This window comes from Phaeoacremonium minimum (genome assembly GCF_000392275.1).
Source record: "Phaeoacremonium minimum UCRPA7 unplaced genomic scaffold PA7_03_scaffold_433, whole genome shotgun sequence".
In the NCBI taxonomy this organism is placed as follows: domain Eukaryota; kingdom Fungi; phylum Ascomycota; class Sordariomycetes; order Togniniales; family Togniniaceae; genus Phaeoacremonium; species Phaeoacremonium minimum.
The window spans coordinates 19026-88197 of NW_006921335.1; the positions used below are offsets into that span (position 1 = coordinate 19026).

At 52.3% G+C, this 69172-nt stretch overlaps 15 protein-coding genes across 15 annotated transcripts; 11 read left to right on the forward strand and 4 right to left on the reverse strand.

The window, feature by feature from the left end:
- Window positions 1-5134: 5134 nt before the first annotated feature.
- On the forward strand, window positions 5135-5674 carry UCRPA7_5724 (putative ribonuclease trv protein; the record flags this gene model as incomplete). Its single annotated transcript, XM_007918268.1, has 1 exon — window positions 5135-5674. One exon carries the CDS (start codon window positions 5135-5137, stop codon window positions 5672-5674), a length of 540 nt encoding a protein of 179 aa, XP_007916459.1.
- Window positions 5675-11025: 5351 nt separating this feature from the next.
- On the forward strand, window positions 11026-13011 carry UCRPA7_5725 (putative c6 zinc finger protein; the record flags this gene model as incomplete). The annotated part of the gene is made up of 2 exons (XM_007918269.1): window positions 11026-11588; window positions 11655-13011. The coding sequence occupies 2 exons, from the start codon at window positions 11026-11028 to the stop codon at window positions 13009-13011; spliced, it is 1920 nt and encodes a 639-aa protein (XP_007916460.1).
- Window positions 13012-14420: 1409 nt separating this feature from the next.
- UCRPA7_5726 (hypothetical protein) lies at window positions 14421-14873 on the forward strand (the record flags this gene model as incomplete). Its single annotated transcript, XM_007918270.1, has 2 exons — window positions 14421-14472; window positions 14551-14873. 2 exons carry the CDS (start codon window positions 14421-14423, stop codon window positions 14871-14873), a joined length of 375 nt encoding a protein of 124 aa, XP_007916461.1.
- A 216-nt stretch (window positions 14874-15089) lies between these two features.
- UCRPA7_5727 (putative upf0041 domain-containing protein) lies at window positions 15090-15761 on the reverse strand (the record flags this gene model as incomplete). Its single annotated transcript, XM_007918271.1, has 3 exons — window positions 15090-15351; window positions 15406-15478; window positions 15686-15761. 3 exons carry the CDS (start codon window positions 15759-15761, stop codon window positions 15090-15092), a joined length of 411 nt encoding a protein of 136 aa, XP_007916462.1.
- An 8331-nt stretch (window positions 15762-24092) lies between these two features.
- UCRPA7_5728 lies at window positions 24093-26447 on the forward strand (the record flags this gene model as incomplete). Its single annotated transcript, XM_007918272.1, has 1 exon — window positions 24093-26447. One exon carries the CDS (start codon window positions 24093-24095, stop codon window positions 26445-26447), a length of 2355 nt encoding a protein of 784 aa, XP_007916463.1.
- Window positions 26448-27200: 753 nt separating this feature from the next.
- Window positions 27201-28274, forward strand: UCRPA7_5729 (putative sterol-4-alpha-carboxylate 3-dehydrogenase protein; the record flags this gene model as incomplete). Its single annotated transcript, XM_007918273.1, has 1 exon — window positions 27201-28274. The coding sequence occupies one exon, from the start codon at window positions 27201-27203 to the stop codon at window positions 28272-28274; it is 1074 nt and encodes a 357-aa protein (XP_007916464.1).
- An 892-nt stretch (window positions 28275-29166) lies between these two features.
- UCRPA7_5730 (putative glucose-repressible alcohol dehydrogenase transcriptional effector protein) lies at window positions 29167-30617 on the reverse strand (the record flags this gene model as incomplete). Its single annotated transcript, XM_007918274.1, has 2 exons — window positions 29167-30371; window positions 30428-30617. 2 exons carry the CDS (start codon window positions 30615-30617, stop codon window positions 29167-29169), a joined length of 1395 nt encoding a protein of 464 aa, XP_007916465.1.
- Window positions 30618-35773: 5156 nt separating this feature from the next.
- Window positions 35774-37954, forward strand: UCRPA7_5731 (putative sam binding domain-containing protein containing protein; the record flags this gene model as incomplete). Its single annotated transcript, XM_007918275.1, has 1 exon — window positions 35774-37954. The coding sequence occupies one exon, from the start codon at window positions 35774-35776 to the stop codon at window positions 37952-37954; it is 2181 nt and encodes a 726-aa protein (XP_007916466.1).
- A 2161-nt stretch (window positions 37955-40115) lies between these two features.
- On the forward strand, window positions 40116-40808 carry UCRPA7_5732 (putative thioesterase thiol ester dehydrase-isomerase protein; the record flags this gene model as incomplete). Its single annotated transcript, XM_007918276.1, has 3 exons — window positions 40116-40142; window positions 40193-40363; window positions 40449-40808. 3 exons carry the CDS (start codon window positions 40116-40118, stop codon window positions 40806-40808), a joined length of 558 nt encoding a protein of 185 aa, XP_007916467.1.
- Window positions 40809-46031: 5223 nt separating this feature from the next.
- On the forward strand, window positions 46032-48992 carry UCRPA7_5733 (putative ubiquitination network signaling protein; the record flags this gene model as incomplete). Its single annotated transcript, XM_007918277.1, has 1 exon — window positions 46032-48992. One exon carries the CDS (start codon window positions 46032-46034, stop codon window positions 48990-48992), a length of 2961 nt encoding a protein of 986 aa, XP_007916468.1.
- A 515-nt stretch (window positions 48993-49507) lies between these two features.
- Window positions 49508-50893, reverse strand: UCRPA7_5734 (putative class 3 protein; the record flags this gene model as incomplete). The annotated part of the gene is made up of 2 exons (XM_007918278.1): window positions 49508-50383; window positions 50447-50893. 2 exons carry the CDS (start codon window positions 50891-50893, stop codon window positions 49508-49510), a joined length of 1323 nt encoding a protein of 440 aa, XP_007916469.1.
- A 2799-nt stretch (window positions 50894-53692) lies between these two features.
- UCRPA7_5735 (putative dna polymerase epsilon subunit c protein) lies at window positions 53693-54936 on the forward strand (the record flags this gene model as incomplete). The annotated part of the gene is made up of 3 exons (XM_007918279.1): window positions 53693-53701; window positions 53768-53881; window positions 53962-54936. The coding sequence occupies 3 exons, from the start codon at window positions 53693-53695 to the stop codon at window positions 54934-54936; spliced, it is 1098 nt and encodes a 365-aa protein (XP_007916470.1).
- A 1394-nt stretch (window positions 54937-56330) lies between these two features.
- Window positions 56331-56771, forward strand: UCRPA7_5736 (putative dna polymerase epsilon subunit protein; the record flags this gene model as incomplete). The annotated part of the gene is made up of 1 exon (XM_007918280.1): window positions 56331-56771. The coding sequence occupies one exon, from the start codon at window positions 56331-56333 to the stop codon at window positions 56769-56771; it is 441 nt and encodes a 146-aa protein (XP_007916471.1).
- Window positions 56772-64399: 7628 nt separating this feature from the next.
- UCRPA7_5737 (putative metal dependent phosphohydrolase protein) lies at window positions 64400-65185 on the forward strand (the record flags this gene model as incomplete). Its single annotated transcript, XM_007918281.1, has 1 exon — window positions 64400-65185. The coding sequence occupies one exon, from the start codon at window positions 64400-64402 to the stop codon at window positions 65183-65185; it is 786 nt and encodes a 261-aa protein (XP_007916472.1).
- Window positions 65186-67404: 2219 nt separating this feature from the next.
- Window positions 67405-68847, reverse strand: UCRPA7_5738 (putative amine oxidase protein; the record flags this gene model as incomplete). The annotated part of the gene is made up of 2 exons (XM_007918282.1): window positions 67405-68595; window positions 68647-68847. The coding sequence occupies 2 exons, from the start codon at window positions 68845-68847 to the stop codon at window positions 67405-67407; spliced, it is 1392 nt and encodes a 463-aa protein (XP_007916473.1).
- Window positions 68848-69172: the final 325 nt, after the last annotated feature.

The window sequence follows — 69172 nt, forward strand, 5'->3', positions numbered from 1 at the left end:
TGAACGATAGGTGTTTCGCATCAGCCTTATATTCGTCGAAGTCACTTTTGTGCCTGCTAGGAGGAAGAGGCTGATTACTGGGCTGTGCTACTTGCCTTGGAAACCAGCCGGACTTGATTACCGTCGGTCTCGATGCCATAGTTGTGTTTGGCAACAGCCGAATCATGGATATGAAGGGACTTCGAGATCTTCAGGCCGTAAATGGCAGCGCCCTGTGCCACAGCCGATCGTCTAATGCCAAATCTCACCATTAACACAGGAACTTTGGGGGTGAGCACAGCTCTAGATTGTTGTTGACACTTACGACAAAGACGCTGGGGAAAACATGACAGGAAGTCCTTTGGTGCGGTCTCGAATTCCGGCACGCAGGTAAGGATTGCAGGCAAATCCTCCTGTGACGAAAAGATACTGCGTATGCAACCAAAGTCAATGTTCATGAAGTTGCTGAAGCATGTAGGGTGTCCGGAGCTACCTTTGGGTCTTTTTGTGTTCGGCTATGCAGCTCTTCGACTTGGGAACGAATCAGACGAACAATGCTGTCCACGGCAAAGTCAAGGATTGACGATATCTCCTGGCTGCAGCATTTCCCATGCAAGAATTAGCGAGCGATACAGGTGCCCAGGAGAAAATGGTGCCATGTACCTGAAAATTGGGAGCTCCCCTTTCTCAAGCCATCGAGAGTATATCTGGGACGCACTCGTTTTGGTAGCCTGGAGTGAAGCTACCGGCAGACGAAATGTCCACGTTTGCGAGCCATTAGGTATCATACTGGGCATGATCTCCGTCTCCCAGCGCTGGACTGCTTGTTCCCAGAACAGCGAATCTAAGGCAACTGTATCGGTAAGCAACATCTTCGCTTTGTCTTCTAGCAGTTTGATAAAAGCATCTGTCATGAGACTAGCTCCGCAAAGTGTACTGGTTGGGACTGTGATAGGCTTGAACCCGAGAATGGCCTTTTCAGAGGTAATTGCGCCACAGACAATGTCCTGGAGAACTTATCAGATAGAGATATCGCATGATATATTCAGAATGAATACATACAAGAGTAAGACCGCCGCAGTCTGCTAGCATCGTTTGGTCGCCAACCTTCATTTCACATTAGCACCGAGTGTTCACAAAGGTGACAAGGGCCAATAATGACAATAACAAGAGGTGGTCATACCTGGAGGTCAACATCACAAAGCCTGCCATCGGAGATATCATCATCTTGAACAGCCCTAATGATGGCTTCCATAGCCGCTTCGGCCTCGTTGAGTAGCATTACGGTATAGTTGGTCGTGAGTTTTGCCAGAATTGACTTGTTGAAAGCCTCTTGAAATTGGTGGTGTGGCCAGCCCACCGGATAAGTTATGACGGCCCTGAGACTACAGCCCTCGTATGTTGTTCCTGGAGTGAATCCAAGCTGTGGCCCACATTTGGTCCAGAGTTGATCGATATAGTGTGCCAAAACATCAACTGCCTTCAAATGGAGATGATTCCTGGTCTGCATGGAGTTCACAAGAACAGACCGATTCTTTGTGTCAGGGTGCCAGTCGTCCTCATGTAGCATAGAGTACTTGAAGAGCCGAAGTCGTTGCGCGCCCGGGGCAGTATCATAGCCCCAGCCTATAGGGGTGCTCTGATTGTTGTAGTACAGGACTGTGGGGGCTACTTGCTCAAGGCTAAACGCGTTGGTAGATTGCTCAAAAATACACATTTTCAATTCCTGATTGGATGGCGCGACATATGATACCTTTGAATACCTTTTGGATGTCAGTAAAAGCTGTTGGATTGCACTCAGGGTTAGTGTTGTAACTCCTTACGTTGCACCAATGTCTAATCCGATGATAAACTCGTTCTGAGACATCGTGCCAGCTACTTGACGTAGTATCGGTTGCAGCGCAATGGCCAGTAAATGTGGCAAACAGTGCTGTTGTCGAGTCCTGAGAATGGGAGTCCTCGGTCGTGGATTTGTCGATTAGGTGTAGGTTTGGCAACAATTTGAGGTTGGTGTTGAGTTATATATCGCTGTGACAGGTTCACGTCAGCTCTGGAAATTTTTGATAGCCCTCCTCTGGATTGCGAGACTACATTTCCTGTGGTCTTTTTTTAACCCAGATGCCTGTCATGGCTGCATCTAGAGGAGCCAGCTGCTTGCCCATCAACACCAATCACTAACCTTCTTCTTTATTTTCGAAGCGAGTTGTCATATATATTTTATGATATATTGTATCTTCTGCTTGGCATCTTCTCATATGAATTTTGAACCAAAGCTGGATGATATTTGACTAATCTTATTTCGAACATTTGATCTACTGCACGGACCCTTGCGTTGAGGTAAGTCAGCTGTGAGTGGTTTGACCACTTCAACATAAGATTGTTATTTTCTTTGCGTCTTGAATCCGAATTTATTAATTTCTCTCATATCATGACGTTTGGGTGGCTTCTGGATTGTTGTCAGAACGAAGGCTTACACCGTGTTTTGTGATTGGAGATCGTAGTATCTCACAACGCTTACTTACCCTCGATCTCCTATTCACGCAATAGCACTCAAAGAAATTCTGTGCAAATTTGGCTGCCTGGTTGCGGCAATTGAATTGCTCCGAGAAACGCCTCAATTACTTTTGAAACTAGATTCATTTCTTTGTGCTTACTCAACTCGGAATGACCGTGTAGGTAGGTCTTTGTTGTGAGAAAATGCTGGCTGTCATATTCTGACTCGCGGCCGTGCTAGCTCGTTTCTTCAAGACAAACCACAGGATATGTCTTTGTCAATTGACACCAACATTTTGACTAGCTGTGGCCACAATTCTCTTGCCTACGTACTTATCCCCCACCCTCTTTCGGTCCAGTCTTCTGATTAGCCTTCTATGGCAACATCACCCTTCTAAGTTTAGACAATTCTACTCCGCCGCCTGCCGCCTCCAAAACCCGTTCCCTTGCTTCTCTCCGCAAAGAAAAAAGGCCCACTGTGCCTGCCACCGGAAGCCTTACGAGGGAAAAGGGCGACAAGAGAAAGGTAGATGACCATCTGAAGAGTCCTATTGGAAACGGTGAAATCTCCCAAGAGCCAATTCCCAAAGATCGTGGCCAAAATCTCACCAGCGACATGCCCCGGGACAATCAAAGTCCTCCATCCTCCACGGAGAAAGGATTGGAAAAGGCGCCCGTAACGGAAGAGAGCTCTTCAGCGTCTACACTGGGCCAGGCAATCACCGATAGAGCATGCAGTCTCGAACGCACTTATCTCGAGATGAACGAAGGCCCCTTCAGTCGTGAAGCCATCGAGCTGGGAGTGAAAAACTTGCGGTAATTGATTGAGGTCATCGGGCTAGAGATTTGGTGTAGTGATAAGGTTGTAATTGCGTACGAGGCAGTCCAGACAGCAATTGCCTTTGTTGCCTCCCTCTTCTCCACCTCAGCGACCTGGGCACAGCTGAAGCCGGCTCAGCAGACCAAGCTCCGAGCATGGGCACCCAAAGCCGAGCAACTCATGGACAGTCCCTCTGGAAGGCGGGCTCTCTTCTAGGCATGGGTGTAGCACATCCTTGATGATGCTATATTCTCAGCAGACCCTTCCGCCAAATGGGACGCGTTTGAAGACATGATGACACCATGGCTTTTGGTGGGCCAGACCATTAACATCTTCAAGAGTAGGAGCTCCAACATAATAAGAATTGGGTCAAGTATTAGTGAACCTCGCTAACACCTACACTTATCTGTTGCAGGATATGACACTGGAGACTCTGACACATGGGCCGTTGAATACCACATCTGGAAGGCACTGTCCGCCGAGCTTGCTCGTAAGGTGTCTAATGGGAACCGAAGCTGGAGGGAGAGGGCAAATGTGTCGAACTCGTCACGACCCTTGCCCTCGTGCTCCATGGCAGGAACCTCAACCGGGATTATAACATTGTTAACTGGGATACTTTGCACTGGTTGCGGCCAATTCACGCTGTTGTCGGTGAGCTCCCAGGCCCGGATATTGATAGGCCGTCTTGAGGTGGGGATTTATGATATGTGGAATTGCGGAGGCCGTGGATGATGTCGACGTTACCAAGTCGCAACCACGCCCTGGATATATACGAATATTCGTGTCATGCGACAGTGCTATTTGTTTTCTACGTTCTTTCTACATCTTCCTGGCCAAGTGTTACGCTCGTGAGTGTCATGGCTACACTGCCTGCAGATACAGGTTGAGTGGCCTTCGTAGAGCTTAACACTAACAAATAGAGGCGCCTCACAAATAATGTAAAGGCTAAGAGAGCCTCCTACTGGAAGTAATGCATTCTGCCAGATTGCACTTAATGAGCCAATACATTTAAGACTCTATCAATTATACCTTACGAGTAGACAAGCAGACTGAAGTGTCGTTGCCTCGAACTTGTCACATGTAGCTCTCGTGAGATGCAGGGATTGAAGAGTCCTCCGGCGCCTGGAAAGCGGTAAAGCAATACCCGCTGTTAGCTAGCCCACAGGGGATTAGTGCCCATTACCCGACCTGTTAGTGGCGCCTACTGACCTTACAGCCCTGCGCATCACCTAGGACTGTCGTCACCACCAAGCTTCAAGGTGGAGGAGAGCTTGAACAGGACAAGTTCAGCAACTCGTCATCACCATCCCGCCGAGGATGATTGATCCATTGATCACAGGAACCTTCATCTAGCATCTACTGAAGATTCTCCTGATCAACTATGTCGCCCTCGGTATCTCTACGATCAGTTCTGTCCTACGCCGGCAGACTATTCTCACAGCTTCTTTTCTCCAATGACCTACCGCATCCGCTCGCAATATTAGATGCTCCGGCCAGCCTTGATGCGCCATTTATGTCCTCGAGTTGCCCACGGGATGGGCCCCTGAGCTGTCATAACAGCACGCCTGTGGCGGGCGAGTCGTGCTGCTTCGTATATCCCAGCGGGAGGCTATTGTTGACGCAGTTCTGGGATACACATGTGCACGATGGGGTGTCGGATGCAGATTGGACTGTTCATGGACTATGGTTAGTGACCTCGGCTTTCTTCGTCCCTTGACACGTTTGCGGCAAGGTGATCATCACGAAATATCGCAAATGCTTCTTTCACCAAAACCACGGGGCTAACATTACTGTCTGAATAGGCCCGACCTTTGCGACGGATCATATAATGCCTACTGCAACATGGCTCCACACTTCGATAATATCAGTGCCGTCCTTGCGCACCACGGGCAGGACGAATTGCTCCAATTCATGGACCGATACTGGGTAGCCGACCGGGGCTCGAACGCGCACCTCTGGGCGCACGAGTACAACAAGCACGCGACTTGCATCAACACCCTGGCGCCCTCTTGTTACGGGGATGGATATAACACGGGCGTCGAGGTGGTCGACTACTTCGTGCGGGCTGCGGCGCTCTTCACCAAGCTTGACACGTACACGGCCCTGGCAGACGCCGGCATTGTGCCGAGCCAGCGGGCGCACTACCCCCTGATGGATGTGCAGAAGGCGATCGAGCAGTTCAGCGGGGGCAAGGTCGTGCTGCGGTGCAGCGGTGGGAGGAGGGACATCCTGCATGAGGCGTGGTACATGTTCTTCGTCAAGGGGAGCCTGCAGACGGGAGAGTTTGTTCCTGCGCAAGATCTAGGCCCCAAGGGGGACGCAGGAAACTGCGTGCCGTGGGTGCGCTACCTGCCTAAGCGATCAAAGGGTCGTCGGTCATGAGGGGGGCTGATCTGGATGATCTGTGGGATATTTCAAGGCCTAGATCATTGGCGTTTGGTAATACCAGCATATACATGTATAAGCGGCGTCTTAATTCCGCATCGGGGTCGTCACGAAATAGGTCGGTCGACAGGCAATGGACTCATGACACGTTCAAGACAGGCATTGGCAACAGCAACGGCAGGATCAACAGGGCCGAATCGTTGTGACATCTTTGAGCATTCTCTGCTTTGCATAACTATTATAGCCCAGCCTCATGGGCCACCAGTACTCGCTTATATTGCCCCTGAGAGGCAGTGATCTCGGCGAACGAAGGTATCAGAGCTTGAAATTTGAGGGAGGACGTCTTGCCACTATCAAGCTTACTGTCGCAATCGAGCGACATGAGGCCGACGCCCTTATTGAAGCAGGACCAAGCCGCTGACCCAGGCCAGAGCGAGCTCGAGCTCCGAGCACCAACGAAGAGCGGACACAGCGGAATAAGGTATGAATGAGGCATAGGCCTCGACCGTCGCGGCTGTCTGCCCAATATAACGCATACTCACCGTCCTTAGCAGAACCAATAGTACACTGAAAGGATCGCCGTTGGCGACGAATCTCAAGCAAAACGATCGGACCGAGCAAGCCACACTGCAACGGGGCTCCATATGGCGAGTGCGGAGGAGGCGCTGGACTTTTGCTATCATCGGGCCGTCTGTCTGGAGCAGTGGAGCATCAGCGAGTTGGCAGACACCATTCCCCGCAGTGCGGAAGCAATGCCTGTCTTCGTCCCAAGGAGAAGTAGATTTGCCAATTGATAGTAGAAGCCAAGTAAGCAGGCGATCAGACATTGTCATTGTCGTCGGAGCGCCGTCGGCGTGCTTGACAGTTACGCGACTCCGAGCTTGAGAACTACTCGCCCCGATCCACGACTTCAGAGTAGACGGCCAGCAGGGTGACAATGGAAGTGGCCGAAATCCTCCGGCTGCCAACCCCCTCACCACCGCTGATGCAAGGCTGACAACTCGGCGGTCGGAACGGTGATGAGGCTCCAGCCACCCAGGCCGCACTGGGCCATCAAACTGTAATAACAACCGCTTCGAGAGGCACTTCAAATACCTTCCAGTTGGAAAGTAACAATTTCCGAGGGTTTTGGTGCCAAAATGCGTTGTAACGCTCGCCATCACTCGACGGTGAGCGCATCCCCATCTATCAGCCTCGTCGGCCCTTTGCGCTTTAGCTTGTTGCGGGCGGGCACGGGGTCGCTTCGAACCGGGCAAGACATCAGGAATATTTTCCTGGAGAACTCCGCTTTCCCCAGCTTCGCATAATCATCGTTTCCAGGCGGTCTGGCATGACAACCCCGCCTCAGCACCATCTCTGGACGGGACGGCGAATTTGCATGCTGACCGGTCGGCGCCTCTCACGGGATAGGAGCAGTGTTGATGCCAGGTTGCTGGTCGATGCCTCAGGCCATCAGTTGAGCAATCACCATCATATAGGGGGATGACGCATCTCTCACAATTGCTGTTCCAGGACTGCGGTAGTGTAGTCATAGATCGTGCGGCTCTGACAGGAATGATCCAGGAATATGGCACTCGAATTGACTGGGCGGCGGCGGCGGCGCAGTGGGAGGGATATGCCTAGCTTTAGTATCACCACTGTGGCAGGTCGACGCAACGTTGACTTTCGGGGAGCACGAGCCTGCGGTGTGCCTGTGCTTCGCTGAGATGTGCTGCGCTACGTGCGATGCCAGACCGACATCCGCAAGCCGTTCGTTCATCGAATGGCTGACACCCTCCCTCCCCATGCAGTCTCACGGGATAGGATGGAGGAGCCGAACATGGGATGCCGGGGCACGCGTGAAATCCCGTTTGTGGCTGCTGCTTTTACTAAGTGAACTCGTTTATGCTACCCTCATTAAGAGTCCTTCAACAGAACCACAGATTACGACGAATGCGCAGCTTCTAGCATTCCCATCGTTCGTGACTACAGCATCTACTCGAGTGCGACCCTTTTGGGATGTTTCTGGGTCGCATGAAACAGCAGCAAGCCACATCCTCGGGAAGGGTCAAGAACGGGTTAGCATAACCCTGTCTTGTATCATATTGCCATATTGCGACAGCGATGAGAGATGAGCTTTCATCCTTCGCATTGACTGTGGCTCGCGCTATCAAGTTGTTCGCGCGACCCTGTCCCAGTTTGACAGCACCTTTTTAATAGCTAAACAGCGCCTGAAAACTGGGGAGAGGAGAGACAAAAACGGTGCTCCCACCCACACAGGCTTGAGAGCGCAATTGAATTCATTCAAGGGTGGAGTGCCAGACAGGAACAGACCAAGATTTGCCTACTGCGTAGTACCTATCATGGTTATGCTGCATAAATCAGTGGAGATGTGCAAATAATGCAACGGTGCAGGCTCTGATTGGGCAACCAAAGGCAGCTCAGTGCGGGCTAAGGCAGATGGAAGGCGGATGGAAGTTTTCCATGGCCTTTCGAACGGGGAGCCCGACATGGATTTGCGGGTGAGAGTCATGATCTGCCCACCGTTTTTTCTCACGGTGGCCAGGATCAACCACCGTTTTGTACCGCGAGGATGCACAATGCAGCGCATCTCACTCAGGTCAGTCAGCACCACGCTGTGACCATAGACGAACGAGGGTTATGTTATGCAGATGAAGCCCAACGCCCTGCCTTGCTAGTGTAGTGTTGCTGCCAAATATATTGTTTTCAATGCACCAGCACAAGCATGTATTGGTCTTAGACAGAAGGGGTTTGGCGAATGCCGATCAATTTCAGTCTTCCAGGGCACCCTAAAAGGCGCGTCGCGAGAGGTGAGCCACAGCGGGTGCGTGTCTTCATCTGCTTCCGCCTCTCTGCCAGAGAAAGTCTCAAAATACCTGCCCGAGCTTACCTTACCCTTCCGTAATCACGATTAGAAAACAACAGAAAGACGGTGATGCCGCGTCAGTTGCTGGTGAAGGCCATTGTGTGCCGGTTTGGATGCCACTGTCACGAGCTTTGAGGACGAGTCTCCAGCTAGGGGCAAACTAATAGAATTTAGCACCGTGGCCATTTTGCAAGAGCCGAGGAATCCGTCATGGAGCGCGCGCACAGAAATGACGAGCCCGTTTGTAGCCTCCAGTCTTTCTGATTATTTGTCAATCGTGTGCCACTGTGTATTGTCCTCCCTCTTGCCGGTCTCAGCCACAGGGGAAGCCCCAAGACCACTGGATGACGTGGAGGCATTTGCTTCAGGTCTCTCCTTGCTTTGAGCCTCCTCACCGGCTCACCTTCGTGATCATATGACGACGGCCGTATGAGAAGCAAGAGCTGACCGTAGGGCAACGGAGACCTCTGCCGGAAACCGGCGGTCTTCTGGACATTCCCGGCAAATGCGAATCGTGTTCGAAGGCGAAAGGTGACGATACTACTGGATAGTAGGCATTCTGGGCGCTCGACTTTTCGTATTGTCACGAGATGTGCACCTTCGTCAGCGGCCCTCCGGGGCTGGTTCGTGCGTTTCCTTTCACTCTTCTGCGGGATGTGGACGGGCGAGACTCGCCAGAGACTTCGCCTGGGCTGGAGAGTCAGGTGAGGCTCGATGTATTCAACGAGTCGACAGAGTCAGGATCGCTGCGACGGGACAGAGGCCTATGACCAATCGTATTACAGGCGCTCAGCCCATTTGACTGATTTTTAGCTGCAGTTTGGGCTTGTGTCGTGCGACATGACTGGAGGGAGGCAGGAGGGCAAGTGCCGTACAACGTTACGGAGAGTCAGCGAAATTAACCCTCCTCCCACTCCTCCCCCCCCCGCCCCAGGCCAGCTTGACAACCCCCGGGCCCTCAGGCAGAGGACACGAAGTACCGCTTCCTCTTTGCTCGCCTGGTGAGTGACTTGGCCGTTATAATCCATTGCTAATAGACTGAGGAATTCTGGGCCTGAGACACGCCAATGCGAAGATTTCAGGTGGTTTCTAACACCGCCGACCCCCTAATCTCGCGCCGTTTTGCAGTGTTTTCGCCCCCAAGAAGCACTGGCTGCACTGACTAGAGGCTACCAAGCTGAGCATAGTCTACCTAGATACCTCCGTTTTCACCGTTATTTCTTTTGGTACTGTACGTACCTCCGGCGCAACGGGGCCAGCCCTGGTCGTTCTTTCTTCTCCTCAAAATGCCCCAAATTAGCCCCCGTCAAAGCAGCAATGAGCCAGCCGGGGGCCAGCGGGGCTCCTTCTCAATTTGTGCAGCCCCAGTCGTTCGAGCCAATGCGAGTTCGCGCCTGCCGTTCCACTCGTGCCAGTCCCGACCGACTTCAGCTAGCCCAGCAGGAAAGAGTGAAGAGACGAGAGGGAAAGAGAGAACCTGGAGGAGCGCGCAAGGAGGGACTGACCGTTTGTATCTACCGTAATAGAAAAGTCTATAGAACAAGACAATGCGGGAAAGCCCAGCCCGCACAGCACAGCACAGCACAGCACCCACCGATCGCACCTGCACCTGCCTGCTGCACCCACCGATCGCACCTGCACCTGCCTGCTGCACCCACGAACGGCCCTTCGTCTCCTCATTTTCCCTCCCATCCACCCTCCACCCATCCGCTCTCTCCCCCCCTGCCCACCGCTCCTCCTCTCCTGTTTCCCCGTCTCGCTCATTCATTTGCTCTCCTCCCCCTTCCCAACCCAAACTACCACTACTCTTCTTCTACCAAAACAACATCACGAACAGACAAACACCGCCTTTGCTTGCATCCTCGTGCTTCACGACACCGCTGCAAGCACAGTCTCTTCACTTTCCATCGGATTAAAGTTCTGGTACCGCCAACGCCCTGCCAACGGTCACCCGGCCCCGGATTTTCTCGCCTGATCCCCCCGCGATTCCCTGGAGATCCTATCCAACCCACCACTCAATTCTTGTACGGGCCGATTACACTCCCCAAGCTGCATGCAATCACTCCTGGAGTCTCCACGATCCCCTTGATCCCCTCCAGGCTCCCCCAGAAGGAAAATACAGTTTGCCGAGACAACGAGGCGCCCATGCGCGACCACTAGCTGCGAACGCAATCGTAATTGAATAAAACCACAACCTTTTTCCACAAGCATTTGATTCGGACGCGAGACGGATCTCACCACGGACTCGATTCAGCATTCCGCCATGTCGACCGCCGTCAAGCGGGCTTGCGACGCCTGCCATCGTCGCAAGGTCAAGTGCGATGGGATTAATCCGTGTCGAAATTGCTCTTCGGCCCAGCTGTCCTGCACCTACAATGCAATCCCACAGAAGAAGGGGCCCAAGGGCTCGAGAGCCAAGGTCATCAGTGAATTGAGGGAGACTCAGCGCCAGACCAGCCTCTCTGCAAAGGTCCAGAACAGAATGAACGGGATCAACAGCCCGCCATCGAGCCCAAGCCTGGCACCCACCCCTGGCCTCCTTACGAGCGAGATGGTTAAGGACTGCATTGAATTCTTCTTCGCCAACATGTATCCGACGATGCCTATCCTTCACCGTCAACGGCTCGAGCAGCAGGCCATGTATATGGACCAGAGCCTCGACACCTACTGCCTGCTCACCTCATTGTGTGCCTTCATGATGATCCAGCCAGGAATGGGAATGCCCGGAGGCGACCCATACGGACTTGACAGCATGCCCGGGGCTAACATTGTTTCTGGCACCTTGTTGATGGAAGAGACCGTCCGTGTGCGCAAGGCATACGACTATCTTGATTCACCCACTCTCAACACGCTCTGCACCAGCTATTTTCTCTTCGGCTGTTACTATGGACTAGACCTCCACGACAAGGCTTGGTTCCACCTTCGAGAGGCCACAACACTTGCCCATCTCATTGGAATGAACAAGGAGGACACATATTTGCAGTATGACAGCGTTGAGGCGTCCAGGAGACGTCGTCTCTATTGGCTGCTGTTTGTCACCGAACGGTATGTTTAAGACAATGACCCGCAACGTCTCACTTTATTCTTGCAAACTAATGACGATCATCTCAGAGCCTATGCCTTGCAGCGCCACCGACCTCTAACACTGCAAGCCACTATTAACCAGCCCACACTCGGCGATGACCCAGCCGACCCCTTGGCTCACCATCTGAACGGCTTCATTCTTCTCGTGAATCTGTTCCGGCCCTTCGACGATGCCTTTGTTGCACTGTGGAACAAGGGTCGCAATGACTGCTCCGCATCGTATCTATCCGCCCTCCAGAAGCAGCTGAATGAAGTCTTGCCGCCTTACTTAAATGTGGCTGACACACAGCTCGCCGACCTCCGCACTAATCAGCAGTGGCTGAAGACGATGACATGGCAATTGTCCATGAACAGTGGCAACCTGAACTCCAACGGAAACGATCCTCTGATGTCCTTCCAGTATCCCATTAACATCGCCGGCGATGTATTGTCCGCTACTTCGTCAGTATCTCAGCAAACACTCGAGCTGCTCGGAGTGCCTTTACTCGCAAAGTTGTTCGATATTGCTTGTGCTTTAACAGATGTGCTGTCATTGCAGCCAGCATCCCGAGATCCATTCACAGTTGGCCCTCGTGAGCACCTCCGTCAGCTCATGAACTTGCTCTCCGTTCTTCGTAACGGCGATCACCGCTTTATGCCACTACTGCTCAGCAAGGTTCACGAAGTTCTCCCACGTCTGGCCAACCCTATGCTCCAAAACGTTCCCGAGAATGCTTGCAATGTGGATATTTTCGACGGCTTCGGAAATGCCGGCATGGCTCAGCCTCCCGTCATGTCCGAATATGAGAAGAAATTTCCCGTTCCCCGTGTTGAGGAGTTGAGCAACGAATCTGGCAGCCCTCAAAATGGCGCTCCACCATCATCGAACGACATGAGCTCGCCCTTTGTCAGTTCTCCCCCCATTCTGTCTCCTCCTATCGAGTTTTCGTCGCAGGGGTATAGTTCCATGTCCGACATGGTGATGAGTCCCATGGGAGCTGGTCCATCTTCGGCCTTCAATAATCCCGCCACTTCGAACCCGCAACAACCGCAACAACATCCTTCTATGTCTGCCATGCAGAGCATGAATGCTCAATTGCAAAATGGCATGGGCCCTTCCATGAATCAGCAAAACATGGGCATGGACCAGAACCAAGTGATGAATCAGGGCTTCAATCCTAACATGGGACAGGGGATGGCGAACACATTGAGTTCGATGGGTCAAATGTTGGTCAACAGACAAGGCCCCGCGCGTGCCAACAGTTACAACTTGGCGGGACCTCAAATACGAACTATTGGTGACTTCCACGCCTTACAACGAGCAAACTCGGACATGAGCACGATAGGCAACTTGGGTATGAACAACAGCCTGGGAACGGAGTTAGACTTCAACACGTTGAGGTAGTAACGCGAGTGAAAACGCTCGGTTCCATTGTTCGAAAACACCGTCGCGTCAAGAACGCGCGACGGTACTTGATGGCGACGTCTTCGAGATTATGAGATTCATTCTATAAGGCATCGTCCACCGTGGCTCACCCAACCTGACGCACCTGTGCTACTACAGAGTTACAGTGTTGTAATCACCCACATTCCCTTTGTCACATTCCATCATAGCGTCATTATCTATTATATCCATCAATCGTCAGCCCGATACATATTGGCGGAGGGCTGCCGATCCCGTACTGAGAGAAAAGAGGCACGAGAAACGAGCACAGTCAAAAGTTCACAGACCAAACAAAAAGAGACGTTGCGAAGTACTCGAAGTTTAGCGGAGGAGCCCCGAAGTGGACCATGTACAAATTTTCTTCTTTGTCTTCTGCACCTTGAGTCACTGGCGTTCGTATGGCGAAACCTGGGCATTGGATATGTTTGTTTTGCAGGTGTTTAGGCTTACCCACCTTGGTTTGGAATAAAGAGGTAAAGCAGATGAGCTTCGATAATCTGTCATCTAGCTGTTGAGCGTGCAAGTAAATCGGTGGATGGCACACAAACGTGGTGGCTGAATGAGAATTTTCTGATTTGAGCTACTCCATATTCATCAATAGCAAGTAGGAAAGAGAATTGTCTATCAACTCAGCGAAACGGTCTCTATGAAGTGCATCTGTTGGCTTATCCCAATTCTGTTCTGCACTCCGACCATCTTGACAATCGTCGCTGCGACAAAAAGCATGAGGGCATAAGTTGTTCAGTCCGACAACGATCCCTTACATGCTTGGCTCCGCAACCCCAGCCCGGACTGACGACTACAGGCTATTTTACTTCACACTCTACAACTTTATGCCGCCCTCCCGTTCCCAGGTCATCGGCGCACCTATTGTCGCCACCGCGGTGGTATCGTTTGCTCGTCTACTCTACATCAACAGTCAAAGTCTACGGATCTTCTTGACGGCCTTGCCCCAACTTCCCCAAGCAATCACCGAGAAGCAAATCAAGCTAGGGAACTTGGAATAGAGGCCTGTATCTGCGAATGTCCGGGCGCATGGAATGCTATATTGAGATCCATCCACAGCACAAGCGCTGCTGAGCGAGCGGTAGTCCGTCGAGTCCGTTGTAGTGGGTGTTGAAGTCAATGAATTAAGACGTGATGGAGGCGCGAGGAAACCGCTGCTAGGACGTATAAAAGGGGTTCAGGTCTCGGCACGTAGTCGGCATGTAGTCAATATCAACAGCCCTCCACTGGTAACTCAAAGATCCTGCTTCAGTTGTCTCTTGCACTTTCGGATTCCTTCTCACATCACTCTGGCTAGTTCACACAGATACCACAGTTTGAATCGAAAACAATGGCTGTCTCCGCCACCGTCCCCGTCGCGAGCTATGGCAATAACTCGCAGGTCGCTCAAGAAGTTCGGGCACAGCTGCTGCCTGAGTATGATGGCACGTGTTCCACTTCCGCAGGGGCGACAGACGTCTACCCGGCAAGGATGCTAACGCGTTTGGCGCTCAGTGGTTCATATTTGTCTAGATCTTGACGCGGCCACCGCCGAGCTGCCGGCCGTCTGCGCCGGTGACCTGGACGCCGACCCGGCTTCCGGGCTGGGCACGAACGCCACCCTGCCGGCTGGAGAGAGGAGGGTGCCGAAGGCGGTCATCTTCGGTGGAGGCATCCCGGACGAGGAGGTCGCCAAGGTCGGCGATGCGGTGAGGGCGAGCGCGCCTGGAATCAGGTTCGTCAAGGTTGCGAGGCAGGAGGTGCTGGATGCTGGAGCGGAGAAGCCGAATCCAGAGGTCATTGTCGGAATCCTGAGAGGAAAGCTTGCTGGCTTGTGAATGAATGTTTGTTACATCATCGAGAACCCTTGGTCACGAGATAGACCCATAAATGGATGTGAATGATATGCTTATTCAATGGTGTAAACCTGGTGAAGAGTTACATTAAGGACATAATCGGCCATCGGCCCCCTCAACCAATGCAAACCTGGTATATGCTGTACACTTTTTGCCTAAACTTTATGCCACGAGCTATTGAAGGCACGTTTCTCAGTCTCATTTTGATACAGAGTCGGTCACTTTTTCTGTGACCTCGGCCACCTTGCTCTTGATGGCGCCGACGTCGCCAGTGGCAGCCAACCTGTCCTTCCCACCCCAATAGTGGTAATCTACATAACGATACGCCTGGGTGAACTGAGCACCGGCATTGACGGTATGGCACGCAAAGAGGAGGTAGTTCTTTGGTGTGACGGCCAGGGAGTACCGCATGAAAGTGAGGGCATAGATGCAGAGCGCACCGGTCATGCCTCCCGAGATACTGGGCACGGGTCAGTACCAAGATTCGGCTGTCTTGTTGCAACTGAGTCCTTACAGCTCGGGACTCTTTTGCGCGTCCGCAATGGCGGCGAGCGGAATCCCAAAGTTGGATGCCGGGCCCCAGAAATCTGCCATTCACGTCAGTCCCTCAGCTCATCGACCATCCAGGCTGTGCCTTCGCAACAAGCCCCCATTGAGTGTAGCTCTCATGCGAATGAGTGCAGACAGTCCTCGGTCAGTTCCATAGCCGATTCGACTCTCAATGGCTCATGGCGGCCAACACCAACGGGGAGGGGGGCTCGGGGTCAGGCCGATGAAAATTTCAGGGCACTCACGGGTGGAGCAGAAGTAGTCCGTCACCGGGTTGGCCCGGATGCGGGCGTTGATGCTCTTGATCACTGCAGCAGCCATATTTGGGGTTTGAAGACGCGCGGCGGTGGCTTCTCGCAGAGACGGGGCAAGGAGGTTGGACGGTCGTTATGAGATGATTGAGGTCCGAAAAAGGTGAGTCAGGGGTGCCGGATGGGCACGGCTGCGGCGCTTTGCATTCCGGTAACGGGTCCGTAACGATCTCCGCTAGCGGACTTAGTCACCTTGGCGAGTTTTTAAGTCCGTGGGGCGGTTTGTTTTTAAAAATAAAAAATAAAAAGGATTTCTTCAACGAAGTAATTCAAAGAGGCGGTTTTTGACAGACAGTAGATGAACCTGGTTATGGTTTATTGTGTTGAGTTTTGAAGCGATGGCTCGCGGTCAGCCCTGCAGCATGTTCTTCGTTATGCTGAGTGAGAGGCAATACACTCTTCTCTCAATATTGTCCTTGCCTTGCGGATTGGCCCACCTCACGGATTGGCCCACCTCAAACCAGTCTAAATGTGCTTGGTGTCGGGCTCTCATAATCTTCAATGGTGTATGCATGAGATAAGAACATATGCGACCACCGCGGGACCCATGGCTCATTAGTCGCAGACACACAGGGTTGCTCGGCTATTGACACGACAAGTCCCAGCCGTTTGTACTCGGGGATGGCCTGAGACTTCCAGCTGTGCGCACGAGTTACCAGCAGAGACCAGTAGCGTCGTTCATCTTGTTTATGTGCTATAGGCAGAAGGTAGAGTTCTTTTAAGTCGGTGGACAAGATGTCGTCAAGGGAAATCCGCAGGAAGTCATCCGTGATGAGCAGGTTTTGGTTGTCAAATCCATCGTATTTCCCTAGTGAAATCAGTCGACCGACGACAGTGATGTAACCGCTCTGTATTCTTCCAAAATCATCCAAGGCATGTGGCTCAGTGTGTGCATCTTTGACAGCTGCAAGTGGTGTGTATCCCTCGGGGAGAGTTTGGAACTTCACTCCACCTGTCACGGATGCCCAAGACCATGATGGCGCTACTACTGGGAGCTGGACGTTTTTTGCAAATGCAACCCCATCATCCTCTTCGCTGACGTAGGCTCTTCTGCGTGAACGACTTCCGGTAGTCTCCCAGAGAAGGCACTCGGCGAGAGATTGAGCCCAGAGTCCAGCGAAGTAGCCAGTCTTCATCACGGATGCAAATACCTTCGCGAGGCCAGCAATGGCATCTAGCCTGTCAGTGTATCTACTGAGCGAACATGCCGAATACTGCGTGACAGTTGACTTCCAGAGTGACAAGGTATCCTTGCTTCCAAGCCCTGCGCTCCAGACTTTAGTGCTCGGTTCCGTGGGAAAGATGCAGAGATCTATATCGAAGATCTTGATCAGCGTCTCACGACATTCCCAAACAATTGGCTGTGCAAAGTGTATAGTGCGTGGGGAGAGGAGGTGCTCCTGGACAACCCATGCTCGATCGCTCAGTGGGTATGTATCGGCCTTTGATAGACGCACTTGGCCCTCGTGGAGTTGCCTTGTGACGACGCTACTATCATCAAGCGTGACACTATAGGAGCTTCTTGAAATAAGGTGTGTAGGTGTCTGCTCTTCAGACCACGCGGAAAAGAAACCATCCTCGACATGCGTTGCAGTCGATGCTGCAAGTGTCACAATTGCATTTCGATATACGAGAGACATTGCAGCTGCTTCTCGTACCCAGTCTTCGTCAAGATCCTGGATTATACAAAGGGAGTCGATCCACAGATAGGGTATGCCAAGCTGACGAGTTGCCGTTATGGCATCTTGGAAAGTTCTTCGGAGGGCTCTATATGGCAAATATTCGCGAAACAGTTCGTATGTGTCCTTGGTCAGCTTCTGGAACGGCTTCGGTCCCCACTGGTGACTGAGAGCAACGTAGCGTCGATCTCGGTTTCGTGGGATCTTGAAGGACGGGACTAGCAAGGGCCGAGATGAAGTGACATCGATCAAGCGTGTTGGGAGCCAGCCAGAGTCAGTATCTTGTCGACAAGCCGGATGAGATGCTAGGCACTCATCAAGACAATGTCGCATCTTCGCATACATCAAATCTGGTGATAGGGCACGTCCTAACATAGGTTGATATGTGTGTGCACCTCGAGGATAGAGCTGCACATCTAGCCGAGCTCCCTCTCCCCAATCGTGGATATCGCATTGTTTCAATGAAAGGTTCGTATTGACCTCGCGACAAGACGGGCATTTAGTAGATGACTTCACAAGTTCATCAAGAGATCTACCCTTCACTTCGAAGCGATGGCCATTTTCATTGTTGTTGCCCGAGTCAAAAGAACAGAATTGGCAGAGCTCATCCTGTGACCGTAGCTGCAAGTTGTCTGTAGGCCCCGGACGGACCTGCACACTTCGTTCCCAGGACATTGCGTGCACCCTTACCTAGGGAGGTAGATGATTTAAGACAATTGTGTAACATGCGTAAACCAGCAATTCCAAGTCACGACGGTTTGGAGTTGGAGTAGAAGCCTAAGCTGGGCGTCAAAGCGACCTGACATATTTGGTGGCGCAGCATGCAGGGTCCGAGGCTGTGCTGCGGTTGAGGAGTGGGTTGACCACCATTTCACAACCTAGTAGAGTCTTATCGACGGCGCTTAAGTTGGTTGTACATGTTCGAAATTGAAGTCAAATCAATGAGTAAGCCGTCAAGATGCAGCCAGTGGAATGAATTTTAGGCATACAATCTTCCAAATCTGTCTCTGATTGGCCATCTGCTTAACTCTTACTGTTAGGAGAGCTTGTCATGATTTTCAAGTTGAGTAATCACAAGGTCGGAAGTAACAACTAAAACAATTCTAGGTCCACTTCCATCTAGGTAGAATATGACATTTGCCTCTCCATACTTTCTAGTTATCATTCAAACAAGAGTGGGATAGAGCCATTTGACGACCATGATTGCTAATGTGACCGGAGCACTCTGGAAGACAGTCACCAACAGCTCGTCAAGGGGGCCGCAAAATCAGCCTGCTGACACACATGTCACGAAGTTACACAGAAAGGATCAGTCCATTTTACTTCAAAGCCCAAATTTATTTATCAGTAGCAACTTCATAACACCTGTTGGTTGGTTGTCAGCAGTCTCCTATTGCAATCTGCCTCGAATCGTAGCCTCGTTTGACCCTCCTATCCAACATATTCACCGAAAATAAGATAATATGATATGGTACTACAAAATTTATATAAAAGGACATAAGGCTTAGTCTTCGAATTGATCAACTTGACATGTAAATCTTTTTTGACAAAACTCAGGCTAAGAATTTTCTCAGGCTTACCATTGCCTATTCTTGCAAGACGCCTCCTCCAAGCATCATGAAGGTATGTCCTTTTCTTTTACTCTAAGACACGGCCAAGCTAAGGAAGTTGAAGTGCTTCAAGTACATAGCTGCAGCGGTATTCGGTTTTGTCGCGATAGCCGTCGCGTTACCCGTTGCCAGCAATGAGCCTAGTGTCCCAAATACAATCATCGCCCGTAAGGCTCACATTGCAGGGGGCCATACTTCCAAAGGTATCGCCGTACGAGATATCACAGATGCAACCAATGATGCACCAGACATGGAAACAGATGGTCGCTCAGGCTACAATTGATTTCGCTCCACATATGAATTGCTGTGAAGAGCTTGCACGGAGGTTCAGGGAGACAACATCAGCAGGAATGAGGAATTATTAGAAGGAAAGCTGCCAATTCTGAGAGATAAGATGGCCTCACGGCACTCTTTTGGAGGTGTGGACATCTGAAGCTGGTTCCCATGTAAGACTGTCAGCCTCATCTGCATGTTGGTAGCGGCGTGAGCGGTTGCTCCGGTATTGCGTTCGAGTATGACCAACACTTTGTTACACAGCCTCGACACAACCAATAGCAGTAACATGTGTGACACTTCTTTAGTAGACTATTGACGAATTTAAACCAATGAAAATCTTCAATAGAAGCCACGAGATAATGCACCGTTAGTTTTCCTGTTTACGATGATAGTTGGTGAATTACTTAGCTATGATAATGTTTTGTAAGCACACGGTTAAAGGTGATCTGATGTGATAGCCAATAGTTGTTCATTTGTCACTGTATCCAATAAAAGAAAAACTAGATCTGAGTTTTGCTTGCGCCAAATCTTAGGCACAGTATTGGTTATTGAGAGATGTATGCGGCCTAGCAAAGAAGATGGGCGACCGATATCAAGCATGCAGACTATCTACAACAGACCGGGTATCCAGATCCCGTATATCACTAGCTTCTCTATGAATTTCATGCGAGAGCTCAAATTGGACAGCATCTGATCTGACAGCAGATGGCTTCCTATTGTGCTCGTCTCCGAACACTCTACCCCATATCTTGTCTTCATATAGACTTGGCTTGTCTTCTCTTACGCCTATGAAATACCGACGAAAGAACCAAGGCAAGTAAGTTTGCATCTGGTACCGCACAAAAGTGCGCTTAGGAACGGCAAAGATCCAGTCCAAGTCTTCTAGAGAACGTCGCTTGGTTTCTTCGACGAGGAGGAAGACTAGGACAAATGCCAAGAGGTTCAGGCCAGCAAAGAGCCCGAGACAACCCCCGTCACCCAAATGAGATATGATGCTATGAGAAATTTGTGGTTAGTACCTAGAGAAAGCCATTCTGAGAAGGATAGATACCTAGGAAAGAAGATAGAGAGCAATCCCGCGAATAGTAGGTTTATGGAGATAGCAAACGCACAGCCTGCCTCGCGGTGAGATAGCGGGAAGCTGTACGTAAACTTAGCATAGCTTTACTCAATTTCAACTAAATTAACTTACCTTTCAGCTGCTAGTGTAAAAGGAATTGGTCCTGCGAACATCAGCTTGTGCTTCTGTGTTGGCACACTGCAAGCTTACCAAGCCCTGGTGAGTATGCTGCAGCAAAAAGATATAACCACATTGCAACTACCCCTATCTTTATATCTTCATTCTTTATTGGAAACGATACGGCGGCTGCCATCATAAATAGACACATGACCGGAAGGGTCATCGTCAACCACTTGCGTCGACCGAGTGTATCAATGGTCCGAATGGCTGGAAGTCCGAAAAGAAAATTTATGCAACCTTTTATAGTCGACACGTTAGATGAGTTGCTAAAAGTCAGTGAGTACGCTGCCATGCACGTACCAAAACCAAAACTGTACTCCATTGCTGTCTTTATATCAGCACCACCATGCGTGAAGAGTGTCCCTTTTGAATGTTAGCTAGCTCTATGTGATTCGAAAGCTCACTTACCTGAGTAGAAAGCGAGGACGTTGACTGAGTTAGGGAAAATATTAGCGGATTCAGCAAAGTGGACCTTTCGGAGGGACAGTAGCTTACTCCCACAAAGCTGTTGTGCTAAGTTTACCGTAGAGCTACTAATTACGGCATTTCTGAGGCGTCTCTCCATGAGAAGCTGCTTATATTGGGTGACAATCTCTATCGTCTTGTAGAGAAAGCCCCGCTGTCTGGCTGTGGCTGGTGTGGCATTGCCATATCCCTCAATGTAATCCTCCTGCTCGATTGACTTATATACCAGATATACATCTCTGAGAGCTTGTAGCTAAAAAAGCGTTTGTTAGCTTAATCATCCAACGTATTGGATTGAAATGACATGTCGATATTTGAGACCTACCTCGGTGTTCCGTAGTCGAAGAAGAATACTGTATGCCTTGCTTGGATTGTAATTCGGACTACTTGGCCGCATGTAGTATCTTGGTGACTCGGGGCAAAAAACCAGGGCAATTAGTAATATCAAAGCCGGGACAGATGGGGCGCCGAGAATGAGGCCAAGCGTGATGTCCTCGGTTGCTGCTGCCGTAAATATCAGATTAAAAACGAACCCCATCATGATACCAAACGCCACCCTAGGTATGCTGTGTTAGTCATAATTCCATTGAGAGAAAACCAAGTGTTTTATACCATAGCTGCCAAGCAAGTATCGAAGATCCTCGCCAAAAACCGACCGCAGTCTCAGATGCTAGGATGGGGGTACTAGACCGATCGAGTCAGTACTTCGAATATGATCCTTGACGTATCCTCAAATTACCTAACAGCTTTGATACCCATGCCTATTCATGTGTTATGATCTAATTCAATATCTCGTTACAACGAAATATGCGGGCGAGACTCACCAACACCGTTTAGTATCCTCACCCCAAACAAAGCCCATGGATCTCTCACGAAAGCAGACCCTAATGAACTCGCCAGAATCAATATGGCAGCAACGACCATAGCTCCCCTCCTGCCCGCAAAATCATTAATAGGCAATGCAAGAGGACAACCTAGCAAAGCCGCAAATAGAAAAGGGGACGCGTTCATTGCACCCAAAATCCAATCGTTGGCCGTGACATTTGTAATTGACTTTGAAGCACTGCTCCCGGCCGAACTTGTTCCATCACCAAGTCCAAAGAGCTTGCGGAAGATTGATGCCCCGTTGATTGACGACTGTACGTGGCCCTGGAGGTAAGCTGCCAGCGAGACAGTCAAGATAATGATGAGCATGCCTCGTTCGGAAAACAGAACATCCTTCTCTCGTTTAAGTGCCAGCTTCTCCACATCCGTTAGTTGAACAGGGAGGTCCCAACCAGCATCCGGTGCATCGTTACGAGCAACATCGTCGTATGTTCGAATGTCTTTAGCCACACGAGCTGCTCTCAAGACCTTGTCACTTTCAACCGAAGGCAAACATGTCTGAGCAAAATATCGAACGTCATCGGTCAGGTCTTCGTCGGACAGATGTGCTACATTATCGTTATTTAGAGTAAGTCGATTTCCATCGAAGCTTGAACCAACCTAGTGGGTTCTCGATGACTGCCCGGTCATTGATTCGTCGTCTTCGTGCCTGGGAATGAAGCCTGTCATGACCCGTGCTAAGTGTTACTCGATCGGCCAGCTCTAAATTTGCAGACCAACGAGAGGGACCATGAGAACCAGGCGTCGAACGTTGATGGGAGAATGAAGGGTTGCGGTCTGCCATGACTTCAAGGGGTTAAGCCAAGTGTCCTAGACTACAATCTCGAAGGAATAGCTGGGCAGGATAGTATAAACTGGTTCAAGTTTTCGAACCTGATGGAAGGTTGAGGGGGTCATTGATGAATTCACAATCTGGCCGGACCCCCTTGAGGCATAATACGCCTTGACAGGGCAGACTCAGGCTGGACACGTGAAGTAGATCAAACAGAAAAGCTCACTCGTTTTCTTGCGATACCCGGAGTGTCAAATTGGCCAGTCTACTTCGAGCCTCGATTTTAGGGGTCACAGGGGATTTTACGAATGACAAATCCCTTTACTGGCATACATTGGAGCAAGGAGCGGTCTCAGTGTAAGGCGAACGAACATGTCATACCCTTGGTCGAATCAATTGGAAAGAAAAGAGAAGGATTCCGCGACCACGATGCCTTGTGCGACCACTTACAGAGGCCATGGCCAATGGGCTGGAACAGGCGCACAGCCCCTGCAACAGAAACCAGTCGTGGGTGCGGCCCGCATGCTGAAGTGCCGATCCGTCTTCTACAGCTTCTTCTGATTTGTCCTCATACAATGGCGCAGCCCCCAGCGCCAACACCCTGGGAGGTCCCAAGAACTACTACTGTAGATGACGAACATCCATTCCTTGGCATCTCTCCGCCCGGTTCACAAGATGCCTTCAGCAGTGCCACAGATCCCCATGTTCCCGGGGCTGGTTATCTCGGTTAAAGGCTTCGTATCCGGGGGATCTTTCTGGGGTTACGTAGTGGGGCAGAGTCTCTTGAAACCCAGAGTTGTTCGGTATCCATGCCAAGCAGAGCGATGGGCAAGGAAAAGAACACGCAAAGTACCAGCCGCACTTGCATGCGAAGGGAAAACGGCACGCGAGTCGATTCTCTTTATTACTAGCGCCACATACTTCATTGCTCCTGCACAGAATCGAAGCATTTCCTCGGAAGTCTGTCTTGGCGATTGTCCATACGACTCCTACTACCCGTAGAGTACGTAGCAAGATCAGGAAATCCTGATGAGCATCCCTGAAGCTGAGTGTAAGATATGTGTATCTGGCGGGCTATCTGCTTGGGTTGCCCAACGTCTCCGTTCAGACAAGAGTTTGCCGAAGAGGCCGTCAAAGGAATCTGACATGTTGTACCGCAGCCCTACGCGTGTCTAGAAGGCTTGGACAAGCACGAGACTCCTCAGCAGCCCTGGACAATACTTGGACACCTCGAGGGCTGTGATCGACATTGGATCATAAGTACCTCCAGCCCGCCACCCTAGCTACACAGCCTACCAATTTTCACATTAGAGACATGCCTCATCCAGGATTTGCAAAATTCCTTCTTTTGGACATTACAACGTTTCAGTGAACGACCTGACTGCGTTGTCGTTATGACCAACCTCATCTCGAAATGGATCCACTGTCGATTGCAGCCAACGTGGTCGGGATAGCGGTTGTGTGCGGCAAGTTGTCGCAAAGTGTTGGCCAGTTCGTCATCGACACCAAGGGTGCTCCAGATATCGTATCTGAATTCTATGAGACCATTCGAAATCTTCACTCAGCGCTGTCACAAGTCGGGCAGGTCTTGCAGTCTCGGCCGCGCCAGCTGCCTTTCGAGAAGGAGCACCACCGAAAGATCGGGCAGATCGCCAAGTCCTGCAAGAAAGCTCTTGACAAGTTGGATGGGCAACTCCCTTCGCTTCGTGACAAGCCAACCTCCATCGACAAAGTCCGCATGAACCTGTCCATGTCTTTGAAGTCCAACTCAATCAAGCAGACAATTATACACATCAACTCGTACACCCAAGTACTGCAGCTCAGCTTGGTGACGTTGTCACTCGGGTCGTTATGGGGAACACAAAGCTCTCAAGACCAAATCCAAGCCGAGATCAGAAGCCTGACGGACAAAATCCGCTCTTCAAACCTTTTATTACAAAGACCAGACTTGCCACCTCCTGGCCAACTAACAGAAATGGACGATCATGTCGCCGATGCTAACATGGCCGTCACCAGGGACATACAGGCTTGGCGAGCGACTGCAGACGACGTAGCTGCAGCTGTATCTCTACATAACCCCGACCAAATGTCACTAGACGCTCGGTCGGAAATACACAACCTTGCCTCAGATAGTGGCGTTGATATCAGCCCGGAGATCGAAGAAGACGACTTCGACCCTGAACCCGGGTATGCCGACTGTCCTAGCCGCGAGATTCTGCAGTATCAGTTTGAGCATAATCAGATGATGGTCAGTCAACTGGTCAAGTGTGGCATCTTTCTCAAGGCATCATCATATCAGCGAAAGGGAATCGAATGGCGAAAGCAGCTTGCAGAGGTCCACAATGTCGCTCTCACACCTGACGAGAGCGCCGACATGAAAGAGTTCCTTGCTGAGATCCTAATGAATACCGATATACCGGATCTCATCATAGAGGGCAAAGAGATGTTGAGAATGCTCTTGAAGGAAGAGGTCACAAAACCTACCGAGCAGATCGATGAACATAGACGCTGTCGTTTATATCACAAACTTGGTAAGCTCTACATGGAGCAAGGAAGGCTTGAGCAGGCGCGCAGGGATCTCAGCCGAGCTTTCGAGGGGAGAAGGAGGATCGACCCCATGCCGAAAGACCTAGTGCGAGAATCTGCTGAACTTCTTGTGAAGGCCTTGCAGCTTGATCAAGCCTTCGACGAAGCGCGCGGATATATGGAGTATATCGGACGAGAACTGAACCCTGAGCCGGCTAGCATTGACCCCACAATCCCGCCTTCTGTAGACAACGAATTGTCCAGCGCATTTGCATGGTGTCAAGAACGAGGCTTCGATGTTGACTCTGAGGACTTCTGTTTCGAAGTCTGTGATTCAATGAGAGGGACATCACCGCTGCATCTTGTGATACAAGAGGAGAACCTCGAGATGTTCCGCCTCGTCATCGATCACGTCGTCAGCCTTGAGCACCGTGACTCTGACTTCGCTACGCCATTGCTGCTGGCATGTAGCACCCGCAACCGTGAGACAGTCGGCATGTTGCTCCAACGAAAGGCAAAGGTCGATGTGCGAGACTTAAAGGGCATGTCACCACTGCACCGATGTCAAAGTACGAAGGGAGGAGTTCAGGTTGCGAAACTTGTTGTGGAGTATGCACCATGTCCGCCGCCGGCCTCTGTCAGCGCAGTACCTGAGATCATCAACCAAACTGACAACTCGGGGAAAGCCGCACTGATCATGGCGTGTGAGAAGGAGAACGTCGAGATGGCCACGTTCCTCATGGAACAGGGAGCTAAGCCGGATCTGACTGAGAAATATGGCAAGACAGCTCTCTATATGGCCTGCCAAAGGGGAGATGAGCGAATCGTCAAGTGTTTGTTAGAGAATCGTGCTGGCCCAAACGTGCAGGGCCCAGGCCAGTGCACGCCGTTGGTCGCAGTGATTGAGGCGGCAATCAGCATCACCGCGAAGCTATCTATCATCGAAATGCTTTTAGCTCATGGAGCTGATCCACGTGTAGCAGATGCGGATGGACAGAACGCTTTCGTAGCTGCGAAGAAGGCCGGGTTTGGATCCGAGATAACACGGCGCCTCCAAAGGGTAGATCCTCGGCGGCTCAGCACGACATCGGCAGCGACCGCCAGCAGCAGGGCGCCAAGTAATGCTGAATCGTTCCGGTCTCAGGCAGAATCCGTGACATCGCAATCAAGTGGTCGGGTTTCAGACAACAATAGCGGGCGAATCCGGCTGAGATGGAAGAAGGACGAGGGCAGAGGTGGTTAGAAGCTGAGTCTTAGTCGGAATGTTTGAATTTGGAAGATCCATAGTTTTCATCAGCTTAACTTGATGATGACGGCGTCTGAGGCTCGTGTATGGTTGACTGTCGATGGTTAGTTGATGAATCGCGATGAGGCGTTCAATGGACCACAGAGCAGGCGCTTGGATGTCGGGATATTTGGGCGAAGATGTCTTCTACTGCATGATACCCACGTCTTGATTTAGAATCTCAATATACGATACCGTAAACTTGATTGGGAACCTCCGCTGTAACCCGTCTGCGAGGTGACCGCATCCGCATTCCGTTCTGGGTTCGTGTGTGAAGTGAAGATCGCAGTGGCTCCCAGTGTCCCAATTTGGTTCTACACCAAAGCGCGAGCCGAGGCTTCTTAATGGCCAACCGCATCAACCCCTACCGGCCAGGGAGGCATGCCCCTAAATCCTACAAAGACATAACGGCCAAACGTATCAGCACTAGAGTACCAAAACCATGAGTAATGGCCGTATAAATATCCCTTTGAAATGGTAGCGATGACAATGGTAAAGGATGTCAATCCTCCCGCTGTCTAAAGCCCTTCATCTTGACGTTGATTGATTGCTTTCGGCGTGGACTCGCAGGAATCCACAAACAACACCCACAGGAGCATGTGAAGGATCCCCTCACGAAGCTATAACATCGCATCAAATAAAACCCTGAATCCGTAGCAGCCTTCTCACATTCCGATCTGTGGAACTTTATCTAAAGCGCGGTGGCCCTCAATGGACAAAGAATCGTACCTCGTCACTGGCGGATGCGGCCTCCAGGGCTCGCACATCGTCGAGAAGCTGAGACAGCAATATCCCAATGCTCGAGTCGCCGTCATGTCCCGTCAACCTGAAGAGCAATTTGCCGGCGTGGAATATTTGTCGGGTGACATCACCAAGCCGGACGATATTCAGCGTGTATTGGATGTCTGCAAACCCACTGTCGTCTTCCACTGTGCCGGTGTCATGACTGTGACACGAAAGCCAGTCAAAGACGAAGTAGTGCATGCCATCAACTTTGATGGAGCCAAATACATGCTGGAAGCATCACAGAAGGCCGGGGTCAAGGCATTCGTCTTCACCAGCAGCGCCAGCGTGGTGCAGAGAGCGCGCGGTGGCATATGCGCCGTCGCGAACGCCGACGAGACATGGTCGACCGTCATCCCAGAAGACAAGGTCATCGCCTACCCGACGGCCAAAGCAGCCGCCGAACGTCTCATTCTGGCGGCTGACACCCCTGGAGGCATGCGGACCACCGCGCTGCGGCCGGCCCTCATCTATGGCGAGCGCGACAACGACATCATCCCGATGCATATCGCCAACCTGCGCGGCGGCCGCACGTGGCTGCAGATTGGCGACAACACCAATCTGTTCAGCGCGACCTACGCCGGCAACGCCGCAGATGCGCACCTGCTGGCTGCGAAGCGCCTGCTCACCGACCCGGACGGCGTGGCGGCCGAGCCGTTCTTCATCACCAACGGACAGGACCAGCCGTTCTGGACCTTCACCCGGGCCTCATGGCGGGCGGCGGGCGACACCACGCCTGCTTCTCAGGTGCGCGTAATCAGTCCCGTCTTTGCTTCAGCCATCGGCTGGGTATTAGAGTGGGTTGCCTGGGCGCGAGGCACGCGGCCGGCGATGACGAGGCAGACCATCGGGTTCGTGTCCCGCGACCGATACTTCAACATCACGAAGGCGAGGACCGTGCTGGGCTATGAGCCCAAGGTGGATTGGGAAGATGGCATCAAGAGAGGAGTGAAAGTGAGTCGTGATTATCCAAAACCAATCAAGATCTTGTGGCTGACATGAGCTTCTCTTATTAGTGGTTTCTTGAAAATGAGAGTAAGCAGAAGACATGATGACATGGGTGAGCACGCGAAGCTCCTACAACATGTCCTTCACACTGAAGCTCAAAGTGAGCACAAACATGGAAACCTAGAATGTATCACTGCATCGTATATTCTCGGACTTGTTGTTGGACTGGCGGCTCCAAGATTTAACCTCAAGTAGTACAAAGGTGAACAAGGTCACGGGGGAGGACAGGAAACAGTGTAGTGAGGCAACCGCAAGGATCGCGGATCTCTATACATGTACATAGCTTTACTCTACCTGTAAGAACACCGACCTGACACCTATTCACGACAAAACCGGCAGATAGAGGGTACATGCCTGATACAAAACCAGCATCCAAACGACACAACGACCACCGAACAAGGGCGAGAAAACACATGGCAGATAGACAGGAATGGCGCAGAAGGGGTCCAAGGCGGAATATAACTACAACGACAATAACAGAACTCAACATTGAACCTCGCTTCCATTTCCATCCGCTTTGCCCCTGGCATTCAAGAAACCCACGTGCTGTTCCCTACTCTCTGGACATGATTGTGACACCCGCATTCTGGCCAACTCAGCATGCCGTTTGGTCCAAGTAGGTCAACAGATAACGATACTGAAGGGTCAGGGCGCTCGGACTGTGGACAACCAGAAAACGGAATATATTCCTACATGTGCCTAATGCCCCTCGCCCGGACAATCGAAGAGAGAGAGGGCCAAACAGACATGGGAAGCTTAGTCTTTCGCCATATAGATTTCCGTGCCGCCGCCGGGAAGAACTTCATGACCAATCCAGAACACCGACCAACCAACAACCAACATCAACCAAACAAAGCCAAAGACTGGTGGAAACCGCCGACATGCATTAACCTCTCCGGTCATTGCTCCCCGATCCAAAATCCGGCTCAGGCAACGATTTCTTGTCCTTGCGTGCCTTGATCACGAACTCGGCCATGATCTGGATGTGATCAGCTGGGAAGTGGTAATTAGGGAAACCGGGAACCCGTTTGAGATATTCTGTGTCGGGCGGTCCCAGCAAGTCCACCACCTCCATAGTATTGGTCGAGTACCATAGATAGTCGATGACATCGGCAAAACCAGGTGTGTAGTTCGTGAACGGAAGTTCGTCCGGAGTACCGTTCAAGTGCTGGTATGCCGATCGGAGGCTGAAAGGATGTTCGACACCGTCCCTAGTGAAGCTGCCGTACTGTCTACCTCCAAAATCGTCGTGATCACCAGAGACTCGTCCCCGAGAGAGCAGTTCATACACGGAAGTATCATCAGGGGAGTTGTAATCACCACAGATAAGAAGAGGTATATCAGTGTTGTTCCGGTATTCCTGTGATGGGGCCGGTTCTGGTAGGTCTCTCCGTTCGTCCTCAGCTCCTGGAATTTGGATCATTTTCTTGTCCTTGCATGGCGGCCACCTAGCGTATCTCTCGGCAAACTTTGTAACGTTTTCCATGAGAATTGCTGTCTGAATGATCTTCACATCAGCCAGTGTAGGTTCCCACGCAAGATGTGCGTTGGCCACAATGATCCGAGCACCCGTAGCACGGCTCTCGAAGAAGCAAATCATGCCGATATTGTCTTTGGGCATGACTCGGTTGAAAATGTCGTGCTGATTCTTCATATCAGGCCTGTTGATTGCAATTGTCGCAAAGTCAACGAGTTGCTTGTCGAGCAAGATGAACTTGCTTGCTTTGTAGAATATCGCACAACCATCAACAGCATTGCCATCTTTCTCGGACATAGTCTTAGCTTTGGACCTCGGGAACTGTACGCCCTTGTAATCATGAGGTGCAAGTTCTGGGCCGAAAACCTCTCGCATAGCATCAATCGAAACCTCCTGGAGACAAAGGATATCGGCATCCCGATCGCGGATCTCCTGCAAAATTGCCTCTTTCCGGTAGTCCCAAGAGAGCGCACCTGTAGGCGTGTAGCCGTAAGTCTGAGTAGTAGCATATCTCTCGCCTAAGATGTTCCACGTCAAGACCTTGACCCTTTCTAGGTGAGGCGCAACATCTTCTTGTACAGTGATGATACGGCGCGGGTTTGGCGGCAGAGGAACTAAAGGTAATCTGTCAGTAATCACGGCTACGAGCCATAGATAGTCCAAAACGTACCAGGTGCTTGTTCACGCAGTAGTCCGACTAAGCTCTTTGTTCCTCTCTCCATAATCTCTTGCTTCATCTCAGGATTCAAAGGATTGCCCTCAATACCCAACATCTCGAGGTTGAATAGATAGCCTACCTCATATGGCAGAGTACGAATCTGATTGTCGAAGAGCAACAGGTGCCGTAAAAAGGTACACATGCCAATCTCTGGAGGGAGTTCTGTGATCTGGTTGTTGGACGCCTCCAGTATTCTGAGATATCGAAGTTGCCCAATTGCTGGTGGGAGATAAGTAAGCTTGTTGGAGGCGATATAAAGCTCATGCAGGAAGGTATAGTTGAACAGAGCAGGCGCCAAGTTTCGTAGTCCTTGGCCGCTCATGTCCAGGTTGTTCCAGTCCTGCCGTTCTTTGGTTTTTTCCACACTCCAAGGCCGCCGAGCACCCTCACCCTCGCTTTCCGAAGCCTGCGCGTTGCTCCCAGATGTAGCTGGCCCTATTCCTCGATTCTCTGAAGCTTTCAGTCTTGCATAGTAATGAGGTTGATGCTGATCAATCATGGCAGTATGCGCCCGCTCGGCTTCCTTGTGTAGCCGAAGCTGCTCGGCCCAATGCTCGTTGATTTGCTGCGCCTGACCACCGCGCGTAGTAGCCGCATGACCATTGGTAAGATTGTTGGCTGAGAAAGGACTCGCGTTCGAGAGAACTCCGCTTGAGTAGGTGGAGTGGTGACTGATCACTGCCCCAGTGCCGCTGTGCCCGGTATGATCAGGCTGCATTGACTGGTGGTGCTGAGCATGAGCTTGGTGTTGGTGGGCTCCGGGCTGCTGGTAGTTGTAGAGCATCGGCATCCGCTGGCCAGCAGGGGCGCCATTGAGGCGGGAGCTGTGCCCCTGCTGGTGGCCTTGAGAGTACATGCCTCTAGCAGTTCTGATTTGAGAGGTGAGATCGGGAGACTTTGAAGGCGACGGAGGACTCGCGACGACGTGCCCGAGGAGTGTATTTAGGAGTGTTTCGTTCGTGAAGGGATTTTTCGGTGTCGGTTGTAAGTATGAGAGATTCCCAATCGGCTGATGCAGGTATCGATAACCATCTGCCATTTAGCTGTCATGGGAAAGATGAGTGAATGGAAATGGTGACGCTTGGGGATTAGCTCGAGAGCTCATGTGAGACACGGAACTAGCAATGATTCGGAAAGTCGGTTTCGGGACATGGGAATCGGATGCTTCTTCTTGTTGCATCGATACGCGTACGCCGATACAGATAGGAGAAGTAGTCGCGATATTGCTCAGCTCCCCATCCAGGCGCGGAGTCGTGGCTTCGTCGAAGAACGGAGGGGGTCGAATGACTCGCCGATGATCTTGAGATGACAGGATAGCCCGCTGGAAACGAAGAAGCGGTGATATGGGCAGGCGCGTGAAACTGGCGAAAATTTTTTCTTGTTTACTTTCAGCTCGTCCCTGACCTGCGAGCGGCAGCAATTAGTCACAGGATGCTTGGTGTTCTTGGAGGTTGGGAGATGGGGCCACGATGGATGGAGCTCTCATGGCGGAGGGATAGCGAGGACCAGCTAGCGATTGCGGGGCATCAGCAACTTACCTTGAATAAAGAATGCGCGCAGGGACTGGCAAGGTCTATAATTTCGTCAATGAATACTGTATGCGAAAGATATGAGCTTCGATCATGCTGGTCCTGGATGCCGGAGTACGACCTTCTGTCGTGGCCGTCTCCATCCTGCAAAGCCAGAGAAGCACAGCCCGATGCAAGTGGTCCGTGCTCCCTCATCTGGTCATGTGACCCTCAGCCTCGCCATTACGTGCTAAATGTGCCAGCCTGGTATACTACCATGTAGGTTGCTTCTATCCTTCCCCACCATCGGTTTGACAATTTGAGAATGATGAGCCCATCTGCTGTTTTCATTACCTTCGGATTCTGAGATTAAGGCTGTCACTGAGGCGGAATTGATCAAGCTTGGCCACATAATCCGCGCCAAGAACCGGTTTCCTTCTCTCTAAGTTTACCTGGATCCTTCACTCTAATTCCTATCCTTTGAGGTGCTTGGAATAGCAGTCCTCGCAATCATGAACCTGCTTCTATTATGAAGGTCTATAGCGCCTGTCATAGACTCATGGCTATCCCTATCGGTGGGGCCGCAACAGAAATAACACGCAAGCGTAATTCAGGAATTCTGTATTGACAACATATTGAAAAGGCTTCAAATCAACCCTGTAGAAGCAGACTCAACGTGGGGTACCACGTTTGACTGTACTTGAAGTCTCGTGAACACAGCATCCAAGGATATAAATATATTGACTTGGTCAATTTAATGCAATCCCCTTTGAAAGAGAAATCGGCATTTGTACATGTGGTCAGGGGAAATACACCAAACGTAAATCGGTACCAAAAGTCACTCTTCTTGTCCGTTGGGAGTTCAGAATTCTACAACCTACAGGCGGGAATGGCAAACATGCCACCAGCGAAGCCTCAAGCTACCGACTACGATGCCGAGAGAGTCTCCGAGCCAAGCATTCCTTTTCTGCATCCTATCCCATGCTGGCCGCCGTTTGGTTAGGTGATGACCCTGGTCGCCTCGCCCTGCGCCGCAGCAGTCATGAGAGGGCAAGTTCCCCAGGGTTCAGCTTGCCCTCCCGGAAACCCGACACCTAGACTTCTCCAGAGTAGGCGAGCTCCTAACGAGCCGCGCTAATGAGTGGAGGGCAACCACGAGAAGGGCCAACCTCAAAACTTGGATGGGTTAAGTGAAACTTTTCTCGATGATTTGCTGCCAGGGCCGTTGGCGCATGAATTTGGAGAGTGCACCTACACCACCGTCCAGTGTTCGCCTTGGTCACTAGCAGCCCGTTTGGGGAGGCCAGTGGACACGGATAAAGGCACCCGCAGCTGGATGACCAAAACCACACAGCCGACTGGCAGATTGGTGAGAACCAGAAGCAGATAGACCTGGGAGAGGCCGATTCAGCCTCAATCGCCTTGACTCACGATGATGATCGCATACAAGGTGACATTTTGAGGGAAAGGACGGAACGCTGGGCCATGTTTAGTTGAGGACTTGAATAACTGGAAGACAGGGTTTTTGGTGGTACGTAATAACTAGGTAGCTGGTGCTGAGGGGTCATGCAACAAACCTGTCAACTCCACCAAGACTGGCAATTAATTATGCGGATGGAACATCGCTAGAATGCAAGACACCAGACAGACACCAGCCGGCCTGAGTCTGTGAAGTGTGGTCGGACCAACCAACCAACAACCGCTGGCGAGAAGATTCTCTGCGCAGTGTTCCAAGCTTGGTTCCTACTCTTGGCCATCCGCACGAACAGAAGCACCCATGGGGCAGGATAGGCGGCCAAATCGGGCAAGACGACAGCGCACAAAAGCGGCGATGTCTCGCTGGGGTTGAGCCGCCGCATCCAATCAGCGGACGACAGCAGCCAGACAGGTGTCGGGAAGAGGAGGGAGCTTCCGAAACTCCACGAAACCGGGCGGCAGCCACAACGAATCGGTCCATCCATTTCATCAGGTGTCGTTGTGCGTGCGGGGACGGGGGAAAGACAAGACGGGCAACAGGCACATGCGCACCCAGGAGAGGGCCGGATACAGTGCTGCAAAGTACTTGTTCCCCATGCCATGATCACGTTCTCCACAGGCCACACCTTTTACGGATGAAGGTGTGCTGCGGTAGGCGAGATCGAGGAAGAGCTAGATCCGCCTGGGACACACAGGCAGAGGGCGATATGGCCCGTATGGGGCTGGGTGCAGGTTTTGGTGGCATATATAGCCCGGTCTATCCATGGTGGCCCCGCGTATTGTTGAGGTTTGATGGCGTTCTGCTCTTTTTCCTTGGTGTTGTCGCTCCCTTTTATCTAAGGATACATCCATCCGTCTATTCAACTCGGTCGTCCTGTCGTGATCGCGGCCGTGTGCCGACATCACCGTGCCATCCAGCATCTTCCGTAATCTTACGGCGCCCGGACGAGCCTCCACCACCTCCACACTGCACACAGACAGACGTTCTGAGCTCGGACTCATCTTACGGCGGAACGGGGATCAGCGCAAGACCGTCCCCCGACTGTTCTCAAGATACTAGGGCCAATCACACGCCATGCGACTGCCAGTTGCGCAACCCTTCACCTGGTGGCTACGATATCCCGAAGACTCCTGGGAATGGGGTTCGAACCTCAGAGGGCTTGAGGTGAAGAACCGCCTTTTGGTGACGGCCGGATAAGGACGTAATCCTGAGATCCTGCTATCTGCAACGTCACTCCGCCCGACATTGCATTCTACTTACTTGGCCGAGCAGGGTGACCGGGCTACATCCCGACACCGGCAGCTCTGGGTTTGGGGACACCGGCTCATTACGTTTAGCACAAGTTGGCCCGCCTGCCCTACGATACGCAGTTGCAGGCTGCAGGTGGCTTCTTATCCTCATTGATTTCTCTGAGGCAGTGGCCGTTCGATACTCAGCCGCCGCCTGGCTGAGGTGCAGGACTCCTGACGGCCACCGCGTTTCATCTTTGAACCTGTCGTTCTTGGAAGACCGAAGCGGACAGAAGAGGGGCAGCATTATCCTAGAAAACCACCCAGACCGAGGCCATAGCCAGATTCACTGACTGACTGACTGACTGACTGACCGACTATCTGGTCGAAGAAGGTGGAGCAGGTCAACTAGCACGCCAACAACTTCCACAGCAGCATGCTCCGGAGAACTGTATAAGAGTGATAGCAGCCATCCGGGGGTTAACAATCTCAAAGCCCGGTGAGGAGCACATCAACCAACTCGTCCTACTTGGTACGGATTCAAGAAGTGCAGACAGCATTGATTCACTCATTCATTCACAAAGAGTGTATTATACACACCGCCGCGGCACAGTCAACTGGCCCGCCCCTCTCTCAACTTACACAACTTTATTCTTCCAGATTCCACAAGACAGCACAACAGAGCAGCGAGTCTCAGGGGGTGGATGAATAAGGAAGGTCTGTTGGGCCTGGCTGACTCCTGACTGGACTGACTAGAGAAGGCCCCCGTCAACTAACATTCACAACCGCCCCCTCTCTTCGGCGACCCCTGTGCCCTGAAGCAGAGTGCATAGTAAACAGGGACCGGAGCCCTTCCTGGGGCCAGTCGGAGCGAGCAGGCGGGATCCTGGCAGGGCCCTGTCAATTGGGACGCCGCTTGAGGCCGCGGACGCACCCGAGCGGCTGGTCAAGTGGGCGGTGGTGGGCAGCTTTAACGTTAGTGGGACACCGCTAAGAAACCAGGCCCCGAAAATTACTCAGTAGTGCCCTGTGCGCGGTGCCTGGGTCGCCTGGGACGGCCAGCTGGAGTCCACCTGCAGCCAATATGGAGTTCGCTTGGTCGATGGCGGCGGCGGCCAGCACGCCTTTCCCCAATACCTACCGACGACCCAAACCTCCCGCTCGCTCCCAATCTACTCAGGTCAAGTCGACCATCAAAAGGGGTCGCATTCCAGGCCACTCGAGAGCCTCCAGCACCAGCTCCCACGGCAAGTCGTCGCACGAGACGCCGCGGCAGCCGGATCTGCAACTGCATCACCCCGCCGTTACAGCCGCAGGCGCAGGAACTGGCACCGGCACGGGTGTTGTAGGTGGCGTTGTTGGTGGTGCTGCTGCTGCTAATACTACTACTACTAGCATTGCTAGGAGTGGAGGGACAGCGGCGGCAATTGGAACTGGAACTGGAACAAGATCCGACGGCGATCATCAGCGGGAGCGGATGAACAGCAACAGCCTCAGCAACAATAGCAACACCACCAGGAAGATCACCTCGTCCTTCTTCTTCTCCTCCTCCTCCTCCTCCCAGTCCCAGAACCAGAACAAGAACAAAGAACTGCCCGCCGTGCCCTCTGCGGCGGAAGACTCTGACGGGACCTCGCCTGGGCCCTACGCTCGCCACGACTTCGCCGCTGACGGCTACAGCGCAATTGGCGTCGCCATCTCGCCTGGCCTCCCCTCCCCCTCACCCTCACCGGCTTTCGCCCCGACGAGGTCCTACACCGCGCCTCCCACCGCCAAGCTGCCACTACCACCTCAGCCTGGCGGCGGCGGCCCCTTATTAGCCGATACCGAGCGACGACTACCACATCAACAGCAACAGCAGCAGCAGCAACACCATGCCGCCATGCCTCCAGAGACTGGCACGCTCAACAAGATCAATGTGCCCTTCGTCAGTACCGATAGCGTGTCGAGCACGTCCAATCTCACCACCTTCAGCAGCCGGACTATGATCTCCAGCGAGGCCCCCTCCAGTGCTGACGGCGCCTCAGCACTGTCCCAGCGCCAGCACAAGCCGTTCGTCGTTCGCAATGGCCGTACCTACCTTGCCGACCCCCAACTTCCGTACCCTCTACCCGTCGACCTCGCCGAAACACACCGGCAATCGCTCCGGACATTGCTGCTCTTCCAGCTGTTCAGCGGCCCAGTATGCTCTCCGACCTTCGCAAACAAGCCGCCGACGAGAGTGCTGGAGGTGGGCTGCGGCTCGGGCTTCTGGAGCATGATGTGCCACCGGTACTATGCACGCCACGGGCACTCCAACATCTCGTTCACGGGCATTGATATTGCGCCAATCGGGCTCGGTGCCAGCCAAACCAGCGCTGGCAGTCAGCCTGTCTCTCGCGCCTCTGCGGCATCGACTCCCGACGGCAAACCCGACAAGGACATGAAATGGCGATTCGTGCAACACGATTTGCGAAAGCTGCCATGGCCCTTCCCCGACGAGGAGTTCGACCTCGTCATGGCCAAGGACCTCTCGCTGGCTATCACGAGCCCAATGCAGCAGGCGGTCATCGACGAGTACCTGCGCATTCTACGACCTGGCGGTGTGCTGGAGATCTGGGAGAGCGATCACACCATAAGGATGCTGAGACCCCACGTACCGGAGCCCTCGTCTACGTCATCATCATCTACAAATCCGTCTTCCACCGGTCACAACGATGATGAGGAAGAGCATGAGGCAGCTGCCAGTATTGGCGCTTACATCATGACATCAAACACACCACTGTCGGCACCGTTGAACAACTTCATTGTCGAGTACAACAGCTGGGTCAGCAAGGCCATTGAGCAGCGTGCTCTGTGTGCCGTCCCTTGCGCAATTACTGGACCTATGTTGCTGCAGGAATCGGAGGCTCTGACGGGCATTGGATCCCGTCGCCTGGCTGTGCCTCTCAGCGAAGTCCGCTGGGAGCGTGAAGGTGTGGGCGGTGTTGTCACTAAGGATGGCAAGAGCTACATCGAGACAAAGGGCAAGGCACGCGACGCGGAGAGTAATCGAAAGGCTCTGACGGCCGGCCAGGCGGCACTGCGTAAGACGGCGCTGCTCACAGTCGTGCAGCAGATCCAGAGCTTAGAGCCTCTCCTGCGGGACGTCAGCGGCAAGAGCCAGGACGAATGGGACGGGTGGCTCGGCAAGATGATGAATGACCTGATGAAAGAGAACGGCACGTCTTGGGGCGAGTGTCTGGAGGTTGGCGCCTGGTGGGCCAGGAAGAAGAAGACGGCATGACGGTCTCCAGGTACTAGTAGTTCTACCGCGAGTTCTGCTACGGAGCTTCCGGTCGAGCCTAGTACCGTCGCCGCGAAACCCAGCCCGAAACCGCCTCCGCCGCGTCGGAGACCTACTCTTTCTACCCTGGGGGCGATGTCGTTCACCATGTGAGCTCGATTGTCCAGCTACTTCATGCCACTATCCTTCCATTCGACCTCATTACATCAAGACCTATGTTTAGGGCCTTGACACTGATGTTAACTACAACCGTACCCACGAGTCACAATTTGGATGACCAGCTTTATACCCTTCAAAACACCATTTTATCTCGGAACAAACTCCATTTCAGACTGCATTATACCTCTTCCTCAGCGTACGGTACCTCTTGAGGTAATACCTGAAAATATCATGAGAACGATTAGCCAAAACATCTTTTCCGGAGCGAAACCTTTTCTTCAAAGCACGAAAAAAACTTCAACATGAACTTCACAATCAACGCCCTTATATACATATAGACTGGAAAAAAATCTCGGGCCTGGATCAGCCGCGAGAGATCGAGGATGGGAAGAGGGGGGGAGAAGGAGGGAAATCTGAAATTTTATGTCCCCTCATGGTCGTTGTATATAGACATTTTCCTCTATCTCTCGACGCATGCACATAGCGCGGATAGATGGGGTGGATGGATGGATGGAATGCCTTGCATGAGGGCGTGTTGCGGCTGCGCTGCGTTGCGCTCCGTTGCGTTGCTTTCGTTTGATATACATATGCATCACTGGACGCATGTATGTATGTATGTATGTCTGTCTATATGAACGTGCGTCGCCGGCCCGCGCCCCACGGGTTCGCGCATGGTTGATTGAGTGTTGGTAGCATCGGCATCGCGTAACGAAATTCCCAAGAGCATATATCTTTCTTTTTATATCTCCTACGGGCCTTGTACCCCCGGGGTGTGACATTCGCGAAGCAGGCGAGGAGGCTAGAAGGAAGGACTTGACACGGCTCGACTTGACTTGACTTGACTTACAGGGCTTCGATCTCTGTCTCACGTCCAGTCTGTCAGCGACGGATGCCTACCTCCCTACTTGCTCATATGTAGAATTTTGAGGTCCATTGGAGCATTGAACGTGAAGAGCTCATCTGCGTGCGTACGTACCTTTGCGCACAAACTCCGCCCGCGCAATGCCGCGCCGGATCTGCTCCTCGTCGCGCATCCCGGCGTTCGCCATGAAGGCTTTGTGGAGGCGTGGTCGGAAGTAGGAGAAGCCGAGGGGGTAGTCCTTCCCGAGGTTGAGGAGCTCTGGTGAAAAAGTCAAGAGGAGATCGTTAGTCGATGCCGTTCTTCCTTGACGCGATGAACGCAGCAAGGCGGGGAAGAGGGTTTGGGGGACTGGATCGATCGCACCTTTGTAGATGGTTATGACCTGTCTCCTCAGCTCGGGGTTCGGAGGCGGCATCGTGGTTGGCGGTGGGCAGAGCGCTGCACCATTCTCTCCCGGTGCGTGCGTGCGTGCTGTATCCTTACCGTCTGCAGGGCGTCGAGTGTGAATGGGGATATGATGTCGTTGCACTCTGGAGAACGACCCGGGCCAGGATGGTTAGAGGCGGATGAACAGCCTCGGCTCTGACGCCATTTGTGCGCTATCTTATCGGAGCTCAGGGGATTCAATCGGATTGCTTGCTTACCCCTCCGAGAACCTGTTCGGCCAACCTCTCAACTTGCGAGACTCTTCACTTTTTGGGGTCCTGCGATAGCAATTGCGAGGTACCCGCTTGTATATAACTAGATAATCCAACCTCCTGTCGACTTCCAAGCGTTTCATTTCCACCCAATGCCTCCCCGGCCGCGAGCGAGACCATGCGTGTGCGTTAGACCGCTCTCGCCGGCGTCGCCCTTCTCTAGCCGCCGTTGCTTCTCGACTTCACAATCGAAACTCGAAACACCGCCGCCTCCTCCGCCCCAAAGATGGATATCTGACCTGCGTGCCCGAGTAGGCAAGTGCGTCATATTCGGCTGCTCGCCGGCCCAGGTGTCTCGGGCTGCGCAGGTGTGCCGGGCGCTGGCGACGGAATGGCGGGAGCTGACGGCGGGCAGCGAGGGCTTCCTGACGGGCGGGAGGCGGGGGCTAGAGGGCCAGAAGGTGGTTTGGGGCGAGATGGACAGCTTTGTACGTTGAAAACCATGGCAGGGCTCAAAGCGACGGAGATCGTACGGAAGAAGGGGGGCACGCTTGCTGACGAGGGTGATCATCACAACAGCAACATGTCAATAACGTCAACTACATCCGCTACGCCGAGTCGGCGCGCGTCAACTGGGTGACCAACTTCGCGGTCCATGTTGACCCGGCGCACCGCAGGCAGTGGAGCGAGCTGATGACGCCGCGCTCCGTCGGGCTGATCATGAAGAGCATCAAGGCGGATTACAAGTTTGTGAGTGCACCTCTTTGAGCCAGGCCAGGCCAAGCCAGACATCCTGGGTCCATGTCCCATCTGCTGAAACTCTCCTCCGTCCCAGCCCATGACCTACCCGGATAAGGTCTCGGTCTACCATAAGCTCCGCAACAGACCGTCGGGGGACCCCTCGCCGACGTCCATGTTTCTCGACTGCATGGTGCTGTCCCACCGCCACCAACGAGTGTCCGCGCGAACAGAGGAGGATATTGTCATATACGACTACAAGCTAGCGCAGAAGACCGAGATGCCGTCTTTCATGAAGGATGTACTAGAAGAGACATACAACATGCAGGAGGAAGCGACCGTCCGGGCGAGGACAAGGATATGGGAGCTCATTGGCTCGGTGGAGAAGCTGGAGAAGGAGACTTGGGATAGAGCAGATGCACAAGAAGACATGGGAAGTGCAATGAAGAGCAAATGAAAATGTGAATCGGTGGCTACTAGAGACCGATGCCGATATCTTTAGACATGTTTCTAGAAAGGGAGTTCAGGGGCTGTGATACCCCGGACTGCCCGACACTTCCAATGCGATTGGATTGACTGCGTACAAGATGGCCATGTGAAGGCATGGACATCAAACAAGTCTAGACTAAAATAAGAAGACGCGTCTTCTGGCATTGCCGGAGAAGAAGAAGAATACGCGGAATCCGGGTTCAGTGGTTTCACTGATTCCGGCCGATCCGGCGCAAGTATCTTGAAAGGGTTGGCACAGCCGTCCTCACATACGTTCGTACCTTAGCACCAGGTGCAAGCTTTCTCCGCTGTGGCTAGAGGGAGATCGTGCTTGAGCCTCACTGACACTCGCCACGTTGAGATCTCAAGGGACCTTGCTGGGCAAAACCTGTGCCAAGTGCCCTCCTCGAGACTCGACATTGGCATGCTGCTCCGCTTGGACTTGGATTTACAATATACACATCTTTGCCCTCTCAGATGTCACTAACGTTGTTCATGCGCGGCATGCGCCAGCGATCTACTCGCAGCATCATACGATAGGAATGAGCCTTGCTCCACGGCCAGTGTTTTGATCCCCGCATTATCATGCATCCGGATGTCAAAGCCTGATTGATATGCTCCAAAATGACTGGCCGGGATCGCCTTCATGCAGGGAGGCTTGATTGGCACGGCTGCACGTTCCCCATTTGATATCAACTGCGGGATGCTTATTGTGACAACTGTCACACGCATGATCCTTCCTTCTCTGGTATGGGATAGCCAAGAGTCGTGTGGGCGTTGCTCGTGGCCATTTATCACGCCTCCAATGTATACAGTCCAAAGTTATGATTATGAACTGTCATCTCGACCATCAACAGACCAACTAGGCAGTCGTAGACACGTGAACCACGGTCTTCAGAATTCCAATGTCAGATCCACTCAGGAAGAAAAAAAAAAAAGCAATAGCAAGCTAACCCAAGCAAAACCGTTTTGTGAAGTGTCTTCACCGCCAACTCGCCGGCGTGGAACCAAAGATGTCAAAGGCGAAAGAATGAAATTCCTTCAACAGATGAGCGCCCCACCGGGGTACCCTTTGAGGAAACACAAGACGCCCAATAAGAGCCGCGAGCCGGGAACAAAACGGCGGAGGCCACTCGGACGAGACACGCCTTAGCAGTGTCTTTTATGTAAGTATGGGGCACTTGAAAGTCCTCGCCAAGCATCTGGAACGCGACATCTGACTCGCTCGATGGGAGTGACTTTGCCGGATTGTACCCTAATGCTCAGTGGCTGACGCGGGCCGCTCTGAAGACAGCCATCTGCCGGGAGCTTATTAGGTAGCTGCTGTGCGCTTTCGAGGGGAGGGGTGTTTGGGGATCGTGAGCAGCGATGATGGCCTCATGGTATCTTCTCCCCTCCTCTGACGATGATAGCACTCCCGTCTTCATAGCCGGCGGGCGCTGAGCCGAGCTCGGTCGAGCTTGTGTGCCTCATGTGCCATTGCAGGTGGGGGCAGATGGAGATCGAAAGAGTTAAGCACCGGGGCCAGCAGCAGCAGCAGCAGCAGCAGCGAAGCAGCAGTGCAGCCCAGCTTGCGTGCTGGTGTGCTTCTCGCGGCTAAGCCAATCTCGCAGCGGGCTGCCGCTGTCGAAAGGACTCAAATGCCGAGGGCAAGATCACCCTGCTTTGCCGTGCTACGGCAGTGGAGGAAGAGGAGGGTATCTAGTGGTGGGTGGTGGGGGGGCGTGTGTGACTTGTGACTTTGTTATGGATGCTTGGCTCTGTTAAGTTATCTTGCAGCATCTGACTTTGCAATTCCCACATCCTCAAACCCCTTCTGGCTGTGGAGAGGCCATTATCGGAGGATAAATGGAGTCATCATTGGCTGGCCAGGCTGAGACTAAAGATGACCGTGGACGAATCCGCTGGAGGATCGACAGCGAGTCCTCGAAGGGAAAAGACCACTGCACGACCAGCCATCGACCCATCCTGACAGTCGCTCGTGGTGGTGAGGGGCATCGGAAGAGTGCCGGAGATTTACTTTAAGGTGCAAGCCGACCGCGGTGGTCTCTATATTAGGGTGAAAGCTTGAGTTGTGAAGAATCACAAAGACTCTGTGGATGAGTGAGTATCTGCATCTACTTGATGGCCAACTGTTGCGGCTGACTTTCGACCACTTCACCATAACGTATTCTCTGATAAAGGAGCATGACGGCGGACTCCGCCTCTCTGTCGTCACAACTAAGTGCTTTGATTCGATGTTTCTCTTTTGGCAGCGCCCGGGGGGTTATAAGTTCTGACTGTTTCAGCAGTAGAATGGGCGAATGGAGCACAAGTTTAATTTGCTTCCTTGATGCATACCACCCTCCATTCCGCAGTCTTAGCTCGTGTGCCCGTGCAGCAGCTCACGATAAATAGCTGAGAGGAGAGGGAAACGGTTAAGCGGTCAAGACTTGGCTCTCATTACGGCAGTGCTGCGAGCACTCAGTAATAACTGCAGGGTTAGAAACCGGTAGGTTCACACTGCAATAAGATCTGGGCTGGGGGTGGCTCACTCATGCTCTTCTCCCCCCAAATGCTCGCCGAAACCGCGGTCCACGGACCCTGCAAGAGCTCAATCATGGGGACGGTGGATTCTGGACGAGGGCAAGCAGTGATCGACAAGGGAATTTAATTCTCGGCCTCCCACTGGCTGGGGGGGTCTCACAGGCCGCTGATGCAGCTCCACCGTACCACTGACGATGGGCACAATGGCCCAAGAAAAAAAAAACCGACGGCCTGTGTCTTGTGTGAGTGTGTGTCTGACTGACTAGCGGCGAAGACCACACATGTCATGCCCGCACGAGACGAAACCTTGTTCCTATCAGATCAGCAATGATAGGGCATCCTTGGGGCCATGTTTGATGGTGTGTGCTTCGTACTGGTTAGGGAAGTGGGAGGACGAGAACGGACGAGCAAGGACAGGCTTGGATAGACTCAATTGCCCCGCGGAGTTTGTGTGCGGCTTGTCTACTGCTGTACTTAGTCACAGGTTGTCTCCTCTGATCGTCAAGTAGCCTCTCTCTTGGTAATGTAGTCCCATCGGTAGTACCTTGACTGTGCATGACAGGTCTCTGAAGTGAAGGAGGCACTGTCCTCATGGAGTCACTCACTCTGCGGCTCTTCATACATGACTTACTATGTAGATGACCTACACCATGTTGGCGTCGGAGTTCGTACAACTTAGGAAGAGGTGTGATGAGGTTACGATAGAATAAATGACACTGCATTCTAACAATACCGGCGGCTGCGCTTCTCAGGCACAGGCACAGGCACAGGCACTGCCAACTTGACCCTACTACTATAGGTTCCTGGAGAGGTTGGCATCTTTGCCCACACCTACCTGGGTAGGCTTTCAGTGGTGTCGTTCAACGGTCGTTAATACGTAATTTGGTGGGCAAAAGACCGTGACTAAAGACGAAGCTACCGTTCACGATGGCTGGGCCAAGAGCCTTTTCAGCGCCGGTCGCCGGCCGGAAGCGCCGACCGGCGCAGTCTGTCATCCATCGGCAACAGCCTAATTTTTTTAAAGGTGCGGAAGAGGTTTTCTTTTTTTCTGTTAGCCGTTCTTTGTAGAGGTGAAGAAGTAATCACGGCCTTCTGTGACGACTTGGTCGAATAAAGCCATGAAAGTAATTGAAACGTATCTGACTCGGGGAGCGGTGAATAGGTAGATAATACCTGACAGGAAAACAGGCAGCCTTTTTGCCGCTTGATAGTAGACGCAATTAAGACCTGCCCCAGGCAAGATGAGCCAAAAGGATCACAAGCGTTTGCTCTTGTTTGTGTGCTGTCAGCATGAAAAACGCGGTTCAATGCACCCGGCCGGCGGTGGTCGGTAACCGCAGTCAGGCAAAGTCAAGTCAGTGAGCTCCACCATAACTGAGAGGAGTCTTGGTTAGTAAGAGGTGAGGCGGTAAATGGCTTGATGATGCCCACATAACACCCATAATTGGAAGACCCATCTATTTCTTGTTTTGCCGGCAGAAAAGACTCCCCTCTTCTTGAGGAATGGCAGTCCATAATAAGAGAGAGTTACCTGTACCTAAGAAGTCAGCAGGTGTTGAGCAACCGCGCTCTTTTCTTCAAGTGAGTTGACTTGACGATTGGCTCTAGTACCAGTAGTCCCTGGGCTTGGCCCGTCATTTCCGTCGGTGCCGCGATATCAGGCAGTCCAAGGATGGATGTCTGAGCCAGCTGACAAGGACAAGGACAAGGAAGGAAGATGACTGACACTCGATCCAAGGTATTATGGCATCGTACAATAGAGTACCGTAGTTGCACGGAGGGGACAGTGCGGGATGCTGAAGAGCGGTACTTGAATCATGGAGATGGAGAAATAAGAGAGGGTGAGGCAAGGTACCCAGCCAGAAGGTACCTGTCTTTTGGTGCGGCACTGCACCATTTAACTTGCCTTACAGGTTGCATCTTAGTGACTGGGGCACGCTAAATCGGAAGAAAAGTGACTCGAGCCAGTGGCCGTCAGTGGCCGTGAATCCACTGAGAGTCGGCTAAGTACCGATGCATCCCACCTGGAGGGCCCCCCCTTCCCCCCCCTTCCCCCTTCTTCAGGCTCCTCTTTTTTCTCTCTTCGTCCCTGTTATTCCATTCCGTCCAAGCCCAAGCCCAAGCCTTTTTCCTCCTCCTCCCACTCACCCACCAAAAACATCCATACACCTAACTAATTACCTTACCTACAGTACCAGTCCTTACTTAGGCTCCGATTTCCCTGGCATCGCATCGACCAACTTCCTTACCTCACCACCACAACCCACAGCCCACAGCCCACCTCTCCCCAATTGCCGGCCCAACGCATCAGCATCGCCACTCCTTTCGGGCATCGGGCAGCGACATCACACAACGACGCATGCCGGCATCTACTTTTTTGGTATCGCACTGCCATCGCTAGTGTGGAGCCCGGTGGCGTGCGACTCCAAGTCTGTGACGCTCCCGGATTCGGAACTGCTCCGCCAAGGAATAGAAGAGAGGAAGGAGGGAAGGAAGGAAGGGAGACAAACGAACAGACAGAAAGAGTTGGGAAACTGAAGAGCCACCTCGTTGGACTCGACTCGACTTGCATTCGACTTGCGGCCGTGGACTGCTCAAGGGTACCTTTTGCTGGCTCAGAGACGGTTTCTCCTGGGTCAGCGGAAGCGTACGATCCAGCTAGTCTATGCCTCGCGCCCCTTCCAGCAACAAGCGACAGCAGGGAGCCGCGAGCACTCGCGATACTCGACATGAGAACGGCCTCGTAGGCCCCGGAAAGCGCATCACAAGGCAAAGGAGCCAGAACCCCATTGACGGCAGCCCGCGTCCCGCTGCCGACGACAATGCCGCCGTCGGCCTCGCAGCGCAACCAGCAACATCATCATCAGCCTCAGCTCCCCTCGCAAATGGTTTCGCAAAGCACGACGACGACATGGCCCCCGAACACAGGACCACCGAGTCGTTGCGGAGGGCATCGCTAGGCACATACTCGGAGGCATCCTCCTCCGAGTCTGTCTCCATGCCGAATGGCGTCCACCCCGTCTCGGAGGATGCTCCCATGCGGATTGACGTGAACGCAGCTAAGAACACCAACGTTCACCGTGACACCGGTCCCATCGACTACGCTCTGACTGTCCTCCGATCATGCCCTCTGCACGACACCATTGCTATACTCATCATTCTCATGCAGCTCTCCCCCGTCGCCCTCTCCAGCATATACATGCTCTTCACCCTCCTCACTTTCGTCCCGCCCGTCACCACAAGCTCTGGACTCAGCCTCACCGACATCTTCGACGGAGTCAGTACCACTAGTTTGTGGACACTGATCGTCCTTGATCTTGTCTTCTTCCTGGTCTGGATCATCGTGGGAATGCAAGAGATCGTTCTTGATTTCGCGCAGGTCGTCATTGCCTTGACCCTCGGCGGCGGGGCGAGCTCCAGGGCTGGCACAACACACAACATCTTTTTCTGTGCTGCCCTTATTCTTTTCTCTCATTTTGGTCGGATACCGGCCATAAAACGCTTCACCAAACTTGGGGCTTTATTCGAGGGAGGCCCTTTTGGGTCTCCCGACATCAGCGAGTCTCTTGAAACATCCGTCTCAGCCTATGCAAAGAAAGGTGCCTATGGCTGGGTCAGAAGCGCTTTAGCGATACATATCCTTATGCAAGGAATCGTGCGTTATATAAGGGATTGGTACCTTCGCAGAGAAAAGCGCGACCAGCTCTCACAGGGCCAGCTTGACCCGGAGGCTGGGAAGGGCGCCGCGTTCTCTGGAGATGGCTCCACAGACGGCGTACCCAACACGCCCGACCCCGATATAATCGCACAGACAACTGCAACAGCGGTGTCTAGTAAAAAAAGGCGAAAGCAGAGCGCCCAAGTGCGTATACGACAACCACTGTGGGCTGCTCTTGCAAGTACCAAAATTGTTATGGTAAAAGAGTACGAATTATCACACGCAACATCCGAGTCCGCCGGCTCAAATGCCACCGACATTCACAACCTGGGCAACGCGCCTTTCAACACACAGCCAGAGCAGATTTGGATCTGCTATGTTGGCTGTGATGAAGTCTGTTTCAATACAAGCCACTTCCCGGACATACACTCATCGGGACAGTCCCATGAGAATGGCAACGCCGCTTCGTCCGGTATTGATACAACCAAACCTTTCTATGTTAGAGTGAATAATGCCGTCTGGCAGCCGACACGTATCATCCCAGTCGAGAGTGGGGAAGAAGAAGGTTGTCAAGGTACACGATGGACAGGAGACATTTACGGACTAACACCCATGTCAAAGTATGAATGCGAGTTTGTTAGCACACGAACCGGCGAAGTCCTGTTCTCTACCAGTGTTAGGACCATTCCAGCGAAACTCAGGGATTCTGATATGGGCTCCCGGTCACATGGAACTCCTCGTCAATATCGTCACGAATCGCCGGCCACCACTTTGAAGAACTCTATTGCCGGCATGGAGGCCAAGCTTGCTGATGAGAAGGCTCGTCTCAAGGCTTTACGCAAAGAGAACAACAGGAGGACCAACGCGGCTAAGAAGGAGATCGAAAGGCTAACCACAGCCGTTCAATCGGCTGGCGGGAATGACGAGAAGCTACGCCAGAAGATCGCTCAAAACAGCACGCAGCAGAAGCAGGCAGAACAATCCCTACTTGAACTGGAAACTGAGCTAAAGGAATTGGAGACCATTCCTGAGGAAGTTTTGACCGAATACCGCCAAAAGCAGGATCTGTACAAAGCTGAGAAAGCCCAATACGAAGGAGCCCGTGCCACGTACAAGAGCGTTAAGTCCTCTTTTGATGACGAAGTCAAGGTTCTCGAAGAGGATCAGGCCAGTCTCCAGGCTAAACGCACGAAGATCGCCGCACGTCTGGCCAAAGTCGAGAGCGAGCATGGACGTATAACAGACGCCAATGCTCGCGGACTTGATGAGGTCGACCGTCGCCGACAGGAACGTGCCGCCTACGAGGCGGAACAAGCTCGAGCTGAGCAGGACTATAGTGAACGTTGGGAAGCTCTACGTGCTCGGAATGACGAGAAGACGCAGACTGCCGCCAACATGGCAGCAGCTCTCCAAAGTTACATCAACAACTTCAACCACGCTGACGGCTCCTTTGAAAACGGGCAATACTCGAACACGTATGGTCCTGCTCCGTGGACCCAATCGTCTTCGCATTACCCCAATGCCATGTGGTCACCTGGTAGCTCCGGCGCTCCCGCTCCCGCCATCATGTCCACTGCTCCTGGCGGCCCGCCTCCCCTGTTCCCGCACCAGCAAGCTCCTCACTTCCACTCTCACCCGTTGCCAAAGTCTCGTGGTCGATCTTCCTCGATGCTTAGTGACATCTCTGGATTCACACAATCCACAGATGATGGTGACAACCTCAATGGAAGCAACAACGGCTCGAGCAGCAGCGGCAACAATACGGCATCATTCGTCCCTCCCATCCTCAACCAGGGCTCTCAGCCTTCATTCCATGCTCACCCCAGCATGCGAGGCCCCACCCTGCCATTCGTTCGCACTCGAAAGACGAGCGATGGCGGGTCGGGCTCTGGGTCAGCCCTGAGTTCCGAAGGGAGCAGCGGTAGCCGGAGTGGAGGAAGTGTTCGGGATCCGACAAGTCCCATATAGAGTATCTGCTGTTTTCGTGTGTCTTCTGTAGCTGGCGGATTGGGCATGCCCTCTGTCTTCTCTCGTGGCCTTGAGATCCGGGTTGTGCCTCTGGGCGGACAGACAACTGTGTTGTTCCTGGCTGCTTTCGGGTCGGACTGGTGGTTCATCGGCTAGGTAGATTGGATCAGCGTGTGATCAATACAAAAGTACTTTTGCCTTAATAATTTGTGTCTCTGTGACTTGTGTGTTTTCCAATGTGACTTGACATTAGCCTTCCTCTTGTACCTGTGTTATCGAAGCATTATAAGCAATGACAGTAAAAGCGTGTTCATGAAAGTATAGTTCTGTCTGTATTGGTTGACTACATTCAAACTCCCCTTTGTTATACGAATGCTCCCAGCCGTACAAGACAAGCCAATATTCAAGAGAAGTAAAGAGAAACGCCCCATGCCATCCCAAATGGTATCATCTTGTCATAACATCGTTGCAATATGTCGTTTCATCCTTCCATCTCAACTAGATCATACTAACTACTAATTCCCCTTGCCGGTCACCGCCCCTATCGCCAGGATGTCCAGCCGGCCCGCGTACAGCTTCATGACATGGCACACCGGGTCCCCCCAGATCACGGCGCGCAGCTGCTCGTCCGTCGCGATCTGCGCAACAACGCCCTCGTTCAGCCGCTCCTCCACCGTCTTGCGGCCCTTGAGCCGCGCGCTGCCCCGGGCGTCCCCCGATCGCAGCACGACAATCCGCCCGGCGCTGCTCAGCGTGCAGGGCGGGACTCGCCACGTCGGCATGTCGGCGCGGGAGGAGGATGTCTTGCTGCTGGTGGCGGACTTGCTGGACTTGGCTGACTTGGAGGTCTTGGTGGATGCCAGGGAGCTCTTGGATTTCTTCTCCTTGGGCCCCTTGATGGTGCAGTCGGGTGAGAGCATCGATGTGGGAGGCGACTTGGCCCCCTTTCCGCCCGTTGGCGTCGGCGTCGGCGCGGGCGCGGGCGTGGCGAACAGCTCGAGCAGGCTGCGCACGTACGCCTTGTCAGCGCGCGCAACGGGGTCGCCCTCGTTGACGAAGCTCAGGAACAAGCTCTTTCTGAGCTCGGGGCGGTCGGGCTTGGCGAGCGGGAGCAGCGAGACGGGCGGCGCGCCGAAGGTGACGCAGTGGATGCGGCGGAAGCAGCCCGCCAGGCCGTTGAGCTCGGACTCGGCGGCGCGGCTCGTCGCCAGCATGTGGCTGTACAGCAGGGCCGCGACGGCGCCGCCGGCCGAGTGGCCCGTGATGAGCAGCGAGTACGACGACCGCCCGGGGTCCTCCTCGAGGAGCTGGCGCAGGCGCGCGGCGACGGGCTTGATCATCTTGCGCGCGACGGAGAGGAAGCCTGCGTGGCAGAAGTTGCCTGGGTCGTCCTGTTGCATGTTAGTTGGCTGGATGTTCTCGAGCCGCTTGTCTTAGCTGGAGTGTGTGCTCACCAGGAAGCCCAAGGGCGATGTCGGGGCCATGTTCAGGTTCACGGCCCAGTCCATGAAAGTGGCTGTCCCGCGGATTGCAAACACAATCGTGTTCATGTGGTCCATGGGCACGCTCTTGATGACCATGGCTTTGGTGCCCGTCCTAAAGTCTGAGTCGACATGAGCATCGCGCTCGGCACCACGTGGCTTCTCGTACACTCGTTCAGAGTACTGGGCCGCTAGGCAAAGCAGCGGGTATGTCGGGATATACAGTTTGAGGGGAGGTAGATTCATAGGGAGCTTCGAGTTGGCGTATAAGTCTACCTTTGCAAAGTAGCCACCTGAGATAACGGATGCCGCTACGGCTGTGGTCTGGCCCTTTGGATGATCCTTCGTGGTAGTCTTCTTGCTCTTCTTCGGCAGAGATCGGTCTGTAGTCACAATGGACGGTGGACCCTGTGCAGGCATCACGGCGGGTTGGTATGTGAAGAGATCTTTCTCGTTCCCAACGTATCGATCTCCATCTATCCGGGTCATGACATCGTTGAAGCGTTCTGATATCTGGTCGACCAACGCAGCACTTTGATTCAACAGCTGTGAGCCGTAGCCGTGCCACCTTGGAAGACCATCATCGAAGAACTGCGGGAGGTTACCTGGAATGACTTCATTCGCCAGGTTGACCATTGACATGTTGAGTTTGCCGAGACCTCCGCTACTAGTCTGAGGCCTTTGGGGCACAGGACCTTGAGGCGGCGGTAGAATATAGTAGTGCTGGTTCACGACAACTGGGGGACGTTGATACTGATATGGAGGAGGCGGTTGGCCATTGTTCCATCCCGGAGGCGGTGGGAGATACCCAGCTGGCTGGAATTGCGGTTGAGGCGGACATGCTGGCTCGCCGGTCCAAGGTATAGAGGCCTGGGACGGAGGTGACTGTGGATATGGAGGCACGGGTGGAGATGCCGGTTGCAGGTGATTCACCGGCGGAGATCCAGGAGGAGATTTTCGAACTTTCTTGGAGAAGAAGCCCATCCTCGCGGGTTCGACGGGCTATGTTCTGGTGCCGTGCATGCAGCTGCGAGTGATTACGGCTGATTATTCCACTGAGATGATTTCATTACATGTGTGAAGGAAAGCATTAGCCACAGCGACCAGATTGCCTTCAACGAGAGTAACAAGATGACGATGACACGCGCGGCAAAGCTGCTAGAGAAGAGCCGGAGCGAGGCAATGAAGCACCAGAAGGGTCGTCATGGCCCTTTTCTAAGAATATTGCCCATGTGGAAAGCCGCCGCTCTCGCAGCACAGCGTCGGCTCAAGTGAACAATGTCTAAAGCTTTAGCTGGTGTGCCTTGCCGCATTCGTCCCCGGATCCCTGGAGCATCCCCTTGCAACACCCCAGCTCAGGGCGTTGATTCGCTATCGAGTTCCCTGCTCAGCCCCAATCGGTCGAGTCAATGGCGTCGGGCGAGACGGGCTCTGTGGAACCGTTGGCGAACCGTAGGCCTGAGAAAGCGGCCTGCAAACTTATGCAGGTGACTCTGTAGGTGGAAGCGACGGCTCTCCACAATCATGTGTCTTGACTGGCTTGTAGGTGCTGTTTCACCTCGGCCCTCTGTCTCTTTGGTGGGGTTTCTGGCCTCTCTCAAGCGACTCTGACTCTTGCGGTTGGGGCAGACTGCAGGATGCAGCTGCCAGTAGCCGCCGAGCGTTTAAGAGGAGTGCGGGGTTTGGTTGAATCAGTCGATGCTGCAGCAGCTGTGTCTAGACTAGAAGACGCCATTTCTGGCTGCTCTGGACTTCCAGAGAACAAGCCTTCTGTCAAGGGCGGCCCTGTGTAAGACGGTTGTCTGGATGATTGGGGAAGACACCCCCGAAACGCATGCCGTGATACCCTCGACCTGCCAGTTTAGAGAGAAAGGCACCTCGCCCCAGAAACAATTGACAAACCGCCGTGGTTGAGATCGGCAAGCGAATAAGGGCAAGGTTGCCTTGCACCCACGAGAGTTTCAAGTACAGGCACTTTTGAGCGTTGATTTTCAAAAGCCTGACCCAGCGTAACCTCATCGTCGGTCGGTTAGGATAGAAAGCCTCAAGAAAGCACAAAGGACCCGTATGAGTACCACCAAAGGGATATTCAATGTAATTGTCGAAAGCCCCTGGTCCCCGACAATGACTCAAAAGAGCGGTCATTCGTTGGTAGCTGCAGCTTCACGAGACGAGGCTGGCAAACCTTGCAACCCACATCACGCTAGATCAGGGCTAAGGGACTACCTGCAGCCTCAACACCAAATTGAAAAGACAAAACATCAAGAAACCAGTCATACTTACATCTTCCCCTGCAGATGGCGAGTGGAAGAATTAATTCGTGGACTCTGGCAATTGGCTCCCGCGTTGTATAGTAGAGATATGTCCTGATAGCCTAGTCGAGAGAAGCAAGCAGCCAACCGCGGACACCTCTCCGGTGCCGGAGTGTGCAGATTGGGAGGGCAATGACTATGTCCTCATTTTGAAGACCCTCTTGCCAGGCAGAGTTGATGTGAGTTGTTCCGGAAGGCGGCCTGTGATGATATTGACTGTAGCTGTCACATCACATATTTAGTAGGCTCTCTCCGAGACGAGTTCTAACCTGGTGAGCAACCCTTCAATGAAGAGAGACGATGCGTAGTCAATCGTTAATACGCAAAAGTGCTGTCGCCGCTTTTGTTTCCCACAGATACGATGTATTCGTGGGGGAAAGTGTAATGATCCCGTGGATGCTCAAGATCAGAGGAACAGATCTATCGATAAGGTGTTTTGAGGCCAGCTCTGTTGAGCTGCATCTTGACTTTCGCGCGTCAAGATGGCGGTGTTAGATCCGACACCGTCATATCCAAAACAACAAGACGCTGAGGGCCTGTGCACAAACTTTGCCTGTCGTAGAGAAGGAGCATGTAGAACACGTGGACGGATGCATCTCTTGCAGGAGCGTGGGGTCTTTCAAGAGTTGATTGCTCATGTTTTCCTTGGAGAAGGATCCCACAACTTCGGGTATGGCGTTCTTAGGCGGGCCACCGCTACCGGGGCCCCTGCTAATCCGATGAAACTCGGAGAATTCTTGAACGGTACGTAGTACCCACACCGGGTCGCGGCCGGCTGAATGATATTGCGCCTAAGGAGCATCTCAAACATGGCAATTAATGCATCGCCATAGCTTCTTGTGCACGGAATGCAAAGCAGGCTCTCCCTCACACTCTCCCAGCATCTCGAGATGCCTCCAAACCAGCCATGGACTTCGTAAGTCGCCTCTCTCTTGCGCGCCCCAGAGCCTCAGCTGCTAATCAAGGGTCGCAATAAATATAGTGGTCGCGTCTGCTAGCTCACACACCGTTAAACTCGGAAGCCAACCGTAAGGACGCCGCAAAGGATCCCGTCCGCCGGTTACGCCGCTTCGAAAAGGAATATAGTCAGCTTCTTGTAAGTTCTACTGCTTCATAGCTCTCCACCGCAGCCCTGAAAGTTTCAAACAGCAGGAACAATCCTAACCCAGCTGGTAGCAAACATGGCGAAACGCGTCGAGCCTTGCCCCGGACAGCGAGGACGCCGAGATCATCGAGGTCCGGCTGCAAGAACTGACCAACATCCTCAGCGATGAGTCCCGCCGACCACTGCCCCATCCTTGCATCGCCTTCTCCGCCACGAAGCAGCTCTACATCCCCGTTGCCAAGATCGCGACCAGCTCCTACAATGAGTGGATCATCAGGGAAGGCGTGCTTTTCTTCGCTACGTTGATCGAGAGCGAGGAAGAGGCATTTGTCGAGAGCGATGCCTTCGCCTCCAGCCTGACCAACCTCCTCGTCCGAATCACCGGCGCCAACAGCATCCGCCTGGGCGCAGACACAGAAGCTAGGGTGGTAGAGCTGGCTTTCAATATCACTACCAAGATTAGGCTCGAGCCGGAGATCCTGCCAGCCTGGTTCAAGTCACAGCGCAACCAGCCACAAGAAGAAAGGAACTTAGACAAGCATGGCCAGTTTGAGGGTAGGACCCAAAAGCAGGACTTTCCGCTTTTCTATCTCTTGATGGACTACATCCACCACGAGGGCAAGGTGGGCGACTTCGCACGGACGGGGCTGCTCTACATCATCGAAGCTGCCTCGAACTCTGTGAATCTGGAACAATGGATCGTTGAAAGCGATCTGTCGACTCTCATGGCTACCGGTTTGGGTGCGCTATACAGCCAGCTCAGCAGGAAGCTTGTTATCGACCATCCACCGCAGGATCTACCCCCTATTCTAGCCTTTTCGGACTATCAGCATCCAGTCTCCACATATGAGATTGTATCTTCATGCTCACCCGACTTCCAGGCACACCTCGAAACATTCCTTTCTCATCTGCTCTTCTGGCAGGATGTGTTGAATCATTGCAGGTCCGTGGACGTAAAGTCAACGCTCCTGGAACACTTCCAGGTCATCTTCCTGCAACAATTACTGTATGCCACCCAACCTGCTGAGGTTTCAATGCGTATCTAACTGTGTTCACTAGATATCCTTCATTGCTTGAGTCATCTGATATCGACGGAGGCTCTTCAGTGGCCGTCCTGACATATTTGAGACGTATATTAGAAACTCTAGATCATCCCGACATGATCAACCTAATCTTGCATTATCTACTTGCTCTACCTGACATTATGGCTTCGGCACCGGCAACAAGCCGGAGCTCAGTAAGCTTGGCAAGGAAGCGAAAGTCTATGGATCTAGCTTCAATGATGGCATCCAAGGTGGACACTGTCGGTGATCCTTTGCTTTTCAATCTTGTTGATCTGATCCTGGCATGCCTACGCTCGCAGAGCCAACAGACGATTCATGTGACCCTTCAACTGGTATCTGCCATATTGAGGAGACATCACCGATATGCTGTGATTACGCTCCTCCAAACAGAAGGCCTGCATGGAGATGCTACGCACAGAACGATTGGTGCGCATCAACAAGAGGTCGAATTCCTCATGGCTCTCGCAGGGGTCATCGGCGGCCAGGACAATTTTGACGAGATTTATGACAGCATCCTCAAGGATACAACGATTCGATTAGAAAGCCATCCTTGCTCGCTCAAATTGGTTGCGCCAAAGGTGTCAACCAACAACCACAAACTTCCCGCGATTCCTGATAGCTTGCCGGGCGCACCCCGAGATGTGCGATCTCACACCCTTCGGCCGGACGATCCTCTCCTCAACGTCATTCTTGATCGTCTAGAGACATTCTTCATCAACCCCGTTGATACAAATCTTTCAGTTACCGAGACCATTTTTGACCTTGCGGTCTGTGGATTTGTCAACATTGAGGGATGGATGTTACGCCATCCAGAAAAATATGTGTATGAAGAGGATGATAGCAGTGCAGCGCCTCTGGATGCTCCGGCTCATGACCCAGACTCTCCATCGTATGCCGACTTTGAGAAGCTTGAGGCCATGAAGAAGTGTCGTCGCCGGCCGCAGTGGACTGCAGCCAGCCTTCCCCGACTGCTGAAGATCTTGCAGTTGCTCTCGGACGAGGTGTCTTCCTATAGAGAGACAATCCCACGCTTCGACGATCTCCTGCAACAACGTCGTGAGGCCTTTCAAACAGCCGATACTGCTGGTGCCAATCCAATCCCTGTTCGGAGCAAAAACACGCTCCCAAGCACTCCCAGTCTTGAGCGTACGAGTATGGATGATCCACGAAGTGGCTCGCCCGCCCGACCATCTGCTTTCGGTGGTTTCGCACAACGCATCCTCTCTGAACTTGGCACTCCTAGTCGGTCGAGCAGTCCAAGAGGAAGGAAAGAGGTTGTTCGTGGATCAACGAGTGGGCCGACTCTATCAGGGGGCTATGGTTTCGCGACGCCGACGTCCTCGAAGCCCATACCAGTGCCACCAAAAGAGTTCCCGATGGCTCACGACACGCCTTCGAGAAGCGGCCTTGCGCGGTCATACTCCCCCAACAGCCAGCCCGGCCGCTCCGACTCACTCGACGGTCGGGATCCGGCAGTCGCGAGCCAGTACGCCGCCTTCCAGGCGGTCGACCAGCAGATCCTCGCTCGTCGTGTGGGATTGCCTGCGAAAGTGGAGCCGATCCCTTTGAAGTTCGAGAAAAAGGCCGTTGTTGAGAACGGAGAGGACGGCGAGTCTGCCGAGCGGCCCGAGGCGGTCGTTGATGCTGCGCTGGCATCTGAGGACGGAGAGACGGATGTGTCCTCACCCGTCGAGGACAAGACGGTGTCTGTGTCCCATGTCATTACTAATGTCATCATCCTACAATCCTTCTTGTTCGAGCTGGCAAGCCTGGTGCAGGTCAGGGCGGGCCTATTTGATGAAGTGCGCTTTGCATAGATGGTGCGGGGTGCATGGTGGATGGATAGACCGAGAGATGGTGAGGAGAAGGGGCGAGGGGAGAGAGAGGGGGGATGGAGGGTGTCCTGTCTTGCAACGAATTTTCTTGCCAATACCCCGTTAAACCTACCTTTGTTTGGTTTCTCTTTTGCAATTAGAAGGGTCTTGGCTTTTCATCTTTGGTGGAATTCGCATTGTTTGGCGTCGGCGGCGGCGACGGACATTTGATGAGGCGATGACTGACTGGCTCTCGAGTGTTCTTTCTTTTGGCCCGCGGACCTGGGAATGCGGTCTCGAGGGTCTTTTTGGGCTTGCATGCATGCATATGTGCATCGTGCACGAATACATGACAACAATAGACTTGTTTGCTTCTTATCTTCCAATGAAGCGAGTGTCACGTCGGGCGACTGTCCATATGGTTTCTGTACAACGGTGGAGGCGCCACACCCAACCCATGGGCTCGCCCAGTCACTAAGAGACTCACAAATACAGTATAGCACAGGCGAGCGCCGCAGCGCGTACCTATCTGCAGAGTCCGGCCGTGATGCCGATTCGACGAGGGCCTAGAGAAAGGATGTGGCGCCGTTCTGCGTTCTCCATCTGCATGAAAATGTGGTCATTCCGGTCACGATCATGTGGCAAGCTTGCATGGCGGCGCTTTGCTTCTGCCACAGGCTCCTCTGGCACACTGGTTCATATGCCGTAATCCGGAGTCGTGGGTCACGGCATGCGGGAGCATCTCCCCGGCAATGATTTGACAGGGGGTCACTCGCGTGCACGGCCGATCACGTATCAATTAGGACCTGTCTGGGTTGCTACAGGATCGACCCAAGCCCTACTGGAACCGACAGAATCGCTGAGCACATGTGTGCTTTTAGCATTGCTTTTTCTCGCTCTCTTGGGATTGCTCCCCGGATAACGGATCTAACTGTTTGCAGTAACGCCAGGGTGTTACACGTCTCAACAGGGGTCTCTTGGACGCCATAGAGGTCGAGCTGGAAGCCGCGGCATCGTGCAAGCCACACACCCGATTGTGTGGTGGCGTTTTCGTTGGACAGCATCGGGATGTTCCCTGACTTCCAGTACTGCACTTTGGATTTAATTCAAGATGAATACGGTGAACTACCCCCTGCTCCCTCTAGTATCTGTCTGGACTAGACTGCCGCTTTCGATGTCTTTCCTTTCCTCATCTGGTGACGATGACTAGGTTCTTGCTTGTCCCCATCATACAACATGTATTAATCACCTTTCGAGGCTTTCTAGGAGCAAGAGTGAAGGTGTATCGTCAACCATCTCTTCAGAGATAAAAGGGACGACGGCCCCGTCATGTCTTGATTCTCTATTCCTAGCCTCCTAAGAATTGTCAATGCCTGTTTTCTGTCTTCTCTTGTTGTGTATTGCAAGTCTTTTTGGGACAAGCCTCAAGGAGTTAGACTTTTGTTCTTCCTGTCCCAAGTTGCTGAATACCAGATTCCAATTATGGACCCCCACCCCCAGCCACCGCATCCCCAAACACTTACCATCGAGGGTGACGATGGCAGCTCTGGACAGCGTCAGGAGGAGTTATTCGATCATGGTTGGGGTGAAGCGCAGCTAAACGAGGATGAGATCCAAGATATTAGGGCCCAGAACAACAATGGAAACCCAAGCAGCAGCACAGGGGCCACAAGTGGGAGTTCCGGACAGGAGAGCCAGGCGTCGCCCTAACGAGTTTCGTTCAGGAACTGCCCGTAAGGTTCACCCAAGGCACGCCACCCATTATGATGTCGAAGCTGACCTCGCGCTTGTCAGGATGAGGGCGGCGAATTCTGTGGGGTTGAAGAGGTTGGATTGTCTTCGAGGATTTCGTTTCGAAAAGGGGTGACTGTCGAGATTAACATTTGCATGAGGGCGGCGAGCCTGTTGCTCTTTAGAATTTTAATAAGGAGGAGGTTTTTGCAATATTAGAAGATGTCCCTGTGCCCAAGTCCCTTCGCTCATCAAGTCCGAGCTACTCGTAGTGTCTCGTAACTGCTTTTACCTTATTCCGCGCTCGAACGCAAATCTTAAACATGTCAACAGTCAACTGTATAGCAGCCATCAGGCCCCTCCCTTTCTTCAACGCTTGCTTCAGTCTAGCAGGCCACAACTTGTACAAGATACCGGTACTGTATAGGAGGCAACTTTCGAAAGCGGTTTGGGTTCATTATGCTTATGAGCCAATTTCTCTGGAAGGAGCTTTGTCGGTGGGGGATGGCTCGAGGAGAAGATCGGATCTGCAACTCTGGACTGATATTCTGATACCTGCAAGGTGGGACTCGGGTCGACTTGATAAAAGGGGCGAAGTCGTAGGTGATATGAAGGAGTAAGGAAGGACATTCCGTTCTAGAGAGTCCGTAGCATCGTCCCGTAGAAGGTTTTTCTGACGCTTTGGGCGGTGGCTGCCTCGTAGCGAAGCCGACATCCGCAACCGGAAGACTTTGAGGAGAATGGAAACGGTGCAGAGCGTCTAGAGGAAGGTAAAGACATATTGCCATAGACACAATCAACACAGAATGGCATTGTTGACACAACTTGGCGATAAATCTGACCAGCTCTGAAATGGTGATGTCTTGTTACTGGAGACGGGCAATCATCTCAGGGGCATCGAAGAATCTTGGAAAAGTAGTCTGTTCAAATGTTGTAGAATATTTGAGAGGCTTAAGTCTCCAGGTAAAGGAGAAGAGAGAAGCAAGACCTTCTGCCTTTCCTTTGAGACGTAGTTCTCTTAGGAGACACCCGTTAGGCGATGGTTGCCTCCAGGCGGCGATGCGGCCAACTTTCAGAAGCCGAAATCTGCCTCGCGACCCGTTCAGGGGCTCTACTCTTCTACAGTGCCCCCCTGAGCCCCCCTAAGTCCTCCTCACGGCGGCCCGGTCCGCAAGCACTAATCACAATTGGAACTGTTTCTAGGGCAGACACAACACCTGGGGACTCGGGAATCCCGCCTGTAGCTCACTGTCTGTCATTCCATTCCACCTGCACGTCGGCACGGCAAGAGTTCTAGCTATGCTCGCCATGCCAGCTGATGCCGTCGATCAGAATATTCTCGTCCGTCTCTCAAAAAGGAGGCGAGCGAGGCTTCTCTGTCACGGCCAATGTGCTGCGTAGAAATAAGATTAACGAGCTTGCCGTGCATTCCTGGACCTGTCTCACCGAGCAAGTCTCGCGCCCTTCTTTCCGAACCGCCAGCGCCGCATTGTTTAAATTATCCCACATACCAGCAAAAACTCAGGGATTTTGCATTTGATTTAGGCAGGTGTAAATTATCCGATGCGCCTTTTTTGGCCGTTCACTCCTTGGCAGAAGAAAGCATTGCAACGCACACGCCAGGCCCAGCTCTCTTCAGAGTGAATCCGTCTTGGACCCCCTCGAAGCCCGAGTGAAAATTCTGATGGTGTGTTTGCTGCCTATTATCTTACCCAGCCTCAGTCAGATAGTACACCATTATCTTTTGATCTGCTAAACTCGAGGCCCATTATCAGACCCTAGCGTCATGACCCGCATGGCTCCATGTCTGATTCGGATAGAAACCAGATCTAATGATTAGCCAGCGAGGTTTGACAATGGAACCCCTTGCAGTCGCGTCTGGAGGTCGGCCTTGGGAACCAATCCGTGGATGCTGCGTGTGACACAGGCTCATTGAAGCGCGCTCTGTGGTGGTGCACAACGGGGTTACATCGTATGCAGCCTGCAGATTGTGTAAAGTACTCCGCTACTCCTTTTTACATTTCTTTTTCCGTCATCGGTTATCAATACCTTTGTCTCGATGGACTCCTCATTTCGCATCAAAAGTCGTGGAGTGTGCGTCAAGGGGTGCGTTTGACTAGAATGCTCAGCTCAAGCGTACAGTACATGGAATGAATTAGTATTGCGGCCAGTCTGCGATGTACAGGAGTATCGCGCTAATTTGATAGATCTATTATTGGATGCAGCGAACTGCCAGAGCCTTCTTCACTTGCCTCGGACCTCACCACAGGCCTCAACAAGGGTTACTACGCCTTGGTGTCCTTGGTGGTCCACTGCATTCGTGATCCTCAGCTCTCGGCTCCCTCTGAGAGTGCAACGCGTGAACTGAAAATAATATCTTGGCTTCTAGATCACAAAATTCACGAAAAGAAGATTGTCGTTCAAGTACATGTTTTGCTTGGAGGATGTTGAGAATCCCGCGTGATAAACGCATGCTTGGGGGTCACACACGGAAGCCAAGGAGAAGACTGCCGGACTTCTTTCCAACTGTCAAAGGATCAAGCTTCCCTGACGTTCCGGGGAGGGCACATTTGCGCCAAACCCGGGCTAACTCCTGGAGTAAGGACATGTCAACGACTCTTGGGGACTTCAGCTTGATGAATCCACCTCCCTGTTCTAGAAACAGCGGATCTACCGAGTGAGTTCGCCTTAGAAGCCCTAGTAATCCGGCTCCATAGTGAACTACAGCAGGCTGGTGGATGCTAGCGTGGTGTAGGCGTCCGCGGATGATCATCCGGCGTTCTGGTGGTAGTAACCATACCTGTTACGAAATCGGGCATCGACAGCCTCAATATTTCATGCCGGCAGCTACCCCTGACCATGTTCATTTGATAAACATCGGTGAGAGTAGCATGCTCAGACCATCCCAAAGCAGCAAATGTGAGGTATCATACTCACGATGTGATGCGGTGTGACGAGAACGGGCGATGACTTCCCATGGCCCATGTCAGATCTCCGCTATTCATGCTTGTACCTGATGCACACAGTCTAGAGATGTACACACGATGCTAGGTGAAGCGCTGGAGATGGATGTGCACAGCATCACCGCCACTTCATCTTCGACCGATGACTCTTGGTCGCTTTGACCAGCGAATACTCAATGCTCGGTCATGAATTACAGCGCAGTATGTGTCAATGGGTATGCTCGCTTCGAAAGATTGTTCCATTCTCCAATCTTGTCATGTTTTGGGGCTCGCTTCCCCAGCCAAATGGCCGCTTGGACAGTCGACACCATTAGTGTCAGTCCGATTGCTTACAGTTCAACGTTAAAAAGGGGGGATACTGCGACGGCCGCGACCCCAGGCAACCACACAGCGCTAAACTCTTCCTCGCTGGGAAGCCTCGGGTAGGGTCCTGCCCACGAAAACCGCTACCCAGCAGGCGGGAGGATGCTAAAACTTCTCCACCGATGTCTATTCTGGGCAGTCTCATCTCCACCTTGCTTCGCTGAGGATGTGACGCCCGATCTGAGTGACTAGGGTCACCAGGCCTTGTACGATATCATCACAGGGCATACCTTATAATGCCCAGCCAGAGGTCACTTCCCAGCTGAATCCGCAGGGATCATGAAAGTCTCTCCCCCATTCGAAGCTATTGGCACGTCATCATGGTGGAGCATCGTCAGAGCGTATCGTGGCGGTATTGACAACCATAGACTTAGAAAAAAGAACAGACAAGCGTGTATTGTCTAGTAGCCGGCGTGTACCAATGCACCAGAATGAGCCGGGACTGTATATCATAAGTGAGGACTTCAGAGCCTTGGTCACGTTTACTCGAGGTTAACACGTCTGTACGCTGGTAACTCATTACTCAACATCGGATAGGGATCATTACTTACGTTATAGCTGGCTTCATTACCAAATATACAACTAAGGCTGGCCGCAAAGCTCATTACTTTGACGGCCAATATTAAGCAAATCACAAGTGGTTTTCGCGATTTGGGGTGTGATTGTTTTCGGGGAGATTTCAATTCTCTCAAGGTAGAGTGCAGTACACTTCGCAGTACATTGCATGTGTTAAGACTACCTAAGCGGGTGACATTGGTGCCGACCTGTGGCTGAAATTTCCTTGCGCTATCCAGCATTGTAATGGCTACCCGTGCGATTCAAGGGAGGTATGTGATCGTTTCAAAAAGGGTAAGGAAACGAGATTGCATCCCAAGACACGGGAATAGCAATGATTTTCGAATAACGCCGGCCTCGAGTCGAGTCGAGCATCTGCATGTTACACAGCATAAGCGAATCACATAGTGCACATCCGCCTACCGTTCTTTTGTTTCAAACACGCTCAGAAGGAGGTTGTTATCTAGTACTGGAAGGTATATCTTGCCGTTCGTACCTGACAGCGTGCATGCAGCTGCAACCCACGAAATCAGCCCTGCAAGGACACCCACAGCTTACGAAATTAAAACCAAACTGGGTTCCAAGAAAATAAATAACGCGTGGAAATTTCCATTTTGTCGAGGCCTCCGTGCTTAGGGTGGTTGCCTTACGATTGCCTCGTCCAGTTGGCTGATCAACTGGGCTAACCACTTGGTTTTCATGGCGTAGACGAGATCAGTGCGAGAGATGATTTTAAGCTGCTAGAACAGCAGCGGTGTCTAAATAAGCGTGGTAAGAACATAAGTCAGATAAGTGATGGTCCATATACAAGTTCATCAAGACAAGGATGTCTTCCCCTCATGTACGGCATGCTGTATCTTGACTTGTGTCCATATCCTTGCAGTGGCTATGAAAGAAACACTTGCAACTGGGGAACTCTTGGTGGCAGCTATTGGTGTAGTACTAAGCCTGTCTTCCCGAGCTGTCGTGGCCTCTAAGCTCTGCGTGGAATGAGGGCTTGATGAGCCGTGTCTCGTCCTTGATCTCCTTCCCGACTAATAATACGAGACCTTTGACTCCTCTTTCAGATTGTTCTTCGACGTTCTCTCGATATCCCCTTGTATCACGAAACAATGGGTGGGAGCCGCTGCCGTCCATGGTGTTGACTGGTTTGCTCATCCGGAACTGTGATCGCTACAGGCTTGCCCCCCATCACCGGAGGTTAGTACTTCTAGCCTGCTGTCAATGCATTACCCTCCTTTCCTTCCTATCTTAATGCAGACTGTGTTCAAGCAGTCACACAATTTGACTTCTGCGCTCTTGTACCTAGAGAGGTCCTCATAATAGCATGTATCATTACTGAAGCCTTTTGCAAGCCTACAATGTGTTTTGCTCGTCATCAGGCAAGGCCCACGAGACTTGTTCGCTCTCGCACATCCCTTAACAGGAGTGTGCAGCGGAGAGGGGTTCCTTCACGGAAAAGAGCGTGAAAGATTTACCGGAAGAGAGTTGTCGGCCGACACAGTTTACCACTTTGTTGAATTCTCTACGAACTAACCTTTGATAGAAGCACAGAAACCCACGAAGTTCTCTGTTGTCCGCTTTATTCTAGTTCCTCGGCAATGCGCTTCCCTCTTCCTCCTCCTGTATCCGAACCCCTTGTGAAGAAGAGACTTGGCGACAGCTTCTAGAGGCACCTGACGGCAGACGAGTCGATCAAATCCTTCCCAAGAGCGGATCAGATCCATTGTCACGCTCTTCTCGATGGCGCGTCGATGGTTAATTGCGTAACACGACAAGCAATACCGTCATCGATAACTTCCTGACTGGCTCCTTACCTAAGGCTTTCGTTGGCTAAAGCCGTAGGTCATGGCTCTACGGTCTCTGATCAAGTCGACAGCAGCCAATCCTTTCCCTAAAGCGGGCAATCGCTTCGCCGAGCTAATATAGCATACTACTGTCACGAGTGCTGGAAGTGATGGGAGGTCCACGAAGAGACTCCCCTAATTGCTCATAAATAGAGCCTCTCCCCGACTCCAAATGGTCATACTTTCTTTCATCTACACAGGTAACAACCAAGATCTCGCGGACAAGATTACAGAAATATATCTGCTGGAAATCATGTCTTCTATAACGTCTACTCAAGTACTTGGCGGCATCACTGTCCCCAAAACACCAGCCATCGACGCTGCCTTATCCTATGCGCGTTCCCACGCCGACGACCGAACCTATAACCACATTGTACGGTCCTTCCTGTTTGGTTTCTGCATCGCATCGAAGCTTCCACACTTGAAAGACCGCGATCTTGAGGTCCATGCTGTCAGTGCTATCCTACACGATCTAGGCTGGGACTCGACAGGAGAGTTGATATCCAAGGACAAGAGATTCGAGGTTGATGGAGCAGACGCGGCGAGAAACTTCTTACGCACTCTAAAGGCGGAGCAGGGTGGCGGCTGGGATTCCAGACGACTCCAGCTCGTCTGGGATGCTATTGCACTACATACGACCTTCAGCATCGTCTGCTACAAAGAGCCAGAGGTTGTGGCTTGTTGGATGGGAATTCTGGCCGATTTCACGGGGCCCGACAACTCTCCTGGGGGAAGCTTGACCTGGGACGAGTACAATAGCATTGTCAAGGAATATCCGCGGCTGAAGTTGATCACTGGGGTAAAGGAGATCCTTTGTGGATTTTGCAAATCGAAACCGGAGACCACGTACGATAATCTTGTGGGGACCTTCGGAGAAAAGTATGTTGAAGGCTACAGCCTGAAGGAACATAAGGCCGTAGACGTCTTTGACGCCTGCCCTCTCCCCGATTCCTTTTGAGGTAGTCGTATTGCCTTTTCGCTATGTGGCTTTAGCTAGTTCCAAATTCAATGGTTCATTTCGGTAGACTTACTCTCATCAACCAATTGCTTGTCTCCTTCTACGCATAGATATAGTTCGATAAACCGAGCTCAGCTTTTATCTCTATACTCCTTGAGGGCCCAAAGAGGAAATATCATGCGACAGACGTCTTCTGTAATTCCAGATGATTGATCCGTGGGCCGACTCGCTGCGTAAAAGTTGTTGGCCGCTTCTATTTGACTGGCAATCTGTGATGAGCGTAGCGGTAAGTCGGAGATATCACGAGTCATCCACTCAGGTCTATTAACTGCGAGATCGGTCAACGTGGTGCTGATGATAAGCTGTAATGACCAACACTCTATTTGAAGCAAGCCAAATTCGATTGTGGGAAACTCCTGTGCTGGCACGGAGCATATGCAAGATAGCGGCGTGGATAAATAACAGACACATTTGATGGCAACACCAGTGTGAGCTTCCTTGAGCCACGAGGATCTCCATTGGCCTAAGTCGGCTTCAATTTGGAAAACCCCCGGGATCTGGTTACTTGCATCGTGAGATCCACGGCATAGCGTCAGGCTTGCAGAGATTGCTGAGAACCGAATTGCAAGATCATGTAATTTATCTCGCCACGTTTTATGCTGATAGACCCATGGGCTAACCATCCAGTCATCAGCATGGAGAAATGTATCCTGACGTCTTGACAACGCCAAGAACAGCTGGAATCTAGGTCAGCTCACGCACTTCAGGCTAGGTTTTCAGACGTACTCCCATTTCCCGCACTTTCTTGAACACGAGATGAAAACCAGCGGTTGAGAAAATCTCAGGGCCACTTCGCATCGTCAATTCCAGGGCTCCGTCAAAATGTCCAGAATTTCCCCAACCAAAGCTCACGATGTCATGAGGTTGCATCAATGATGCCTCCATTAACGCATACAGTGTCGAAGTCACCGCTAACAAGGCTGTGGACCAGCTATCCATCTGCTTTTGCATCATAGATAGATACAACCTGATGCTCTCGTTGTAAGCCTCAAGACCAAGCAGGTGAAGGCGACTATTGAGTGAAAATAAAGTTAGACGCTGTGCACTGATAGCTATTAGAGCAAGATCGAGTGGTCGATTCCGGAGAGCTAGCCATGAACATCCTGGTGGCCAATAGTCTTTAGTCCTGCAGTAAGCAGATATAAATGTAGACCAAAGAGCCTCGAGATGTTGGCGAAAACCTGGCTGTAGATCGACGATGCTGGGCATCTCCCCAATTCCTTCGTCCAAGACAGTCATTATCTGTTCGTGTTTGGTTGAGGGTTGGTGGCCTTTAGCAAACACATCAGTAGGCGGATCTCTGGATCTTGTAAGAGCCTCGCAAAGCAACCGCTTCTTATTTGGGCTGCAAACGTTCGTCGCGGTCATATTGACAAACGTTCTGATGACATCTGAAGCGTAGCCTTCGCATTTACGCTGTGCTCTAACACAGCTATGGCACCTTGGGAGAGTTTTATCACACTATATAATTTAATTAAGTTGGTTCTTTGACTCTCAGAACGGTTCTTAGACATCGGGTTTAAACTCACCCATCGTCGGCGGCGTTGACAAGAAAGACAAGCCCTTTTGGCTTGTTGCCCCTGGGATTGATCTGATTGTAGCGTCTCCATTGAGAAACTTCAAGCTGTTTGATGATGAGGAAGAATAGAAAGTGGAAAAACGAAGAACGATATACCACGCAGATATGAAATAGAGGATAGTGTCACACCTTGTTCGAGTCTAGTGGATGACAAGGCCGGTCCAAGAGACAGTCGTGCATTTAATTATTGTGAACTAGGCCACATCGGGCCATTCGCTTCGCGGAGCTGATTGTTAACGTCATAAGACACGAGTCATATAAGTATTGCTGATGAGCCAATGGATTTACACGATTGGACTGATGTTCGGTGGACCTGGAGCAAGCTCGTGCAGTTTGGGAAGAATAAGAATAGAATCTAAGTGATAAGTCCCCGGCTGTTGTCAGATGCCTCCAGTGTGGCACGTATTTATGCTCACGAGAAGATTTAAATTCCGCTATGGCTGCGCATCTAGTCGAAAGGAGTTTAGTTCCTGAATGACGGGCGTTGACCGTTCATATGCTACATATTAGGCTGATACCGCTTGTATTCACACCAAGATGCACTTTAAATAGAACTATAGATAGTACAAAATTCCAGTGCTCAGAGCTTCTCGATGATATGATCAACAATCTCCTGAGCCTGTGCCCAGACATATGCTGTCAGATCAGCGGCAAAAGCCTGGCCAACATACCAGGTATCCTTCTTGCCTTGAAGAGCGACAATATCGCTCCAAAACCCGCTCGTTGCGGCATGTTCAGACACGGAGCATACCAGAGGACTGTGATCCGAGAAGCCGAAATACGTGGGATTGGGGCTGACGTCGTAAAGTCCGGTATTTCTGATGGTCTCAAGGTGGTCTTCAAGAAATTCCTTGGCATCCTTCACCTCAAAGTCGGGATTGCCAACAACCCAGGTCGCTGTGTAAGGAGTGGATGCAAAGTTGATGAATCGAGCGGTGGGACGCTTAGGGACAAAGTACCGATTCGGGTCAGAGGAGACGGGATCAAAATCGGTGGCATTGGGCATTCCATCAACTGTAAGCAATCCATTGTACAATTTGACGCAGTCCCACTTTGAGAAGAGATGGTCCTCTTCCTTGCTGGTGTCAAATGGCTTCATGTTATCCTCCGTGGGTGGAAAGCCAATAACAATCTGTTTGGCGGAAATTTTCGTGCAGCCTTGGGGACCGGTCACGGCGAGTTTGACCGCACCAGCTTGGTCACGAATGACGCTCTTGATGCGAGAATTGAGCAGCACTTTGTCACCGAGGCGGGTTTGGATGGTGGCGTAGAGCTGTGTATTGTTCCCGGACTCGGGAACAACCATGGGTGTGCCATCGAACCAAGGGAAGCCAAACGTCGAAATAGCTTGCAGCGTAGGCAGAGCAAGCAAGTCATTTGCCCAATGTGCGTCACCAAGCATGAGAACAATGGACTCGAGCTCAAGCTCCTTAACAGTTTCGATAAATGGGCGTGCGAGTGGGGCGGCATCGCCGAGGGGCGTTGGGAGATTGTAGCTAGGGTAAATGTAGTCCTTGTATTTGAGACCAAATTCAAGCCAGCGTCCAACAGCAGCCTCTTGCTCCTCGGGAGAATAAACCGTAAGATTGACGGGTTCGGCTGTCTTTTGATCCAGCGGAACTGATGTAAACGCAAGATTAGGAGCAGGAACCACATTAATGTTATACCGATTAAAGAACGGCTCGACAAGGCTTAGATTATGGTATGAGAGCAGTCCAAACTCAATGGGATGATCGACGCCAGGGACCACTATGGTGTCAACATGACCGCCCTACGCTTATCAGCCAATAATTGAGCAGTTGTAGCGTACAGATTCGCCTACTAAGCGTGACGCAGCATCAACCACCAAGACATCTTTGCCATAAACATCAGTGAGCTGGGCTGCAACATAGCTCCCTGCAGCGCCGCCACCGAGCACAACAACATCGACATCGAGCGAGTCACAGGCCGGGCATGCTGCCCCTGAGCCATGGTTGACCAGAAAGGCCAGTAAGGCAGTGCTGAGAAGACTTCTATTTAACATTTTGTGGAATTGAACGAGGCGGAAGATGCTACACAGAGAAGCATAGCGGTTATAAACCAGTGGAAGGCAGAGAACAGGTCGAAGACACGATGCATAGGCTTTAGAGCAACAGAGACCGCAATTCTTATATGTTGACAATGTTGCAACCTAATTGACAACAGCCTGATTACGTGTGACAAGATCCTTGATCTACATGTGCCTGTCTCGAGTCTCATTCGTAGCTTCGCACCAGTCAATCGGTAAGATAATTGCCAATCTCACTCTTAATTACAATAGGGCAACCTTATACGTACATGAGCTCCGCAAAGGCCTGATGTAAGCCCTA